The following is a 54747-nucleotide window of genomic DNA, read 5'->3' on the forward strand; positions in this document are numbered from 1 at the left end:
AGTCAATAGTAACCAGATAACCCCAGAAAGCTTCTAACTTCGGATACATTTCTAGGTGGCTTCCAATCAACAACTGTAGAAATCTTGCTCGGGTTAACTCGTATACCTTCAGCTGAAAAAATATGCCCAAAAAATCTGACTTCTCTAAGCCAAAACTCACATTTACTAAATTTAGCATATAGTTTCTTATCTCTCAAGGTTTGTAACGCAATCTTCAAATGCTCAGTGTGTTCAGACTCATCTCGTGAGTAGATCAGAATGTCATCAATGAACATAACAACAAATTTTTCTAAATACTGTATAAGGATCCGATTCATCAAATCTATAAAAATAGTAGAAGTATTAGTTAGTCCAAAAGGCATAACAAGGAATTCATAATGTCCATACCTCGTTCTAAATGCAATTTTCAGCACATCTGATTTTTTAACTCTGAACTGATAATAACTCGATCTCAAATCAATTTTCGAAAACACTGTAGCCCCTTTCAACTGATAAAATAAATCATCTATTCTCAAAAATGGATACTTGTTCTTTATTGTAACCTTGTTGAGCTGTTGATAGTCAATACACATTCTTATCGACCCGTTTTTCTTCTTTACGAACAAAACTGGCACACCCCAAGGTCAAAAATTAGGTCGTGTAAAACCTCATCTGTTAACTCTTACAACTGAACTTTCAGCTCTTTCAATTCAGTAGGAGCCATTCTGTATTGAGCTATAGATATCGGCGATGTTCCCTCTACTAATTTAATAGCAAACTCAACCTCTCTAACCGGTGGCAACCCAGGTAATTCTCCTGTAAATACATCTGATTATTCACAAACTACAGGCACCGATTCAATCTTCGTTTCAGACACTTTGGTATCTAAAACATATGCTAGGTATGCATCACAACTCTTTCTCACATATCTCTGAGCCGACATCAACAAAATCACTATAGGCAAACCATTCGATTCATCGGATTCAATTCAAATGATTTCATTATTCTAACATTTCAATTCAATAGTCTTTTGTTTACAGTTCACAAAGGCATCGTGCAGAGTCAACCAATCCATACCCAGAATCACATTGAACTCATCAAATGGTAAAAGCATCAAGTCAGCCGAAAAACAATAACCCCGAGTCATCAAAAGGCAATCCTTGCAAACTTTATCAACTAGAACATACTTGCCTAAGGGGTTCGATACTTTAATTATAAATTCTGTAGACTCAATAGGCAATTTCTTATTAGACATTAAATTCTCACAAACATATGAATGTGTCGATCCAAGATCAATTAAACCAATTACATCAGTGTCATAAAAAGAAAATATACCAGTAATAACATCAGGGGATGACGCCTTTTCACGAACACGAATAGCGTAAACTCTAATAGTTGCTCCGGCCTCAGATCTCACAGCAGAGTCTTTTGTCACTCTTTTTCCACTAGACACATTTCCCACATTCCTCAGTGGTATTCTCTTGCAGTCATGTTACTCAGTCTTGCATTCTGAAATTTATCTTTTTCAGACAACTCTGAACAATCTCGAATAAAGTGATCCGATGAACCACATTTGAAACAAGCTTTATTATTTTTATTCTAGCATTCTCCAAAATGTTGTCTCTCACAATGTTGACACTCAGGTTTATTGTTTCTCACACTGCTAACACTTGAGACGGAAGTTGCTAGAGCTTTAGGACTCACATGTTTATTTTCACGATCTCTATTCTGGTATCCCACTGATGCATTTGATTGATTATATGAATCTCGAGATTTCTTTGATAAAGAATGATAAGGTTTATTCATCGGTCTTTTTCTAGAATCTCTAGGCTCTGAATCAACTTTTCTTTTTTCCTGGCTAAAGTCTTGGGCTTTACAAGCCTGGTCAACTAATACAACAAATTCTTTCAAATCTAACATCCCGACCAGAAGTTTAATGTCTTCATTCAAACCGTTAGCAAACCGCTTGCACATGATCTCTTCGGTAGAAACATACTCTCGAGCATATTTACTCAACCATACAAATTCTCTCTCGTACTCGGTTACAGTCATATGGCCCTGTTTCAATTTTAAAAACTCTTTGTGCTTTTGATCCAAAAACCATTGACTTATGTATTTCTTTAGGAACTCGGCCTGAAAGAACTCCCAAGTAACTCTCTTTCATGACACCACTGATACTAATGTAATCCATCACTGGTATGCAATGTCCCTTAGAAGTGATAAATCACATTTTAAACACTCAACCGGTGTGCAAGAAAGCTCATCAAATACCCTGATAGTATTTCAAGCCAAAAACTGGCCCTCTCGAGATCATCATCAACATTAGCTTTGAACTCTCCAGCCCCGTGTTTACGGATCTTATCAACTAGAGTCTTATTCAATCGTAGAGGTTCTAAACCTTGAGGAGCTACGAGAACCAGTTGTGGATTAAGAGGGGGTGGAGGTTGTTGAGAAGCCGGATTTGTCCAAACATATTGAGTCAACCACTAGTTCATCATTTGGAAAAAAGCTTCTTTAGCCTCTCTTTCCTGGCTACCCGATAGGGTCTAGATTCAGAAGACGCTATCCTTTGAGCGGAAGCTGGCACATTACTTTCAACCTCATAAGCTATAGTTCGATTGGAATCCATTTACTATATGAAAACACATTTTAAAATGTCAGGAGTCATCACACTATTATAGTTTATATATGGCATGTATAGCTAGACTCTTACATACACTACGTTAGTCCTAGAATCGACTAAACTGTAGCTCTGATAGTAATAAATGTAACACCCCTCACCCGTATTCAATGCCAGATAGGGTTACGGAGCATTACCAGGCTTACAACATATTTGAACATACATTTCATAAACAATATATCAATTCAAATACAATTCAATCATAACTAATCATAATGTCCCTTAAACGAGCCTAAGAGGCTTTAAACATGCTTTGGGAGTGGTTCGGGACTAAACCGATAAATTTGAAAACTTTTTGAAAACTTAAGAAATTTTCTCAAACACAAGGGGGCACACGCCTGTGTGGCTCGGTCGTGTGTCTCACACGACCACAAACATTGTAACACCCCTTACCCATACCCGAGACAGGGATAGTATACGAGTAAGGGGTGCTATATTTAGTGGTATCAGAGTTATAGTTTAGTCGATTCTCAAACTAACCTAGCGTATTTGAGTCTAGCTATACATGCCATACGTATATATATGTAAATGATAGTGTGACGACTCTTGACAATATTAAAATGTGTTTTCATATAGCAAATAGATCCTGACAGAGTAGTGGTGGATGATATAGAAAGTAACGCGCTTGCTTCAGCGGAAGAAGCGGTGCCATCTGAAAGTAGGCCCGAAACTGTCAATAGAGGAGAAGGAGGCAGAGAGGCCTTTCTCTACATAATGAAAGCATGGTATACGAAATTCGTTCGAACGAACCCGAATGCTCAACCTCCTCCACCTCCCCTAAATCCCTAACCCGCACCTGTGATGCCTCAACATATGGATTTCATGAGATTTGCTAGGACACCTGTTGATAAAATTCAGAAAAAATGTGCCGAAGAATTTAGGGCAAATGCCAATGATGACCTTGAAAGAGCGGAGTTCTAGTTAGAGAACTCGATACGAGTATTTGATGAATTATCATGTACACCCGAGGAGTGCTTGAAATGTGTCATATCCCTATTGAGAGATTTAGCTTATCACTGGTGGAGAACACTGATATCTATAATACCACCAGAGAGGGTTACTTGGGAATTCTTTCAAGAGGAATTTCGAAAGAAATACATTAGCGAACTGTTCATCAAGCAAAAGCACAAAAAATTCCCTGGAATTGAAACAGGGTCATATGACAGTTAGTGAATATGAGAGAGAATTTGTCAGACTTAGCAAATATGCTCGAGAGTGCGTACCCTTCAAAGCTAATATGTGTAGAAGATTTGAAGATGGACTCAATGAGGATATTAAGACATTAGTGGGTATTCTTGAGTTGAAAGAATTTGTGGTACTTGTTGAGCAGACATGTAAAGCTGAAGAATTGGTTAAAGAAAAGAAGAAGGTCGAGTTTGAAGCAAGAGATACAAGAAAGAGTTACATGAGTAAGTCATTGTCGTCTCAGTTTAAGAAATCTAGAGAGATGTATTCTCGTTCACATGTGTTGGCTGGACATTTATACGGGAATTGTAGAAAGCAAAATTTGGGTTTTAAATCTTAGGCTATGTCCGTGGCAAGTGTGGGTAACGCTAAACCTTCCAAGGCTAAATGCCAACAATGTGGTAGACGTCATTCTGGCAACTGTAGGGTGAGTGAAGGATCTTGCTTCAGATGTGGTTCTCTAGACCACTTTATGAAGGATTGTTTTGAGATAATGGAAAAAGAAAGATTTTAGATTCCAAGACCAAGTGGCCCAGCTTCTAGGGGAAGGCCCTCGAGAAACGCTGGGAATAAGACCGGTAGTAAAAATGTGACACGAGATACAGTAGTGAGGTCTGAAGCTAGAGCTCCGGCTAGAGCCTAGGCCATACGTGTACGCGAAGACGCAACTTCTCTTGATGTGATCACTGGTAAATTTTCTCTCTATGAAACTAATGTTATTACTTTGATAGACCCTAGCTCCACTCATTTGTATGTGTGTATGAAATAGGCATCTAGTATGAATATACCTGTCGAGTCTACAGAATTTATAATTAAGGTGTCTAACCCGTTAGGAAAGCATGTGATAGTTGATAAAGTATGTAAGTAATGTCATTTGATGGTTAAAGATAATTGTTTTCTGGTCGACTTGATGTTGTTGCCATTTGAAAAATTCGATGTCATACTGGGTAAGGATTGGTTGACACTACATGAGGCTATAGTGAATTGTAAATAGAAATTTATGGAATTGAAATATGAAAATGGTGAAATTCTTCGGGTTGAATCAGATGATGCAAATAAGTCGCCAATGATAATTTCTTCAATGATTATATAGGATGGTCCCGACTTAGCTGAAAGAATTATAGACACAGTCCAAGCTTTTCACCGTGGGGTGCTTCTGTATTATTCGTGAAAAAGAAGAACGGTTCCATGAGATTATGCATTGACTACCAGCAACTCAATAAGGTGACAATAAAAAATAAGTATCCTCTTCCAAGGATTGATGACTTATTTGACCAGCTGAAAGGAGCAACATGGTTCTCTAAGATAGACTTGAGATCCGGATATTGCCAGTTACGCATTAAGGAGTTAGATATACCTAAGACTGCCTTTAGAACAAGCTATGGCCACTACGAGTTTCTGGCTATACCATTTGGATTAACGAATGCTTTTGTCATGTTTATGGATTTATTGAACCAAATTTTCCAGTCATATTTGGATAAGTTTGTTGTGGTGTTTATTGATGATATTCTAATTTATTCTAGAGATGAGACAGAGCATGTCGAGCACTTAAGAACTGTTTTGCAGACTTTGAGGGACAAATAGTTGTATGCCAAGATTAGTAAAAGTGAGTTTTGGCTTCGAGAGGTTGGGTTCCTAGGCCATATTGTTTGATGTGCGTGATAAGTTTTAAATTTATGATTGATTGTACTTGAAAACTAACTATTATCATGATGAAGGCAAGCGCACCTATCGAACAGTAGTATAGTTTATAGCAAAACCGAAATGTCGAACCCACAAGAATTAAAAGTACTAGTATTAACTCTCTTTTTATTAGCTAGCCTAAAAATAAAGGGGTTTGTTTTATCTAAATTAATTAACTAAACTAAGAATGCACAGGAGGAAAATTGGGGAAATACTTTTGGGAAAAACTGATTGATTTGGACAATACCTAAGGGAAATTCCACCTAGACTTCACTTGTTATTTGACTCTGAATTAGACGATTTATTCATTTGACTTGATCCGTATAAATCCCTAAGTTATATTATTATCTCTCTCGAGACTAAAAAAGTCTAACCCTAGGTTGATTAATTGAAATCTTTTTCTAATTAAAACCCCTAATGTTGCATTAACTCGATCTATGGATTCCCTTATTAGGTTTCACCCTAATCCAACAAAATTATGTCGCCCTATGTCTAGGGGTGCAATCAACTCCACTTAATCATGCTAGATCTACTCTTAGACAGGGACTTTTGCTCCTCTGAATAAGCACATCAATACTTGAATCAATATCCTGAAATGTTAAAGCAAGAATTAAGAACTCATAATTAAGAACAAGTCAAATATTTATCATATAATTCAAAAAATAATAACAAGATCCGTCTTAGGTTTCATCCCCCTTAGGTATTTAGGGGATTTAGTTCATAAGTGTAAAAGAAAACATCTTAGAAGAATATTGATATTAAAACATAAAGAATCCCAAGAACCCCTGAAGGAAATTGAAGGGAGATCTTCAGTCTTAAAGGAGAATCCGGCTTCTGAGATGGATCAATCAGCTTTCTTCAAGTAATTCCTTGCCTCCTACTCCGTGTCTCCCTTTTAGGTATCTCCTTGGGTGTTTATATAGGCTTTAAAATGCCTAAGAATCCTCTAAAGTGCCCTTTTCCGATTAGAACTAGACTTGGGCCTGACAAAGACACACCCGTGTGCAAATGCTTCAAATCATGTTAGAGTCTGTTGAATAGCCACAGGTGTGTGGTCTACCCGTGTACAGAAGTCCAGACCGTGTCGATTTCTCATGTTGGCCTATTTTCTTTGTTTTTGGCTCGATTCTCACTCTTTTTACTCTCCTATGCTCACCTAAGTATAAAACATGAAATTAAAGGATTAGGAGCATCAAATTTCACAAATCCAATGATAATTCATCAAAAAATGTGCTAAGCATGGGGTAAAATATGTATAAATTATGACTTATCATTGTTTCAGGAGATGGTATATGAGTTGATCCCAGTAAGATTTTTACGTCGAATGGAAGCCACTAAGGAATGTAACTGAAGTTAAGAGCTTTTTGGGTTTAGCCGGTTATTACAGACGGTTTGTGAAAGGGTTCTCTATGATAGCTACTCCTATGACGAGATTACTTCAAAAAGATGTTAAGTTTGAATGGTCAGAAAAAGGTCAGCAGAGCTTCGAGAAGTTGAAAATGTTATTAACCATGCACCAGTGTTAGTACAACCGAAATCAGGGAAAGAATTTGTGATTTATAGTGATGCGTCCTTAAATGGACTAGGTTTTGTTCTTATGCAAGAAGGTAAGGTAATAGCTTATGCTTCGAGGCAATTGAAGCCCCAAGAGAAAAACTATCCTACACATGACCTAAAATTAGCCACCATTGTATTTGCTTTGAAGATTTGGTGACATTACCTATTCAGGGAAAAATGCCATGTTTATACAGACCATAAAAATCTTAAGTATCTAATGACCCAAAAGGACCTAAATTTGAGGCAATGAAGATGGCTTGAATTGTTAAAAGACTATGAGCTTGTAATTGACTATCACCCCAGTAAGGCAAATATTGTTGTCGTCGCCTTGAGCAGAAAGTTTTTATTTGCTTTGACAGCTATGAATGCACGACTAATCGTATCTCATGATGGTGCTATTCTAGTAGAGCTAAGTGATACACTAACTTTTCTTCAACATATTTGTGATGCTCAGGAAGCTGATAAAGGGTTACAAGCTAAGAAAGCTCAATGTAAGTCGAGCAATGAATTAGATTTCCAGATTTCCAGAGAGATTCTGATGGTTGTCTGAGATTTCGTGGAAGGATTTGTGTCCCGAAGGATGCTGAGTTGATTCGAAAAATTTTGCATAAGGTCCATAACAGAGGTATGTCAGTTTAGCCGGGTAGCACGAAAATGTATAATGATTTAAAGAAAATGTATTGGTAGAATGGTATGAAAGGAGATATATCTGAATTTGTATCAAAATGTTTGATCTGTGAACAAGTAAAGGCCGAACACCAGGTACCTTCAGGTTTGCTCCAGCCTATTTTATTTTCCGAATGGAAATGGAACCGAATCACTGTGGACTTTGTGACAGGCTTACTATTGACACCAAGAAAGAAAGATGTCATATGGGTTGTCGTTGATAGATTGACTAAATCGGCTCATTCTATACCGGTACGCATTGATTATTCACGTGATAAGTTAGCCAAATTGTATATTTCTGAGATTTTGAGACTTCACGGAGTACCTTTATTGATTATTTCGAATAGAAATCCGAGGTTCACTTCGCGGTTTTAGAAGAAATTACAAGAAGCTTTGGGTACAAAGCTAGGTTTTAGTACCGCTTTCCATCCAGAGACTAATGGACAATCCAAGAGAGTAATTCAGATATTTGAAGATATGCTCAGGTGTTGTGTTCTTGAATTCCAAGGTTGTTGGGAAAAGTACTACCTTTGGTTGAATTTGCCTATAACAATAGTTATCAGACGAGTTTGAAAATGGTACCCTATGAGGCATTGTATGGATGTAAATGTCGTACACCATTGTATTGGATTAATCTTAAGGAGAATAAGATTCATGGAGTAGATTTGATTAAGGAAACAGAAGAAAAAGTAAAGGTAATTCATGATTGTTTAAAAGTAGCATCGAATAGACAAAAGTCGTACGTGAACTTGAAGAGAAAGAAAATTGAGTATCAGGTCAGTGATAAAGTATTTCTAAAAGTGTCTCCATGGAAAAAGGTTTTGAGATTCGGTAGAAAAGGTAAATTGAGTCCTTGTTTTATAGGACCATATGAGATTACTGAAAGAATAGGGCCTATTGCTTATCGATTGGCCTTGCCGACTGAGCTAGAAAATATTCACGATGTTTTTCATGTATCCATGTTGCGCCAATATAGATCCGATCCTTCTCATGTGATTGTACCGACAGAGGTTGAAATCAGATCGGACATGACTTATGGTGAGGAATCGGTTAAAATATTAGCTCGGGAAGTTAAACAACTGAAAAACAAAAGTGTTGCTCTTATGAAATTTTTATGGCAAACACATGGGGTTGAAGAGGCTACATGGGAGCCCGAGGAGACTATGAGGAAACAATACCCAAACCTTTTTATCGGTAAGATTTTCAGGGATGAAAATCCCTAAAGAGGGGAGAGTTGTAACATCCCGAATTAGGGCATAGTCAGAACAATAGTTTTGAAACCACAAATCTGAGATAGAAATAATTATTATATGATTCTTATGAGGTTTAAGTTATGAATGCATGCTTATGTGAAAGTTTCATGAATAAATTCTATGCATAAAATATCTGATTGAATTTTAGGGACCAAATTGAATAAGATGTAAAACTTGCATTCTAGAAACTTTAAGCATGAAATTGCTTTAGATTATGAATTAGAAGGTCCTAATTAGCAATTTGACCAATTTTTATAATTTCAGGCAGAAATTGACATGCATAGGAAAAATTTGAAAGAAAAACCCTAAGGGCATTTTAGTCATTTGGTAATTAAAAGAATAAAAAGGGAAAAATAAGTCAAAATTTGGTGTCCATCTTTTTCTCCCATTGCTGAAAATTGCAAGACACCATAGCTAGGGTTTGTTCAACATTTCCAAGCTTGATTGTAAGTGCTCTCTAGCCCCGTTTTTAATGTTCTTTGTATTTTTTAAGTCCTTGAAGCACAATCTACCCATTTCTAGCTACATTTTGAGCTAGGGTTCATGTATGAAATTTGACCCGTGTGTAACATGCATGTATTTTGATGATTAATGGAGGAATATGAATGTTTGATGTATGATAAACATCTTTTACTAAGTGATTTTTAGTGAAAACACCTAAAAAGGGGACTTGTTTGTAAAACTGTAAAAGTAAGTAGTGATAATGTGAAATAAGGGAAAATATGGGCTGATATGAGCATAGTAAAGGTTTGATTAGGCTTGGGTAACAAACAAAATGCATGCATTTCATTTTACGAGCCTAGGGACTAAACCATAAATAAGTGAAAAGTTAGGGGTAAAAAGGTAATTTTACCACAGCATGAATTATGCATTGATTTGATTAATGTGATTAATCAAAAAAGTTAAATTTGGTAATATAGATCAAGAAAAATGTGAACCGAGTCTTGATCGAGGGAAGAATAAAGTATACGATGATTAGGCTCAATTATCATCATTTTTGTACCGAGCTAAGTACATATGCAAATAATGTGATGTTGTAGTACGTTTTAATATATTGATATTGTATGATAAATATTTTGTTTTTATTATGAATGTTATGCATATTGATGATTATGAAAGCATGAGTAATGTTATGGTCGTTATCCACGATGTCACGAGCAAGTGCGATAAATGTACCATATGCAAGTGAGAAAAAATCCCATTTGAACCATAGGAGTAGTTTAGGATACAAGTGACATGTCACTAGGAATTAAGAAGTCTGAAGTCATTCAGTGGTTCGGGTTTGTGATATATGTGGCATCTGAGCTCATTGAGAGGTCCGAGTTCATTATGGATGCAAGCATTCGAGCTCATTGAGTGGTCTGAGTTCATAATGGATGCAATACATGTGATTAAGTTCTGGGAAATGATCTTGTGTGTCCTACCGGTGGCTAGGTAATCCTTGAGTGGTCAGATACCTGACAGCTTTTGTGAGCAGCCGTGTAGTTACACCTTGACCGATAGCTTTTATGAGCAAGCCCGTGAGTAGCTCCTCCATGAGCGTTACATGTTATGTGCTAGCTTTGGATACATATGTATATGTGGCACTTATGTGTGAATTTTCGCTTATCCAATAGTATTCTAAGTGTTGAACGGGTATTATAATGAATGATGCGATGAAAGTCCCGAGAAGGGCACGATAAAGAGGTATGGTTATATGATATACTACGATGAGTACATATATGTACACTAAGCCTATGAATAATGCCTTGGTAAAGAACGATTCGTGATGAGCAAGTATATATATATGTGTACATGTGATAAGTAAGCCCAAAAGGTTTGAATGATGAATAATCTTTATGTATATGTTGCTATGTCCTTGTATATTGATTACTTACTACTATTGCATATTATTTGCAGGTGGACTTACTAAGCTTTAATGCTTACCCCCTTTCTTTTCCATCCTTTGTAGTTTTGCCAAGCTAGCTCGAGGATCAGAAGTTGTCGGAGTATTCGATCACACTATCAAAAGATTATTGGGTATACTGAAATTGTTATTTTTAGTATGGCATGTATAGGGAACTTGGTTATTTTGTGATATGTGTCATGCTATTTGGCCAATTTGTAAGGGCTTTATGATTATGATGATTCATTTTGTAATGGCCATGTGATATGGCTTATATTTGATCATTGTGTTGTAATCTAATTGTCCATGGATGCGTGTGCTAGTGCCTTGATGATGTGATATGTTGTTGATTGGTGAATGCATGATAAGGTATGGACTAGATGTTAAAAGATAAGGGATTACCTAATGACTTAAAAATGACTATAAACATGAATGCATTATTTGAAGTTATGGTAACAAATGCATGAAATTGGTGTCGAATGCTTCTAAATGGAGTAACAAAATGAATGTGTAATAGGATGACATTAGGAGGATGTGAGAGTGCCATGGTGTGGAATCTTTGAGTGCCTAAACATGTCATGTTGCATGTTATGAAATATGTTTAAATGTATAAATGAGTGAGGATGACTATTGGCTTGGAAAATAGCCCTTAATTGGTCCACAGGGGTAGACACACGAGTATGTGTCTAGACCGTGTATGATACACAGTCTTCCCCATGGGCGTGATGAATGGTCGTGTGTCCCCTGCACCCTAATTTTGCAAGTCAGTATGCTCAGTAGTAAACACACGGGCTAAGTCACGGGCATATGACACGGCCGTGTGACCCTAATTGATGCTAACATCATAGTTAGAGAGCTACACAGTCGGAGAACACGGGCGTGTCAAGAGCACACGAGCGTGTCCCTTGTTCCACACGGGTGTGTGGCACCGCATTGGGGAAAATTTCTCAATTTTTTCTAAAGTCTTTAATTCAGTCTCGAATCCCTTCCGATGGTTGTTTTGGGCCTCGTAAGCCCATATTAAAGACAATTTGTATACGAATGAATGAAGTTGTTTTTAAAGAAAATTTTTATAGCCCAATTTTGCATGAAAAACTATGTATGTGTTCGGTAATGCCTCGTATCCTATCTCGGTCTCAGGTACGGGTAAGGGGTTTTATAGACACGCATGTGTCACAGGCCATGTGGACATTCAAAATGGAAGCACATGGTTGTGTCCCAGCCCGTATCCGAACCCGTGTAACTCTTTGACTTGGGTCACACGGCCAATACACAGGCCCATGTGGTTCACCTATGTGCCCTAAAAATGGCCATACACATCCATGTGTTAGGCTTTATGCTAGGCTGTGCCAATCCTGTAGGGTATACCGATTTATACGACACGGTCAGGTCACACGCCCGTGTGTGAGGTCGTGTGGAGCATACTGACTTGGTTTTAATTTCAATACTAGGGGACACACAGTCGTGTAACATAACCGTTTGCACACACTGCTAAGACACATGCCCGCGTCTCTGCCCGTGTGGCCAAAAATAGGCTATTTACCAAGCCATTTTGCCACCCCAAATTTGGCACACACCTACATCATAAAAAATGCACAAGTTATAGCATTTATAAACAACCAAAACAACCACAACCAAAGATACAATATATACCATTTCAATGCCAACATTTATCATTCTTATAATACCATTTTTTTTTTGCCTATTCAAATTATACCAAGTCACATTTCCAAAGTATTCATATTTATCATTTCAACCAAACATTTTTTAGCCTAAAACCACAAGCATACCAATCTCAATTTCAACCATTATCTACTCAACTAATAATCCACAATCAACCCTTTACCAAGCAATATTATTCACATCACAAAATGGCATTAGCACACATATATATACATCACCTGTAATAATCTGATTTTAGCTAAATTAGAACTGTGGTTTTAAAACCACAAATCCAAGGTTGGATAATTATTTTAATATTATTTTATGTGTTTATAGTATGATAGCATGTATGTTTGAAAGTTTTGTGAGCTAATTTTATCGTTTAATTGTTCAATTTGAGAAAAAAGGACTAAATCGCATAAAATGCAAAAGTGACATTCAATATGTTAAATGTGTTTAATTGTTATGGTTGATTAAATGTGAGGTCCTGATGATGTTATTAGACCATTGATAGTGGAATTTGACATTTATGGACATCCATTATGTGATTTTTAATGTTTTTAACTAAGGTTAATTATGGTATTTTGTAAAAAATGTTATAATAATAATAATAATAACAAAACACAAAATTCCATTTATTATCATCTTAGTGCACTGAAATTAGAAGAAAAAGAAGAGAAGTTAGGGTTCTTGATTCAGCACTTCTATTTTCAAACAATTAGGTATGTTTTGAGTTTGGTTTTTGATGATTTTTATGTTTTTGAGATCGTTGCTTTGTATTCTAGCTAGCCCATGCCCTAATTTTTGAGTTTTTTTGGTGATTTTGTAAAATTCCATTGATGAATCCATGAGCTTTTGAATGATTGATGATGAAATAAGAAAGTTTGATGATAGATATTAAAGTTTTGTTAAGAGATTTTAGCTAAAAATGCATTTTAAGGATTAAATTGTGAAAATTATAAATTGAGGGGTTAAATGTGTAATAAATATGAAATATCGGTTGGTAGGGGCACTATGGTAATTCGGTCAAGCATGAGTTCTGTCAAATTTGGTGTAATTTTTATTTTTGTGAAATAAGGACTAAATTAAATAAATGTGGAACTTTAGGGTTTAAAATGTAAAAATGCCCAAATATGTGTTTGTGGATTGAATTGAATGATTTGATGAATAAAGTAGTTAATTCTGAATGTATATAGATCAGAATGAAAGAAATAGAATTTAGATCGGGGAAAATCGAAAGTTATCAAGTAGTCGATCCGATCCATTCATTGCATATTCGAGGTAAGTTCATATGCAAATAAATACCTTTAAATTGATTTATAAATGTTTAATTGTCATTGAATTGCTATGAATGTTGACCGAGCAAATACGAGCAATTATTGATGAAGTTATGTTACCCGAAAGTCCTATACGAACCTTAGGAATAGTATAGGATATAAATGTCATGACATTAGGATTGCCGAGATGTGATTACATGTAAGATCATGTCTGGGACATTGGCATTGTATGGTGATTACGTATAAGACGATGTCTGGGACATTGGCATCGTTACCATGTCTGGGACATTGGCATCGATATGTGATAACATGTAAGACCATATTTGGGATATGGCATTGTATGAGCTATATGTGATTTCCAAATATCCTTAACAATTCCGAAAGGTTCAACGAGAAAAGTCAAGTCAAGAATGAATGTGTAAATGAGTGAAGCAACTCAACTATGTATGAGATTCATACAAGTATTGAAAAGGGAAGTATTTGATGAATTCACTTATGAAATTGAATATGTATACATTTGGGAAGGTTTTAAGCTTATATGTGCTTATTCATAAATTGCTTATTTGATGGAAATGATGTTGATTCATGAGATGGTTTTATTTGTATATGGCTTACTAAGCTTTTAAAGCTTACTTTGTGTGTTCTTCTCTGTTTTATAGATTATCGAAGCTAGCTCAGACATTGGGGATCATCAGGAACCGTCATCACACTATCGACTACTTGTTGGTACTTTTAATGCTATGTAAATATAGTATATGGAATGTATAGGCTAGTGATGTGGTGATATGTTTTGAGTTATGATATTAGCTATAAGATTTGGCTTGTAAATGTTGGTGTGTATTTGGCCATTTAAGTTGGCTTAAATCATAAGTTTGATAAGTTATATATAATGTATATATATTGCCTTGTGTTTTGGCATGTTTGGTATGATTGTTGTGATGGTTATATGGTTGCTTAAATAGAAAATTATCAATGATATATAATGGTTAAGAAATGGCATGTTGTGGCTTAGTTTTAATATGATGAATTGGTATATTTTGTGGCATGATTTAGTTGATAAGATGGTGAGAAAATGCGTATAGAAGTTAAGGTTATGGTATATTGTTTTGGCATGATTTTGGTTGGGGATTCGAGTAGTGAAATGGATGGTTTTTAAATGGCATGAAATGTGAAAATGATGCCAAATGAATGCTTTTAGGTACATGAATGATTGGTGGGAATAATGGCTTAAATCAAGCCTATTTTTGTGGTTGAGCACACGGGCTTTTGAATCAACCGTGTGACCTCTGTATCCTAGTAAAAACAAGTCAGTGAGTTACACGGCTTAAACACAAGGGCGTGTCTATTAGCTGTGTGTGGCACACAGGTTGACACATGGAAGTGTTGTCGGCCGTGTGACCCAAGACACGGGCATGTGACACAGTCGTGTGACCCTAATTGATGCTAACATCATAGTTAGAGAGCTACATGGCCGGAGAACACGGGCGTGTCAAGAGCACACGAGCGTTCCCTTGTTCTACACGGGTGTGTGGCACCGCATTAGGGAAAATTTCCCAATTTTCTCTAAAGTCTTTAATTCAGTCTCGAATCCCTTCCGATGGTTGTTTTGGGCCTCGTAAGCCCATATTAAAGACAATTTGTATACGAATGAATGAAGTTGTTTTTAAAGAAAATTTTTATAGCCCAATTTTGCATGAAAAACTGTGTATGTGTTCGGTAATGCCTCGTATCCTATCTCGATCTCAGGTATGGGTAAGGGGTCTTACAGATACGTATGTGTCACAGGCCATGTGGACATTCAAAATGGAAGCACATGGTCGTGTCCCAGCCCGTATTCAAACCCGTGTAACTCTCTGACTTGGGTCACACGGCCAACACACACACCCATGTGGTTCACCTATGTGCCCTAAAAATGGCCATACACATCCATGTGTTAGGCCATATGCTAGGCTGTGCCAATACTGTAGGGTATACCGACTTATACCACACGATCAGGTCACACGCCCTTGTGTGAGGTCGGGTGGAGCATACTGACTTGGTTTTAATTTCAATACCAGGGGACACACGGCCGTGTAACATAACTGTTTGTCACACACGGCTAAGACACATGCAAGTGTCTCTGCCCGTGTAGACAAAAATAGGCTATTTACCAAGCCATTTTGCCACCCCAAATTTGGCACGCACCTACATCATAGAAAATGCACAAGTTATAACATTTATAAACAACCAAAACAACCACAACCAAAGATAAAATATATACCATTTCAATGCCAACATTTATCATGCTTATAATACCATTTTTTTTTTTTTTTGCCTATTCAAATTATACCAAGTCACATTTCCAAAACATTCATATGTATCATTTCAACTAAACATTTTTTAGCCTAAAACCACAAGCATACCAATCTCAATTTCAACCATTATCTACTCAACTAATAATCCACAATCAACCCTTTACCAAGCAATATTATTCACATCACAAAATGGCATTAGCACACATACATATACATCACCTGTAATAGTCCGATTTTAGCTAAATTAGAACTGTGGTTTTAAAACCACAAATCCAAGGTTGGATAATTATTTTAATATTATTTTATGCGTTTACAGCATGATAGCATGTATGTGTGAAAGTTTTGTGAGCTAATTTTATCGTTTAATTGTTCAATTTGAGAAAAAGGACTAAATCGCGTAAAATGCAAAAGTGGCATTCTATATGTTAAACGTGTTTAATTACTATGGTTGATTAAATGTGAGGTCCTGATGATGTTATTAGACCATTGATAGTGGAATTTGACATTTATGGACATCCATTATGTGATTTTTAATGTTTTTAACTAAGGTTAATTATGGTATTTTGTAAAAAATGTTATAATAATAATAATAATAACAAAACACAAAATTCCATTTATTATCATCTTAGTGCACTGAAATTAGAAGAAAAAGAAGAGAAGTTAGGGTTCTTGATTCAGCACTTCTATTTTCAAGCAATTAGGTATGTTTTGAGTTTGGTTTTTGATGATTTTTATGTTTTTGAGATCGTTGCTTTGTATTCTAGCTAGCCCATGCCCTAATTTTTGAGTTTTTTTGGTGATTTTATAAAATTATATTGATGAATCCATGAGCTTTTGAATGATTGATGATGAAATAAGAAAGTTTGATGATAGATATTAAAGTTTTGTTAAGAGATTTTAGCTAAAAATGCATTTTAAGGATTAAATTGTGAAAATTGTAAATTGAGGGGTTAAATGTGTAGTAAATGTGAAATATCGGTTGGTAGGGGCACTATGGTAATTCGGCCAAGCATGAGTTTTGTCAAATTTGGTGTAATTTGTATTTTTGTGAAATAAGGACTAAATTAAATAAATGTGGAACTTTAGGGGTTAAAATGTAAAAATGCCCAAATATGTGTTTGTGGATTGAATTGAATGATTTGATGAATAAAGGAGTTAATTTTGAATGTATATAGATCAGAACGAAAGAAATCGAATTTAGATCAGGGAAAATCGAAAGTTGTCAAGTAGTCGATCCAATCCATTCATTGTATATACGAGGTAAGTTCATATGCAAATAAATACCTTTAAATTGATTTATAAATGTTTAATTATCATTGAATTGCTATGAATGTTGACCGAGCAAATACGAGCAAGTATCGACGAAGTTATGTTACCCGAAAGTCCTGTACGAACCTTAGGAATAGTATAGGATATAAATGTCATGACATTAGGATTACCGAGATGTGATTACATGTAAGATCATGTCTGGGACATTGGCATTGTATGGTGATTACATATAAGACGATATCTGGGACATTGGCATCGTTATATGATTTCATGTAAGATCATGTCTGGGACATTGGCATCGATATGTGATAACATGTAAGACCATATCTGGGATATGGCATTGTATGAGCTATATGTGATTTCCAAATATCCTTAACAATTCCGAAAGGTTCAACGAGAAAAGTCAAGTCGAGAATGAATGTGTAAATGAGTGAAGCAACTCAGCTATGTATGAGATTCATACAAGTATTGAAAAGGGAAGTATTTGATGAATTCACTTATGAAATTGAATATGTATACATTTGGGAAGGTTTGTAAGCTTATATGTGCTTATTCATAAATTGCTTATTTGATGGAAATGATGTTGATTCATGAGATGGTTTTATTTGTATATGGCTTACTAAGCTTTTAAAGCTTACTTTGTGTGTTCTTCCCTGTTTTATAGATTATAGAAGCTAGCTCAGACATGGGGATCATCAGGAACCGTCATCACACTATCGACTACTTGTTGGTACTTTTGATGCTATGTAAATATAGTATATGGCATGTATAGGCTAGTGATGTGGTGATATGTTTTGAGTTATGATATTACTCATGAGATTTGGCTTGTAAATGTTGGTGTGTATTTGGTCATTTAAGTTGGCTTAAATCATAAGTTTGATAAGTGATATATAATGTATATATATTGCCTTGTGTTTTGGCATGTTTGGTATGATTGTTGTGATGGTTATATGGTTGCTTAAATAGAAAATTATCAATGATATATAATGGTTAAGAAATGGCATGTTGTGGCTTAGTTTTAATATGATGAATTGGTATATTTTGTGGCATGATTTAGTTGATAAGATGGTGAGAAAATGCGTATAGAAGTTAAGGTTATTGTAACATCCCGTACCCGAGACCGTCGCCGGAGTCGAACACGAGGTGTTAACAGACTTAATTCATTACTTAAACAGCTCAAACAATTTATTTTTAAAATTTTCAGTCAAGCTAACAATCTGCGTCATAGTCGCTTAAAAATTCATATCTCGAGTTACAAAACTCGAAATCCAATTCCATAAATTTTTCCTGAAACTAGACTCATATATATATTTACTAATTTTTTTCTAGAATTTTTGGTCAAGCCAATTAGTACAGTTTATTAGTTAAAGTCTCCTCTGTTTCAGGGTTCGACTGCTCTGACCTCTGTGTATTACGAATCAAATATCTCCCTGTACAGAGTTTCAATGACTATGCCGTTTATTTCTAATAAAACTAGAATAAATAAGGAATCTGTACATATAAATCATGACTTCTAATTATCTTTTAACAATTTATGGTGAATTTCCAAAGTCAGAATAGGGGATCCAGAAATCGCTCTGGCCCTGTTTCACAAAAATTTAAACATCTCATAAAATATAGCTCATGTACCTGTTTCGCTTCTTCCATATGAAAGTAGACTCATCAAGCTTCGATTCCATAACTTATTCATCATTTAATTCCATTTCTACTATTTTTAGTGATTTTTCAAATTCACATCACTACTGCTGTCTGAATCTATTTTATGGTAAATTTTACCTATTTCATGGTTTCCATGGCTTAGCTAGTAATTTGACATACATAACACCAAATATGATCATGATTAGCCATTCCAATGGCTAATCATTACCAAGCATTTCCATACCACTCAATAACCATATCATAAGACCATATATACAAAATGATTATAATGCTATACATGCCATACTCAAAATATGCAAGCCATTATGCCAAGATGGTATACGGATATAGTGTGAGCATGCCTCCGACCGTTCCCAATTTTCGAGCTGGCTTGTCAACACTACAAGGAATGAAAAGGAGGAAGTAAGCATAAATTATTAGTAAGCTCACATGCAAATCGCAAGTAACACAACTATATAAGCAAACATAAAACATCATTTGCATAATCATCACCGAGACATTCATATCACATTTTCATTTATCATCTTACCATATTGTTGTTATATCGAGTTTTCACCCCGAAGGTTAAGTACATACCTATTCAAAGTATTCATTTCACAACACTTACCAATACGTCCCTTTCATCTCGAGTATTCCTCCGCTTGAGTAAAATTTTACCCGTTGAACACATCGGAATATAATTCGGATACATGGAAAGTTTGCACATAAGTGCCACATATGTAGCCAAGCTACTATGTAACCCGCCCATAAGCGAACTCGGACTCAACTCAACGAGCTCGGGTGTTCGCATCCATGAGTGAACTCGGACTCAACTTAACGAGTTCGGATGCCTAGTTACATCTTACAAACTCGGACTCAACTCAACGAGTTCGGACATTCGCATCCATAAGTGAACTCGGACTCAACTCAACGAGTTCGGATGCCCAAATATCCTAGTGACATGTCACTTGTATCCTAATCCATTCCTAAGGTTCAACGGGACCTTTTTCCCAATCATGTGTCTCAACCATCTTCTACGGAATGCCGTTACCGAGTATCGGTAGTATTTCACATTTTCCAAGTATATCACATAATTTGACATATTAACAAACAATTATCACAGTATAATATTTCATAATAATTATCATATCATTTAAATAACATTAAAACATTTAAAATAATAACTATGTTACCAACATTTACATATGAACTTACCTCGTGTGCTGAAAATGGCTACTTTTACCATTTCGTCCACAACTTGGTATTTTCCCCATTTTAGCCCGAATTTTAGTTTTCCTTGCTCTATCATTTAAAATATAGTCTAATTAGGACTCACATTATTCAAATTGACCCAAAATCATATTTTGGGCATATTCACACCTTTGCCCCTAAACTTTTGCATATTTACACTTTTGCCCCAAAGCTCGTAAATTAAACTTCATCCTATTTTCTTATGTTTTATGACATGCTGATCATTTTTCCCTTCTATGGCAACATCATATTCTCACTCTAACATGTACTTATGACTATTAGGTATTTTTACCGATTAAGCCCTTTTGCTCGTTTTCACTTAAAACCGAGTAGCACAAGTTGTCTAACATAATTTAAAACATCATATTCTATCATAAAACACCAAAATACACAAATTTCACCTATGGGTATTTTTCCAAATATAAACCCTAGGTTAAATTATTGCTAGCATAAGCTAAATCGAGCTACCGGGACTCTAAAAACGTAAAAATCATTAAAAACGAGGCTAGAACGGACTTACAATCGAGCTTGGAAGCTTGAAAAATCCTAGCCATGGTTTCTCCTTGCTATATTCGGCCATGGGGTTGAAGATGAGCAAAATTGGCTTTTAATTTTGTATTTTAATTTATTTTACCCCTAAATGACCAAAATGCCCTTACTACTAAACTTTTCAAAAATTCCATCCATGTCCAATTTTTGTCCATAGACTTAGAAATTGGTAAAATTCTATTTAAGACCTCCTAATTAATATTTCAAAATAATTTCATACTAGAAACTTCTAGAATGCAAGTTTTACAAATTATTCGATTTAGTCCCTAATTTCAATTTAAGCACTTTATGCATAAATTTTCTTCACGAAATTTTCACACAATCATGCAATCATATCATAGACCTAAAAATAATCATAAAATAATTATTTCTATCTCGGATTTTGTGGTCACGAAACCACTATTCTGACTAGGCCCAAAATCAGGATATTACAGTTATGGTATATTGTTTTGGCATGATTTTGGTTGGGGATTCGAGTAGTGAAATGGATGGTTTTTAAATGGCATGAAATGTGAAAACGATGCCAAATGAATGCTTTTAGGTACATGAATGATAGGTGGGAATAATGGCTTAAATCAAGCCTATTTTTATGCCACATGGTTGAGCACACGGGCGTTTGAATCGACCGTGTGACCCCTGTATCCTAGTTAAAACAAATCAGTGAGTTACACTGCTTAAACACACGGGCGTGTCTATTAGCTGTGTGTGGCACACGGGCTGACACATGGGAGTGTGGTCGGCCGTGTGACCCAAGTCAGTATGCCCTCTAGTTTTCCCACGGCTATGGAACATGGGCGTGTCTCTGGCCATGTGGTACAAGTCAGTATGTATGCCCTATTTTCATACGGCCTGTGACACGAGCGTGTCTGGTGGCTGTGTGAGGCACACGGCCTATTCACATGGGCATGTGAACCCTGTATGTATGAAAATTTTCTAAGTTTCCCAAAGTTTTTAAATGTTGTCAGTTTAGTCCTGAACCTTTTCCAAGCATGTTTTAAGGTCTCGTAGAACCTTATAAGGGGCATTATGATTATGTTTGATTAATGTTTATATGAAAATGGATTCATGTCTGAGAAATGTATGTTGTATGATGTAATTGATCGACAATGCCTCGTGGCCCTATTCCAGCGACGGATACGGGTTAAGGGTGTTACATCACCAACTAAGCCAAATAGGTCAACTTACATGGCCATGAACAACATTATATACACAATCAAATTAACTCAAAATAAGCCAACTCTCTTGGCTATGGTATACAAACCAAAACATTTACATTTACAAGCCAATTCAAATGGTCAAAATCATTACCAAAACATAACCAACATGACCAAAGTCCCTATGCATGCCATATACTCAAAACATAAGATTAAAGGTACCAAATTGTTTGTAAGATAGTGTGACAAAATCTACAACAGTCCCCGAATCCAACGAGAAAAATAAACAAAGTAAGCTATAAAGCTTAGTAAGCTCGTATGAAATAAATTTGATATAATCATAAACACATAATTCAACAATTGATTATAAGTACACGAATTTACGTCAATTAACAAAACTTTCAATTACTCATTCACAAAACTATGTACTTTCTTCACCATTTCTTTGATTCAAAGTTAATATGGTTTATGTACATACCTGTACCATCTCGTACCAATCTCATTCTCTACCACATCATTCATTAACCCGATGAACCATTCAGAATAGAAGTCGGATACTCAGGAGTCTCGCATACTAAGTACCTATATCATGGCCTAAAGCCAAATCAGCCAATATTCATGGCCCGAAGCCAAATCGGTATAACTCACACCCGAAGTGCTAATATCATGCCCCAAAGCCAACTCAATGTATTCCCTAATGACATGTCACTAGTATCCTAAACTATTCCTAAGGTTCAACCAGAATTTCGAATGCCGAATTACCATCAAGTCATTGTCGAAGTTATTCAAAGTCTCGTATTCACAACTTGTTCAATATCAAAGCATTTAAAATACACTTATAATGAAATTTTTCACATACGAACTTACCTCAGATTTGAAAACGACAAAATAAGTCGATTAGTCGATAACTTTCGTTTTCCCCCGATCTAGATCCAAATTCTGCTTTTCTTGATCTAAATATATCCAAAATTAACTGATTTAATAATCTCTTTATTCAATTTAATCCAAAACACACATTTAAGCACATTTACACATTTACCCTAGAATTTCACAATTTTTACAATTTAGTCCTTATTACACAAAATCACAAATTCATGAAATTTCTTTAATACCCATGATTGTTGAATTACTATAATGCCCCTAACAGCCTACATTTATCAACTTTTCACACATTTAACCACATATTTTCACATTTTCACAAATAAATTCCTATTTTCCATTTTTACTCAATTATCACTTTACAAAACTTGTATATCTATCAACAAGCATTCATAATTTATCAAGAAACTTAAAAACAAAACCTTATTCATCAATGGAAACATTCAAAATCTTTAACAATTTTGCAAAATAGTCCCTCGGCTAGCTAGACCTGGTTGCAACGATCTCAAAAACATAGAAATCATTAAAAACGGTGTCAAAATTACTTAGCAATTGAGCAATGAAATGGCTGAATGTTTAAAGCCCTAGAATGGCTTTCTTCTTTGCTATGTATGGTTAAGAAATATGAATGAAAACACATTTTTATGTTTTGTTTTATTAATTTAACTTATATTTACAAATTACTATATTAACCTTATTATAAAACCATTTAAATCATCCATTTAATGACCAATATTGTCCACTTACCATTATAATAGTCTAATTACTACTTAAGGACCCTTACTTTAAGGTTCAATAGCTATTTAACACCTTTAGCTATTAGAACAACACTTTTTCACTTTATACGATTTAGTCCTTTTATCAAATTAAGCATTCAAACAATAAATTTAATTACGAACTTTCACATATACATGTTATCATGCTGTAAACATTTAAAATATTATTAAAATAAATTTTTGATCTCAAATTTGTGGTTTCAAAACCATTATTTCGATTTAGCTAAAAATGGGTTGTTACATGTTATTGTAGGTTGAAGTTAAATTTGGGTGAGAAATAAGGCTAAGAAATTACCTTGTTTTATCCACATGGGTAGACACATGGGCGTGTGTCTTGACCGTGTGTGAGACACGGCCTGGCATATGGGCATGTGGCCTGGTCGTGTGTCTCCTGCCTCTTAAATTTGAGAAGCAGAATGCTCAAAATTGGACACACAGATAGAGACACGGGCGTGTGCCTCAGCCATGTATGATACGCGGCCTAGAACACGGGCATGTGTTTGGCCGTGTGGCACAAGTCAGAGAGTTACACGGGGTTGGACACGGCTTGCAGCACGGGCGTGTCCCTGGACCACAGGGGCATGTGTGCCCTGTATCTAGGAAAAATTTTGAAAAATTTTTGAAAAATTCTCTGATATCCTGATCTAATCCCAATTAGTTCATAATGTTTAAATTGGGCCTCGAGGGTCCATTCAAGGGACAATATGATTAGTTTCAGATATGAATCGTAAATGACACGAATTATCTGTAATTATTCTCTGAACTCTAATATTGCTCCATAACCCTGTTCCGACGATAGATACAAGTTAGGGGTATTACACTTATAATGCAAGTTATAACCCAAACTCTCACATATATCATAAGTATGCAATTGACCATTCCTTAAACCTATTCAAAATGCACAAAAAAGGTACCAAAACATATCATTTTCCTAATTTTAACCAATATGCCTCAAGGCACCATCACAAACAATAATCAATACCAAATTTCATCCCATTTCATACCAACAAAGTAAATGACCAACATATACCTTAATCACAAACAAAATGCCAACTTTCACTCACCTATTATTGATCAAAATACCAAATACACAACCTATGAGATTGATACCTATAACCATACACTTATTATACCTAAAACATCAAATTTTATTATCAAGTCTTCATACCATATTTTCTAACTCAATCCCACCTATTCAAACATTATACAGCATAACTAACCATACCAACTCTCATATGAATCTATCACTTTTTCCATGCTTAACAACCACAATCAAGATTTACTAATTCAAGCCATGATCAAACATATCAAAAGGTAATCAAGCACACATACTTTATATAATACCATTCTCACTTTACTTTAACAAAACACTTATATATAATTCAAATCCTATTACATGCCACATAATCGAATTGAATGTTTAAAAGTCTACCAAAATGGTGGCTAGATAGTGTGATCTTCAAGATGACCAGATCACTGAGTTTCGCAAATCAATAAGTACCAGAAACAAAAAACGAAACAGAGTAAGCTTTAAATAAGCTTAGTAAGTTCATAGGTTTAGAACAATAAAACTTACCTTAAATCCCACAATTTCAATATAACATATTTAATTAAAAAAATTTCATGTTACCACAATTCACATTATTAGGTGAGTTCACCAGGTATATATCACATAAACATTTCATTCAAAATAATTTGATCTCGGTCGAAGCTATAACATCAACCCATTGAACATATGCACTTTTACTTTATATAACTTACTTCATCTTATTATAACACTTTTACCATTCATCTAGTTCAATAACAATACCAATTTATCCCGATGAACTATAATAAACGAATACGCAGCTATCCACCCAAAGCACGTCTGATTGCTCAACCTAGCTTTACCATCCAAGAACATGCCTAGGCATTGAGTGCCAAGCCTGTAGGCTAAACATCCTTTCAAAAACAAGCCTAGGCACTAAGTTCCAAGTCGTTAGGCTATACATCCTCCCCCAAAAATACGTCTGAATCATTTTGGATATAACTTGGTAATTTAAAAAAAATGCTAGATTCTGGTGCATTCAGTGAATATATATATCATACGCCAACATGTCATCTCATATAAAACCCGTATAGCACGCAAATAACCCTATTAGCATGCCAATTGCATCCTATCTCATGTTCATCCAAGCTCAATACAAATAACAATATAGTACTATTCAATTCAATCCTTTTCCTCACCTATACCGTATGAACTTACCAGGGAATAACAACAATAGAAGAAGTGTTAGGGACTACTCTACTATTTTTCCTTTTCCTCGATTATCAACTAGTTGATTCGTTTCTTAATCTATACGATAATTTATTTTAAGTTATCAGTTCTAAATACCTTATAACATCTTATTTAATGCATATGACATCCCATTATCATTTTTCAAAATTTCTCTAAAGTTTTGCAATTTATTCAATTTAGTCCCTAAAATCATAACAAGCATATTTTTCATACTTAAGCCCCAAAATTTAAAACTGAATTCATACACATCCCTATGCAATACTCAATATCCATTTTTATAGAAATTTCATGCCTATTTCAACATATTTTCATTTTAGTCCCTAAACTCAAAACTAACAAAAAAATCACTTTACAAAATAGTCCTGTTTCATGATAAAGCTTCAAACTTAACCATTTAACATCAAAAACCTTAAAAATCAACAATGGTAACTTTTTAAAATTTTGAAAGTATTACGAAATAGTCCTTGAGATATCTCGATTAAGCTACAACATCCCCAAAACATAAAATTTACAAAAAAAAAAAGCTTCAAAAATGCTTACTGCAAAAGAGAAGTTAAACCAAATTCTTCAAGCTCCCTTCAATAGTGTTTTCGATTTGTGAAAGAAAAAGAAAGTGAAGGTGATGATGTTTTCTAATGTTTTAACATATATTATTTAATATAATAAGAAACATATTTTTTACTTAATCTTCACACAAACCATCTACTATAATCCATTATGATATTATTGCCATTAAAACCTTTATAATATGTTTTGTTACTCATTTAGCACATATAAATTAATAGTGATTAACTTTTTCAATTTTTACGATTTAGTCTTTATTCCACAATAACTAACCAATTAATAAAATTACTAAACTAAAAATCATTATAACACTATAAATGACTTGTAAATATTAAATAATAATATTTACTGACTCGATCGTCGAAGAATGGGGTTCCAAACCCATCATTTTTGGTACTATTGAAAATGAGCTATTACAATTTCATTTTCCAATTTCAAGATTCAATTTCAATGTTTTACCCAACAGAACCCTAGTAAAACGGACTCGAACACATGGATGAACTACACTACACCAAGATAGCTCGTATGAGCATAAACTACACCACACCAAGACACCAAAGTGTAAAGCCCGTAGGCATTAAATGTTTAAACATATTCAAATACATCCCTCCACCACACGAAGGTCTTTGTAGAGATAATGAATACTCAATGATCCACAATAGATGTTGGATCTCAAAATAACCTGTCATTATCTTCATATTATCAACTATCTCATACACAAGCGTGTATATGACCTTATTGGTATACCAATTGTATCCTAACTTTTTTAATAAGTTCACATGGGCATCAATCATTCATATCTACATATTCATACGTTATAATCATTCACATTTGCATATTCACCCCCTGTAATCATTCACATTTGCATTTTCATACCCTGTAATCATTCATATAAATTTTTGGGTTTTGTCGAATAAATTTGTACATAAATTATACATACATTTAATGATCTTTGTCATTCTTCTAGTTATAATCAATAGATATAGCATCAATTGCCTAGATCAATTCAAATCACATTTACTAGCTATGTATGTCAAATTCCATCAAGTCTTAACTTATGTTCAAGCATTGATATAACAAAATAAACACAAGCAAACATATAACACAAGGAACTTATCTCCTCAAAACACAAAATAGGTAGGTTTCTCAAGGCCTATTCTGCAATTTTAGCTATTAGCTCCACTTCTATCGAGTTTCGATTTTATACAATTATATATATAAATACTAATTAATAGCACATAACAACACACAATAGCCATTTAATGGTTTACAACAATAATATCGTAAGATTCATGATACTAAATAATATTTTTTATTTCAAATATATTTTGTATTTTATTCAATTTAATCCTTGAACTTGAGATAAACATAACTTTGAATTCCTAGCTTCAGATTAAAATATGATTTCAAATTCTTTTGTTACAGACCCTATACTATCTATTTCTACCAAAATTTCAGGACATATTATTCATTTATTTAATTTGGCCCCTAATGTTACAAAGTTAACAAACAAGCTTAATTAACTTTACAATTTCGTACTTTTCATAATCTAAGTTCAACAGCTATCAATTCCAAGCCTAATTCATCAATTTATCAACAATGGCAACTTGCTAAAATTTCAACAATTGATCAAACTGGTACATGGGCTAGCTAAATTAAGCCTCATGATCACAAATATAAAAAAATTACATGGAAAAAGGCTTGGTTACCTTGAATTTTTGCTTGATGAATGTTAGGTGAGCTTGAAACTTCCTTTTGGTTTTTAACAATGGTGGATGATTAAGGATGGAAAAGATAATATTCTTTTTCTTTCCACCAATTTTTTTATTTATAGGCCAATTAATGCTTAATTAGTCTAATAGATCATGTTTAGTTACCTTAATAAAGCATATTTATATATATATATTTCATCTCATAATTAAACATAAATGGATGCTAATATTAACATCAACATCTACTATCTCATGCTATTTATTGGTTTAATAACCATTTTAGCCTCGTAGGATAATTGTTATTTGAATCCTCAAGCGTTTTCTTAATTAAAATTCTATAACGATTTGTAACACCCCTATACTTTACCAAAATTACCAAATTGTCCCTAGGCTCGTAAAATGATTTTTATCACATTTTCTTACTCATTAAGCCTAGACAAACCATTTTCATAACTATAGCAACTCACAAATTCAATTATTTCACATATTTACATTTATTTAACAACTTTGCAAAATACCCCATTTTAGGTGTTTTCATGCAAACTTCTTTCATAAAAGTTGTTTATAACACTACCAAACTCATATTCTTCCATAAAAAGTCAGAAAACAACACATATGCTTTCATGGAAAAACCCTAGACTCTTAATCATTTTGCAAAATAGTCCCCTATTTTGAAAGCTCATGCTTTAGGGGTTCCAAAAATGCAAAAATTATCAAGAAAGACATTAAAAATCACTTACTAGCATGGGAGTTTCTTTGCTGAAATTTTCCAGCTTCTAAATCCTTTTCTTGGTTGGAAAAATCGATGGACAGAAGATGAAGAAAATATGATATTTTCTTTTCTTTATTTTATTACTTATTTGTCAAATAAGTCACCGAACTCTTACCTAACATATTTGACCATTTAATTCCTTGTCTCATGGTCGGTCATCACTCTTTCAATGGCCTAATTTCACATTAAAACCCCCCAATTTAAGATACAAGGCAATTTAACACCTTTAGGTATTAAAACATAACTTTTACTTTTTGCGCGATTTAGTCCTTTTTCGAAATTGGACTAGAAATCGCTAAAATTAATATACCAAAATTAACATGCACTTATAAAAACACATTATAACACATAAAATAACATCAAAATAATTTTCTCCGGCCTCAAAATAGTGGTTCCGAAATTACTGTTCCGACTAGGCCCAAAATCGGGTTGTTACACGATTGGACTTTTATAATTCAGTCACTGAGCCTTAATTAACTATTTTATCGGCTAATTTACTCAAACATTTTTCAACATATTTTTATATTAACTCCGTAAATATTTTTAGTTTTTATTTACAGACTCTATTTACAAAAATGAGATCCTAAAATCGAATGTTTCGATATCACTGAAAATCATACTGTTACAGAAACAATTATTAGAGAGATCTTAGGGGTTGATGTTGGAGAAGAAGATGACAATGGGATGATGACGGTGGTTATGGTGATGATGATGAAACAAAGAAACCGAAGTTATTAAGAGTAATTTTAAAAATATTATTATTTAATAGAAAATTTTATTTGACATTAAATTTTTATTTATTATTTTAACATAAATGATTAAAATGATGAAATTATATATTATGAATGCCTAAATTACTTATTTATTTTTTATACCTAAAATCAAAATTTTTGAAATTGTAAATAATATATGGAAAAAAGCGAGCTAAGTGCTAATAATATTTTTCATAAAAATAATATAATTTATTTTCCTGATCCTAGTCCGAAAGTGAAAATGACAGTTATGTCCGCTACTCGAATCTGTTTTGTCTAGGTTTGTAACAGACATTTCTTTAATATGATTTTGTCGATATTTTTAGTGTCCTTTTTCTCGATGCTCTGCTCTGAACACTCTTTCTGACAACAGATTTGGATGGATCAATCATTTTGTCACTGTCTTCTCTGATCCCTTTCCCCATCTCTCCCTCTTATTTCATGGCGATCGTCGCTGCTTCTTCCTTCTCCGTCGGTAATTACATTCAAAACCATCTTTTTATTTTACTTGCACCCAAATTCTTTTTATGTTTGTGGATTAATTGGGAATAGACGAATGAAGTACAAAGATTTCTTTTTTTCTTATTGTTTTGGTTAAGTTCCCATTCTGATTTCCATGTTTTAAAGCAAACCCTTTTTGTATTTCTAATCTTCGATGCCTGATTGGCTGTTTAAAGCTTAAATTAGATGAGATTTTATTATCTTAAATGTGCCTACATGCATGTAATGTTTTTTTCTCTTTATTCAAGTTGATTTCTGTTGATGTGATGAAAATATGAAGCAAAAGAGTGTAATTGTTCAAGGTCTGGTTTTATCATTGTTTTTCTTCACTATCTTTTCTTGTTCATGCTCAAATTAGGGATGGGAATGCAATGAGACGGAAATAATTTATAAATATTTCAGGAATTTTAAAAGATGATTTGTTAATATTTAAGTAGCTAAAAAAGAAAACTTTCGCTTGGAACGGTTTATTAGATTCAGTAACCCTTTCTGTGGAAATCATCAGAATACCTACATGCAAATGGGCACACTTCATGTTCTTTAATTTAGTTGTCTTTCTGGGTTTTTCCCCCTTTTAATATTATTTTAAATTTATGAAAAGGGATTGGGAAAGCAATTTGCTTTTCCTAATAGTGAACCAATAATAAATTTCATTTTCACAAGAAGTGACCTCTTGCTTGGTAATTGGTAAATAGTGGTGAGCAGAATTCGGTCTAAACCGACAAGATTGACCTGAACTGGCATGATTCGGTCAGTTCAGTTCAATTAAAACGATTTCATACTTGGTTGGTTATGAGCTTTGGTTTAAATAAGTTAATTTGGGCTTTTTTCAAATTGTGAAATGAGTAACCAAACTGATTGACTCAACCAACTTATAATAAATATGTTTATGTATTTTTAAACATAATTATATAATATATAATATACAAATATTTTATCTAAATCCAACCCAATTACCGTTCTCACTAAGTTGGTTAATCGAGATAACTACCCAAACTAACTCAGTTTGGTTATTTCAATTATGATATCATGGTCATGGTTACCGGTTATTTTAAATTGGGGTCAATTTCAGTTTTTCTAACCGAGCAGGTTGATTGCATGCTCTGGATTCTATACTTGATTTCCTCTGTCAATGATGGGCGATTAAAATGTATAGAGTATATGATTCAGTGTATTATACTAGGTCTTATACTCAAGTTCTTTCTTACACCGACATAAAATTCTAAAGTTATGCACATTTCGTGAATATTTGTTCATACATCTTTGTTTATTAGTGTGGCTAATTCTAATGTTTGCATTTGCATTTTCATGGCATCTTTTGATAACTCTTTCCTGTTGAACTATGCTATTAGGTTCTTCCCAGTGTCATTTATGTCAAGTAGAAGGGGCTTATTACTCACCGTTACTTGGTGTCAACAATGGTTGGATCAGACATACTTTTGATGGTTGCAAAGTGACAGACTCGCCCAGCATAAGGTGTGCAATAGTTAAATAGGTCTGAGTTTATCTGGAAAAGAGAAAACCGTTTCTGTATTGAGTAAAACTTTTGTTATTCAATTACCTATGTTCAACGCTCATGTCTGATGAGTATTCAGGACATTGAAATGGGGATATAACCCTCCTAATATGTGGAAAAACTTCAAAAAAAGAATCGAACCTGCCTGTGTCGGACTACTACCTGTATGACACTCATACTTGAGTATAGTAACTTAGAGTTAAATAATGATCATTGCATATGTTTTGTTATGGTCTTTTCCGGGGAGAGTTTCATGTATTATTGTAATGTCATCTGATGAGAAGGTCATCACCGGATGACATTTTATTATCTGGTCTTCTCAGCTGATTTGTCTTTAAATCCAATTGGTTGAGATGCAGTTTTCCATTTCAGTGTCAGATGCAGGAACCCGTTTTTTGGATCAACACAATTTCATTGGGTGTCTGTGGGACGCGATCTTTCCCTTTCAAAAGTTTTAGTTGCTGCGGATTATTCTGATTCTGTTCCTAATTCATCGAGTTATGAAAGCAACCAAGGTTATCACCCTCTTGAAGAACTTAAAGTTTGCAAAAGGATCCAGGAGATACAACTGTCATCAGCTGAAATAGCAAGGACAACTGTCGAGGTGAATTTTATAATTACTGAATTGGAAAAAAAAAAAAAAAACTTAGTTTAGACAATTTGAAATGAGTTGAATTTATTTGATAGTGTCATCAGTGTGTTAGACTGACGACATAAACATCCTTGTTACTTGGACTCAGTTGTGAGTGTCAGATGCAAGGATGTGTCCAACACTGGTATGTTAAACATTTTTTCAAGATTTTTTAGGTATTTGGAGATTTCTTCAAGGTTCATATCCAAATACCTATGTACAGGCTTGTGTTCAATATAAGTCTCAGACATGTGCACTTGAAAAAAAAATTAAGAGTCGGAGCAACATAGATAAACATAACTTCCTCTGCAACAAGAATTCATGTTTATGCTTTTCTAGTTTTTGCTTGCCTTAGGCAAACAGCAGCGCTTTGCTAGTCTTTCCTGGGACAGTACATTCTGAACCTCATGAACAGATTTCATGGGCTGAGTTTCGATATGTTGTTGATGATTATGGAGGTAAGTTTATGGGAGACCACCATTGAGCTCTATTAGGCTTTTATTCCCGTCAAGGCTTTAGGATTTGTCTCCAGTTTCCTTGTATATGTATACAAATGAGCACACACCTACATATGCATATATATATATATTAAACCATTAGTTCTCTTTCTGTGTTAACCTAATTTATGTGTTATCTTTTGTTTCAAATTTAGATATCTTTTTTGAAATTTTGGATGATGAGAACATCTTAAAAGATCGCGGAGCGAGTAACCTTGTGGTGAGGATATCATTTCTACTCAAATGTTTTTTTGATTTTCTAGCTCAAGTTTGGTGCCACTCGTTACTTCAAAATTACGTGTCATTTGGCTAATCATTTAGAAGCCACTAGTGTAACAGTTTCATGCGTTGCAACGTTGTTTTGACTCTTCATCTTTTTTTAAGTTTACGTGTGTGACACATATTTGGACATGGGTATTGGAATATGATTCTCAAAAGATCCTTCAAATACATGGAAAAAGCTTCTAAAAATTGAATATACTCGTGTTAAATACATACTTGTATCCTATGCTCTCATATGAGTATGAGAATCCAACGGAATGGTAAATTAGTTAAGCTTGTTGAGATATCATAGCAAAATCTATGTTACTTAGGCTCAAGTGTGAGTGTTTAATAAGGGTGTGTCCAACATAGGTATATTTAAGTTTGTTCCGTGTATCTGGAGGGTTCTTAGAGGGTTATACTCTTGCCGAAATATATGTTGGACATGGTTATTTCAAGAAAAGTGAAGAGAGCCAGAACACCATAGACTACAACAAATGTTAAAAATGGAAATGCTAACAGTTGATTGACGGAATTATGTTTTCTAAGTAGCTCTACATTTTCACTTGGCTTTAATTCCTATTCAATGAGTGCCATATTCTAAAATTTGTAATGATTTCTTTTCTTTCAGAATGTTCTGATTGGGATGGACATTCCTGTACGAGAGAATAACCAGGCAGTCGGTGACTTCAACTATTCAGACATCGGGATTGATGACGAAGTTCCTTTTGATGATGAATATTTTGAGGTTAGAAACCACTGATTATTGACTTCTGAAGTGAAATCTGTGATATTCTCTTTTGTTAATTTTGGCTACTCAAGTCCCATTCACGTAAATAGGTTATGGATTCTGAAATATACGAGGCTCCGGTTCGTTGGGGGATGCCAGATTCGGCTGATAGCAGCTGGGTTCATCCTATTTATTTTGCCAAGTGCTTGATGAAGGTGATTGTGCCTGGGTTTCCCTTAAGTACAAGTCATATTATAAGTTTTAATTGTACTCAATGACTATGTTACTCGGACTCTAGACTGATGGGTTATGCATCTGACACGGGTATGCTCAAGTTTTCTTAGTTTGTCTATATATATGGTGGATTATACCTTATACCCATGCTGAGTATGTGTCAAACACAAGTCTTGGACACTGATACTTAAAGAAAAATAGAGTTCCAAGTAACATGGTTCAATGATATCAAGGATGAAGCAAGGCCGGTATGCCCCCCGGCTAAACAGGATAATTACAGTTATAGCCCCTCGTAATAATCAATTAGTTAATTTAAGCATTTTTGAACCTTTGATTCATGGAAAAATTGCATTTTTCCCTCTGAAAAAGTAGTAATTCTATTTTTTTTTTTGGCCTAACCAAAAAAAAAAAAAAAAAGTAATTCAATTTAAACCCTTTTAACAAAATTTGTTAGCTTTGGCCCTCCTAAGATTTTATAATTTTATATCGGTTGCTGAATGATATTATGAGTTTTTATCCTTTTCTCTCTCCAATATGCTGCTAAGACAGTTTTTATCATGAGTTTGATAAGGCAGAAGTCTTAATTGGATCAAAGAGAATTCATGAGATGATGAGTAGATGCGTATTTGCATTTTGAATTTATAGGTAACTCTGTTTACACTTAGTTTCTGCATTCATGCAGGCTGTTCATGTAGAACATGACAGGAAAATGGACCATCCCTCTAATGGTGTTTCGATTGTCGGTTGCCTTCGACCAGCCTTTGCTGATGAAGAATCATATCTAAGAAGGCTATTCCATTTTGACTATGATGAAGGATACACCTCAGATTGGAAAGGTTTCTTATATTTCCACCCTAATACCATAATCAAGAATCTATGTTGCTTTACTCAAAAAAAAAAAAAATCTATGTTGCTCAGACTCTTCATTTTGTTTGAAGTAATCATATTCGAAATATGTATCAGACATATACAGACATGGATATGGAGAGAAACTGAATATGCTCATGTCGGACACCTATCCGCATCCAATGCTTGGATCCTAATTCGAGTAACATATGTTAGCACAGTAGACCTCTTTATCACTCAATTCTTCATTTTTCTTGTAGTATTTGTGTCTTAACACCTGTGTTTGATGCATATTAAGACATGGGTGTGGGAATATGACTCTTCAAGAAAACTAAAAAAAGTAAAAAGAAAACATACTCATGTTAGACGCATACCCTTATCAAATTTGTTGACACAGCTCAGTTTGGAATGTGTATCCCAAGAATTAGTCTCTTAACGAGACTTTTGTAACTTCATTTGAACTTCTGTTACTAAAACTCGGGTTTGTCATGGTATACTTTTGCATAGGTATGGTATGTTTAATTTTTTATAAGTTTTTAATGTATTTGGAGGATTCTTAAAGGGTTATATCTCGTATCCGTGTTCTAACATGCACTAAATACAGTACTTCAAGAAAATTGAAGAATTGGAGCAACATAGATGGAATTCCTTAATTTGGAATTTCTTCAAGCTGTTTTGAGATCTCCCTAGTAGCGGTTTGCTTGTGGAAGCTTGCAAACACTACTACCTTTTGGCCTTTTTCTTTCAGAAGGGGAAATATAACTTTTTTGTTTAGCAAATTAAGAGTTGATGAAATCTTTAATTTGTCTTTGATCTTCTTGGTTTTGCTCTTGTGTAGATGGCGAAGCTCCAAAACCAAGTTCCAAATATGGTGGAAGTAAAAGCGGCTCAATACTTTATCGGTTGGAGATAATGCGAATTCAATTGTTCTCTGTATATGGTGCCCAGGCATGTAATTTACTCTCTCTATCACGAAATTGTAAGATTTGATTCATAATGGTGGTGAATTGGACATACATAGTTCAAATGAACAGAAGCAGGGATGAAAATCTTGTTTTCTTCTATAAAGTGATTGCCTTGAAAAATGTTGCAATCCCAAAATAGATGATTTCTCAGTTGTGTTGTTTCAACATTTCACTTTTCTTGAAGTATTCGTGTTTGACAATAATAATACATGAATATGGGATACAACCTTCAAAGGTTCTCCAAATATAGAAAGAAACTTTGAAAAAGTCTAACAATACTTGTGGTGGACATGTACTCGTACCAACATTTACACTTGAGTCCGAGTAACATTGTTTCTCAAAACAACCAAAATTTTCATTTCATGAGTTGTGGTTATTTGATTTGTAATTCTGTTTTATTTTGGTATATTTGCAGTCCCTAATTAGCTTGAAAGACTTTCAAGATGCTGAGCCTGATGTCCTTGTACACTCTACTTCAGCAATTTTGGAGCGTTTCAGTGAGAAGGGAATCCGGTGCAATGTTGCTCTAAAATCTCTATGCAAGAAAAAGGGTCTCCAAATAGAGGTAATAGATAAAATGTTAACTTACTTGGCAAGTCTTTGTACTAGGCTGAAGCGTAAATTAGTCCCTTTATAATAAAGCTGAGCAATTTAGGGTGTGTTAATGTTTTTTGCATTTTCCCGTATTTATTTCGTGGAAATAGTTTGGAAAATGATTTCCCCAAGTTATTTTTCAGAAAACAATTCTTTATGAGTAACTTGATTTTTACAAAATAATTAACTTGAATAAAGTAAAATATTATTATATTAATAATAAAATTTTAATTTTAAAATATTTAAAATATTAATTTAATCCCAAATATTATAATTTTCAATATTATTAAACACATATTTATATTTAATTATATGATAAATTATTAATATAATTTCTATCATTTATTATTTTAACAAAATTATTGAATATTACGATCCTATTTTAATAATAAATTTTAACATTTAATATACTTAACTTTAAACTAAGTTTAATTAGATATTATTTATTATAAAATATTATATTATAAAATAAATTTCGATTGTTGAAGGAAAATGCTTTTATAATATTTTGTAACAAATATAATTTATGTTGTGTATGTTTAACTAAAACATGTTTCAAAAATGATTTCAGAAAAATTATCTAACAAAATAATTTATGCACAATCATCTAAACACTAAAAAATATAAACTTTTTCAGAAAATCAATCCATTTTTCAAGAAATATTTTACAGAAGCTGTTTTTTAGTGAAACAAACTAATTACCGTGCATTCAATTTTGAAGTAAGAAGGTAAAACTTTAAATGCTGTAAACCTGAACGTTAAAAATTGCTGATTTTTGTGTTTAAAAAGTGACATGAAGACTAAAATTCAACATTTGCAAAACACAACAAAGACTAAATGTTCAAATTTTTGGACATTACTTTAAAACATGACAAGTCACCATTTGTCAGTATTCAACCTTACCGCCGTGTATACATTTAACTATTGCTTCGAAATTAAATGTACAAGGATTAATTACTCACGTTTATAGTAGGACTAATTTGCTCATAAACTTATTGTACATAGACCTGCCAATTAGTTTAGCCTAAACAAAATCTTAGATCTTTTTGACCTATATTACTCCGGCTTTTTATTTTTCTTTAAGCACCCGTGTCCGGTACTCACATCCAACACATGCATTTGATATATACTATACATGAATAGGGAGATGAATATATGACCCTAAACTATGTTTATCAGATTTGGGTATTAGTGTTGGACTTAGATGTGTTTGGCATGAGTATGTCCAATTCTTTTAAAGTCTTGTCCCATGTCTTGATATGCATCAGACACGAGTACTTAAGAGATAAAAAAAAAAAAAAAAAAAACATGATTCCATTTCCAACACAAGCAAACTGACTAAGTTTCAAGGAACTAGTATGTCATCCGTGAGTTTGAAATGTGTTTACTTGTTTAGAAGAGTGATAACAGATTTGCATGCTTGTCATGACTTGAGAATTCTACATTGATATCATCATCTACTAATTTAGTTGCAATCTGAAGTATTCATCTTTGCTGTAATAGGAAGCTAATTTGATTGGAGTCGATAGTCTCGGCATTGATGTAAGAATATTCTCTGGTGTGGAAGTACGGACTTGTCGTTTTCCATTCAAAATTCGGGTAAGTGACTTATAAGATATTGACAAGAAGAAAAATGCTCTTTTTCGTTCCAAAACATTTGCTTCATTTCTGAGATCGTATGATATAAGTCTACTCATGCATTAAAAAACTGGAATGGACCAGCTGGTTCGATTTGAAACAATGTTTGGTCTGGTGGATTGAAAATTTAGAGAAATAGGCCGAAACCGGTAAAAAACCTGAACAGATGGATCAGCTGCTCTATCCTGGCCTGAATTATCCCATGTGAACACATCACAAGATAAAATAATAAAAACATGATAGGATGTGAAAAAATAGCTAAGTAATACAAAATATTAAATGTGAAATTTTTTATAAATTATATAGTACTTTAAACATGATTATGACATAGCGTTAATGCATTGATTGTTAGGTCTATTATTCCCATTTCAATTAATATTAACTTCAAGCTTGCATCCAAAGATGTAGCATTTTCATCATGGTTTAGGTTATGCCTAAGATAACTGTTTGTACAAATTTGCAATTATAATTTAGGTACCTAAGATAACTTATACTTCACTTTGATTCAAATTTGCTGCTTTACTTTTGTTTCATTGAATTTTGCTGCTAAAGTTTGATTATTGATTGAATTTGCTATTCAATTTTAATTTAAAATAAATTGATGATAAAATATAATAAATATATATTTTTATATTTTATTTTAATATTTAACAAAATAATTGAATTAATATAAAATGGTTATTTTATTAAAAAAACTTAATTCCTTTTTTTGAATATATGTATTTTTATTTTGAAGTCTTTATCTCATTAAACAAAAACTCAAATTTAACTTTTAATCTTTTCTAAATAAGTTTATTGTTAATTATTAAAATAAAATATTTGAATGAAATTTTCTTACTAAATTATGCTTTCTAATCATCAAAATTAGTATTGAGATGTAAAATTAATTAAAAAATTAAAGTTCGTGGCCAATTTTAATAAAAATCTAAGTTTAGTAGTAAAGTCCAATTACATAAAAGCATATTTTCAAAATATACAATGGCAAATGTCAATTAAAATGAAGTATAGTGGTAAGTTTCAATATTCATGAGACAAATTTACACTAAAACCTACAATTTTAATGCCTAAATTAAGCTCATCAACTTAAGCCAATGCTACATCTAATAGTGGTCCTAATTTCTCCACTTATACCAAGATTTAAAAGGTATGTTATTCGGATTCAGGTGAGTGTTGGATATATGTATGTGTCAGTATCTTTAAATTTTTTTTTTTTAAAGATTTCTTGCATTTGGAGCTTAGTGATGCATAAGCCATTCAAAATAATTTTTTTCATGGGTTTAAAACAACGGTTCATGTCAATTTGCAGGCTATGTCTGAAGCCGCAGCTGAAAAGAAAATCCGACAACTACTCTTCCCCCGGTCTCGCCGGAAGAAATTCCAGTCTCATGGAGATGAACTTAGAGACCCAGGTCCTTAGTTTTTACCCTTTGTAGCCAATCAACCATTTTTGCGGCTTTATTCAAAGAGGGTATCAATGTCATCCGGACTCAAAATGAGCGTCGGATACAAATGCACGTTCAACAAAAGTAATCATATTCATATCTCGATATCCATGTTCAAACGTATTATCCATTGGTGTTATGAGTATTTTAAGAAAAATGAAGGGTCCTTGTATCGTAGACAGGCATTGCCTTTTAAGGCAGGAAGTTTAACCATTTAGATTGAAGTTGTAATAAATGGGTGGCTAGATAGGCATTATCTTTTAAGCTTGGTAGCTCAACAATTTAGGGTGAAGTTGTAATAAATGGGTGGCTAGATGTGGCATCGCATCTTCAGATTTTTAGATTGATATATGGTAATGGATAGCGCGGATTTAGATATTTGTGACTTATTTTTTAAATTTGGATAATATGTAAAATGTGAAGGGATTGTATAAAATTGGGATGTCCCGTCGTTTGTATCTATTTCCAATGAGAAATAATCTTATGGATCTTTCTCACCACATAATTTATGGTTTCTTTCTAATTATTTAATGACATTTCAGTAAATTTTTTTATATCATTGACATATAATTTTGGTAATTTTGTATCTAGAATTTTGAACCTTGAACTCTGAACCTTAAATTTTGAATTCGAGCCTCAAACCTTGAAACTCAATTTTAGGGTTTAAGATTCTAGGAGGGTTTTGGGTAAAATATTTAACAAAAATTATGTGTGAATGACATGAAAAAAATTATTGAAATGTCATTAAATAATTAAAAAAAGTCCATAAATGATGTGGTGAGATAATTCCATAAAATAATTTCTTCTTTTCGGTAGTTTAAAGCTAAAATTTAGGGAAAAAAGTTGATGTGGCATTAACTTATTGGAAAGAGATACAAATGATGTAGTATTTTAATTTTATACAATCCCTTCTCTATATGGATGTGATTATTAATTTTCGGATATTAATTATCTAAATTTGCATTGTTTTTGCGAATGATAGTTTTGGATATAAAAATTCATTAATCCACTTTACGTTTTAAAATTTTGTTTTAATTTTTTATTTATTAAATTTAAATATTTAGTGAATTTGAATAGATTAAATTATTAAAAGTTGGGTGAATTTGAATTTAAATATTATAAAATGGTAGATATGGTGTGTTTTTTCACCCAAATATCATTGGAGAAGACATGATACATAGCTTTGTTTCTCAAATGCCTTTTGGATCCAAATTTGCTTATCAACCCATCAATGGTTCCTGGCAAAGAATCTCATCAGTGGTGACTAAGCTAGAAACAACTACATTTTGGAATGGTTTAGTTCTAGAGAAAATTGGTAGTTTATGTGCAATATTTTTATTTTCAAAATCAAACTTAAATAAAATTCAACGTGACATGAATTAAATTTCATCTTATGATGGCTGGTTTTTCTAAAGTTTTTAAAATTTTAAAAGTTACCTTTTGTCTTAATATTTTTAACTTTTTTCCATTAATTTAGAAATTGATATTTTTATATAAAATTTATTAAAAGAAAATTACCTTTGATTTGGTTCAAAAATTTTAGTTATTAAATTTATGAATAAAATTGAATATATTATATTTAAGTATTACATGAATCAAAATTTAATCTATTCTTAATAGTTATGGATCAACCCTACTTTTGGCTTGTCTCAAATTGATAAAAAAGCCTTAAAATGATTCAACTTGCGTTATACCACCTCCGCAAATGATTATACGTGTCACCCTTGAGCGAAGTTCACATCAAACAAACCTTTTGCAAATCCCAAATTTGACAGATCTGAGAGAAATACATATAATTTTGTGTCTCATTTTTTTTAATGATTTTTATGTTTTTGAGCTCGTTTTAACTTAATCTAGCTAGTCTAGGGTTTATTTTACAAAAAAAAAAAAAAATTAAAGGTTGAGGAACTTCCCATGGATTTTTTTGAATGTGTTTTGATGTTAGTTGATAGATTGTTAATCTTTGTTGTAAAATAAACATGTTTTGTTAAATGATTTTTGTTGAATTTTAGAAATAGGGATTAAATTGTTAAAAGTATAAATCCATGGGGTTTTTTGTGAATTGTTAGTAATTATGGATTGTTTCAAGGTCCCTTGTAACATCGGTTAGGTTGGATTTATGCTAAAATGAGTTATATTTAAGTTATAAGGTTAAGGACTGAATTGTGAAAAGTTAAAAATGTAGAGGGTAAATTCATAATTTTGCATAAATATGAATTATGGATTAAATTGAATTCTAGAAGAACTTAATTGAATGAAATTATTTATTTAGATCAAGATAAACCACAATCGGACTTAAATCGAGAAAAAGTTAAAGCTTTGGATTAGTGTTCGACTATACTTCTACAACCCTAGTTATCGAGGTAAGTTCGTATGAACTATGATTGTTATAATGTTAGTTAAATTGACTGATTGCTATATTGTTTTAATTTAAATGAATTTGAATATATTTGTATCAATGCTATGATAAATTGATGTATAACGAATCCCGTTTGAACCTTAATAATTATTAGGATACAAATAACATGTCATTAGGGATTTCATATTTCGGGTGCTAGTCTTGAATGTCCTATCGATGGCTAAGGTCCTATGTTTTTTGTAGATTCTCCATAGCTCGTGTGAGTAGACCCATTTCACAGCTCGTTCGGGGTTCGAATCTAGTGTTATAAGTCCACCAAGAGTGAGTCCTCATGCTAATAACACATTCTACATTCGAACCAAATGTATGAGTAAACTATGAGGAAGTCATATTATATATGACATTCCACTAGGTTTTATTTGGGGAGGATACAAGGGTATTCTCCTAGACTTTCGAAATGGATAAACTACTTATGTAGTTAAGTACTTTGTCTAAGATTACTGTACGAAACATTGTTACTTGACTATATGGCCGAAAGTAAGGATCCATCAAATGGAGTCCATTAGAGCAAGCATAAATAATGGCTCATGGTGGAAGGTATTTATCATGATCTATCCTTCATTGTAAATTATGTTGCAAGAAAGATACATGAGTATCTTTATTAGGTACGTAAGTGAAAATCAGTAGAAACTATCTTGTAAAGAAGTCACTGTGAAAAGGTCCACAAGGAAAACCATTGAAGAAATGATTGGCGGAAATTACCTGTAACATCCAGAATTAGGGCTTAGTCGAAATAGTGGTTTCGAGACCACAAATCTGAAGATAGAAATAATCATTTTATGATTCTTATAAGGTTTATGTTATGAATCCATGCTTGTGTGAAAGTTTCATGAAGAAATTCTATGCATAAAATGTCTAATTGCATTTTAGGGACCAAATTGAATAAAGTGAAAAACTTGCATTCTAGAAACTTTAAGCATGAAATTTCCTTAGATATTGAATTAGAGGGTCTTAATTAGTAATTTTACCAAATTCTATAATTTTGCACAAAAATGAACTTGCATAAGAAAAATGTGAAAGAGAAACCCTAAGGGCATTTTGGTCATTTGGTAATTAAAAGAATAAAAAAGGGAAAAATAAGTCAAAATCGGTGTCCATCTTTTTCCTTCATTGCCGAAAATTGCAAGACACCATAGCTAGGGTTTGTTCAACATTTTCAAGCTTGATTGTAAGCGCATCCTAGCCCCGTTTTTAATGTTCTTTGCATTTTTGAAGTCCTTGAAGCATGATCTACCCATTTCTAGCTATATTTTAAGCTAGGGTGTAATAGCCTGATTTTGACCCTAATCGGAACGGTGGTTTCGGGACCACGAATTCGAGTCAGAAAAATATTTAAATATTATTTTCTGTGCTTAAAATGTATGAATGCTTGTGTGAAAGTTTTGTTTAAAAAATTTATCGTTTAGATGTCGATTTGATAAAAAGGGGTTTAATCGTGAAAAAAATGAAAAGTGATTGGTTAATTATTAAAGTGTCAAAATTGCTTTGTTCATTAAACATGGAGTCTTTATGTTGCAATTTGTCCATGAATAATAATGATGGACAGTTTTAATGATTATATTATAAGGTTTTATATTTTGTTAATAAGGTTAATTTAGTAAATGTTTAATAACATTATATTAAATAAAAACATAAAATAAAATGTTATCATGCATTATTTTGTTCATCAAAGCCGAAACTAGGAAAAAGAAAAGGGAAAGAAAGACCAAGCATATTCGGCCATTGTTGAGTCAAAATTCAAGGTATGTTTGAGCTCGGTTTTTGATAATTTTTACGTTTTTAAGATCGTTGTTTCAAATACTCTAAGACCCATGTAAGAATTTTTGAAATTGATGAGATATTCATGAGTTGCCATTGTTGATAGTTTGATAGATTTTGTGTTTAAAGATAGAAAATAAAAGATATGTGTTAGATTAACAAAATTTTTATTAGAAGTTTTGATGGAATTGAGTAATTAAGGCTAAATTGCAAAAATATTAAATTTAAGGGTTAGTTTGTATAATAGGTGAAATGTGAAGACTTATATAATCTAGACGAGTATTCGGCTAGAGCTTGTTATTTTTTAAATTTTGTGTATTTGATGTGTTATGAATTTTTAGACTATAATGTAAAAGTGTGAAAAATAAGGGACAAAATGTAAATTTGCTCCTTTATGTGTTTTGGGGTTTAATTGAATTGAATTTTATTTGAATGAGCTTAATTTGAATTTGAATAGATCAAGAACAAAAAGGATCGGGTTTGGATCGGGGAAAATAAAAAATCGTTGACTAGTCGATAATCTCTGTCCGTCGATATCCGAGGTAAGTTATTAAGCATATATTTTTTATCGATTTAAATAACCATAATATCTATGTAATTATGCCGAATTGAATGATATATATATATATATATGTATGTATGTAGTGATGAAATTATCGAATGTAAAAAGAAGTGAGATGTATTGAGTTGTTGATTTTTGGCACTAAGTGTGCGGGTATAAATATTTACGATTATGAGATTGGCACTAAGTGTGCGAGTTTAATTGTATAGCACTAAGTGTGCGAGTTTGATTATTAAGCACTAAGTGTGCGAACTTTCTATATATTTTCGAATAACTATTAACACTAAGTGTGCGACTTTATCGAGTAATCATGGACAGTGGAATGAGTAAATACTTTGAGTTCGTGAGGAATAGCCGTTATGTTTATGTTTGAAATTGAGCTTGGTAAGTCTTGAACCTATGTGGTGATTATATTTGAAATCAAATATATAAGATTAATTGGGGAATAGATGAAATGCTATTTAGTTGTATAATTTAAATGAAAATAAAATGATATGTGGAAATGCATCAAATATCATATTGAATGTTATATGAAATATCAATGGAGACTTGGCTATTCGAGAGCATGTAATGATAAATGTGTGAATAGCTTTGTGCTAAAATCATTTGAAGTTCGAATAAGATGGTGTTTGTGTTTGGAAGATATATGTTATATTGCAGAATAAGATGAAGTGTATTATGCATATATATATTTTTTATATATTACATAATGATGGAATGCCATAATGTATTCGGCCTTGTATTTGGAATTGAAGAAATGCTTTATGGTGGAGTAATTATATATTGCTTTTAGTTGAATCATAGTATTCGATTAATAAGTGCCTTATAATATGGTAAGCTAGTGATTAGACTAAGTCCTTTTGTCGAATCCTGTCTATCAAAAATCCTATAACACAAGTCTTATGACAAAAGGTGGCAAGGCCCTAATTTTCAGGATTTTTTAGGCTCCTATCTTGTAATCCTATCTTGATTACGCCCAATTCCCCTGTTTGACAAAGGGTCCCTTTATATACAATAAATATACAATAAATACAATAATCGCATTGTAGCGGGTATAGTTTAGTGGTAAAAGTGTGATTTGTTCTATTAATCCCCCTAAGAGTTAAGGGGTCCCTCAGTTTGATTCATATTCCGAGCAAAAACTTTATTTCTTAAAAGGATTTAATCCTTTACCTCTCAACGAAAGATTTGTGGAAGAATATACATTCTCGTGATTTGGATCCAAAGGCCAATTAAATTATATATAAATATAATTTTTAAATTATATTCTAACTAAAAATTGAAAAATTGGATTATGAAATTACGAAACATAATTTTTTTTTCAATTGGATCAATACTTCCAATTGAATAAGTATGAGGAAAAGATCCATGGATAAAGATAGAAAAGTGTATTTCTAATCGTAACTAAATCTTCAATTTTTTTTGATGGGATAGATTGAATCAAAATAGCTATTAAACGATAACTTTGGTTTATTAGAGACATTTACATCTTGTTTTAGCTCGGCGGAAACAAAACGATTTTCCTAACGATTTTCTCAAATAGAAATAGAGAACGAAGTAACTAGAAAAATTGTTCTATTCTAATCCCACTCTTCTAGAAGGATCATCTAGAAAGCGAATTGTTTTGAATGCATTCAGACAGAAAAGCTAACATAGATGTTATGGGCCAAATTCTTATTTCATTTCGTTCCTGCCTTATCTTTATCTTAGTTATATTCTATTTTATTTATTTCTTTTTTATTTATTTATCCATCTTCCATAAAGGAGCCGAATGAAACCAAAATTTCATGTTCGGTTTTGAATTAGAGACGCTAAAAATAATGAATCAACGTCAATAAGATAAAGAGGCACATAAAGTAACATATAAAAAATGAACCTCATTATTATAAATCAAGTTATTAAAATTTCGAACAAATCTTGAAATTCAAAACTTCCCATTATCCAATAAAAACCTAAAATTCCTAATAATAAACCAAAATCGCCTATCCGATTAGTTACAAACACTTTTTGACAAGCGTTTGCCGCAACGGGTCGTGTGAACCAAAAACCTATTAATAGATAAGAACACATTCCAACTAATTCCCAAAAAATATAAATTTGTATCAAATTACAACTAGTAACTAATCCCAACATTGAAGTATTGAACAAACTCATATAAGCAAAAAATCTCAAATATCCTTCATCATGAGACATATAATTGTCACTATAAATGAGAACAAAAATTCCAACAGTAGTGATTAATATTGACATAATAGAGGTAAGTGAATCAATAAAGTAGCCAAACTTGAAAGAAAAATCATTATTGATGGTCCAAGACCATACATGTTGATAGTTAGAACTTCCATTTATTTGTTGAATAGACAGATCGAGCGAAAAAATCATAACTATACTTAACAATAAAATATTGGGAAAAACCCACATACGACGAAGATTTTTTGTTGCTGTCAGAAAAAGTAGGAGTCCCATTCCTATTAAAATAGGAATGGGAAGTGGAACAAAAGGTATGATCCAGGAATATTGATATGCATGCTCCATAAAAACTTTTTTGTTATTCTTTCTTAATTAATCATTTCTGATTCACCGGCTCTTATCTCTTTTGATTGAAAAGGAGCAATAAAAAAATCGAGAGATTACAAAGTTAACTGGAATTTTCTATTCTTAATTTTTTAATCTTTCGCAACTATTTCAAAAATATTCAAATTTCGAAGTTAGAAGTAATAAAATGATCTCGCCGAGTTACTATAATGAAAAACAAAAGAATTCTTTTTTTCATTATAGTAATATTTTTCTGAAAATATCAATTATTATTTATTATTACATATTACAATAATTTCTATTTACAATAAGTTAGATACATCGATCAAAAATACAAAGAATTCCCCAAAAGTATGATATAAATAATAGGATGTCCTAGAACTTAAAAGAAAAACGAATTATTTGAGTTTGTTTATCCGAACTTATTAACTAGTTCATTTTCATCGTGGAACTGATTGATTGTCTTCCACTACAATAAATGAACCTTTTCTTGTAGAAAGACTATCCGATATTTTCTTTATATTTACATATAATTAAAAGAAAAATGACATTAATATAATAAAATATTCTTTTTTTTCAAAATTATGTATCCTTTAACAGATTAACTACGAGTCTCATTCGAATTTGGTTGCAAATGAAAATTAGGCATACCCTATCTTCGAGCTTGGCCAATTACCAATTTATGGAAAAAAAATCAAATTCAAGTTTGCATAGGTAGATAAAATGGGTTTTACACTTTTTATTTTGATGTAGTTTTCATGTATAAATAGAGATGTATAAATTATAAATGTAAGACAACAAAAACTGGTGGAGATAGAAAAGAAAGAGTTTTTTTGCGTTTTTGATTTCATCAATTGATTTATATATCATAATAGATATATATCCTATTCTATCCTATAGATTTGAATGGAGATATAAAAAGAAAGGTACCAATAAATTAAATACAAATTCTTCTTCTTTTTTTTTTCGAATACTGTATGGAATATAAATAAAAAGGGTTATATCATATTGTTTTTTGTTCTAGAATAGAAGCATTTTATGCGATTTTCCCATCTCTATTCATTTTTATGCAATTTGTATTGTAGTATATATATAATTATAATTTATAAAATCTATAGGAATAGATAAATAATAACATCAAAAGACCGATCGTTTTGTTTTAAAAATAGATGTCTTTGACATCCAACTATAGCACTGAATAACTTTTTTTCGAATAGCAGTTCCAAAAAAAAGTACTTCTACATCAAAAAAGCGTATGCGAAAAAATGTTTGGAAAAAGAAAGGATATTGGGCGGCCTTGAAAGCTTTTTCATTAGCCAAATCTCTTTCTACGAGGAATTCAAAAAGTTTTTTTGTACACCAAATAAATTTAGAGTAATCTGAATTGGTTTAACTCGAATAGGATACAAAGATTTTACTTTTCTGAATTTTTGAATATCTTTTTTTTTTTCATTTCCGGGGGGAGGGGGATTCTTATTTTCCCCATCGCCCATTTGTATTTGTTATGTTAGTGTTATAATAATTTATTATTTTTATAATATTCAATTTATAATAATAAATAATTAAATAATAGAATATAATAGAATAATAATTTTTTTCTATTTATACTATAGCGGATCATGAGCACATATATATAAGAGCTTTAATGGATTGTCGAAACTAACCCATTAAGTTTCAATTTTGTAACTTTATGAATCATTATTTCTCTGAATTACTATATCTCCTTCCCCTGTTTTCAACCCAATGGAGAAAACCCCTTTTCTAATTTAGTGGATATACAAATAATGTATCAATTTGAAGTGATCTAAAGAAATCTTATGTTTGTATAAGAAAATATAAGAAAATAAATCAAGACATATTTTTAGAATTCAAATAATTATTATAGGAATCGAAACGCTTTTTATATAACGTAACGGGTACAACCCAATATCTAGTTGGTTTGATAAATTCTTAAAACAAACGCAAAATGCTAACGATTAATACAAAAATTACATAAATCTTTTGAAATCGTTGAGTGTGGTGCTGAAATTGTAATCTCTAAAAATCATATTTTTTCATTCATTTATTCTATCAATTAATAAGCATTTTTTATAGGTTCATAAAAATCATTAAAAATGAAAATGATAAAGAACCCTTTTTTGTTTTGTTGAATTTTATCTATGAATTGAAGTTACAACTAGTTAGTTTAGTTACAATAAAGGAGTTTTCTTTTAGGAAAACACAAACTAAAAAATCTCTATTGACGACCTAATTAAATAGAAAGGATAATTAAATAAATAAAATGATATAATAAATACTAAAGATTCCTTTTTAACCTTCAAATTGCTATTTCAACGAGTTGTTATTTATCAATAAAAAATTAAATGCTTCCTAACAAATTTGACATTTTATATTGAATTGACCCATTCACCTTCAATCTCGACGATTGACTAAAAAATGGGTTATTATGATTTTGAGCAAGCCGCTATGTTGAAATCGGTAGACACGCTTCTCTTAGGAAGCAGTGCTAGAGCATCTCGGTTCGAGTCCGAGTGGTGGCATAGTATCTTCTAAAAGAGATAGAATAAGTCCTATAATGAAAATGAATTTCATTCCGATTTCCATTCCATAAAATCTAGAAACCCGGGCTTTTTCATAATTTTTATGATTTTTCAACTTTAGAGCATATATTAACTCATATATCTTTTTCAATCGTTTCAATTGTAATTACAATTCTTTTTAAACCTTATTCTTATTAGTAGATGAAGTCGTAGGACTATATGATTCATCGAAAAGGGCATGATAGTCACCTTTTTCGTATAACAGGATTATTAGTCACTCGTTGGATTTATTCAGACATTTCCTATTAAGTGATTTATATGAATCATTAATCTTTCTTTCACGGGTTTCTCCCTTATTCATATGGTTTTCTATTTAAAATTTAAAAGCGCAAAAATAATTTAAGTGTAATAACCGCACCAAGTGCTATTTTTACTCAAGGCTTTGCCACTTGGTCTTTTAACCAAAATGCATCAATCGCAATATTAGTACCGCTCTCCAATCCCAAAGGTTAATGATGCACGTAAGTATGATGGTATTAGGCTATGCAGCTCTTTTATGTGGATCATTATTATCAGTAGCTCTTTTAGTCATTACATTTCGAAAGGCCATAAAGATTATTGGTGAAAACAATAATTTTTCATTTTCGTTTGAGAAAATCCAATACATGAATGAAAGAAGCAATGTTTTACTAAACACGTATTTTCTTTCTCCTAAAAATTATTACAGATATCAATTGACTCAACAATTGGATCATTGGAGTTATTGTATTATTAGTCTCGGGTTTATCTTTTTAACCATAGGAATTCTTTCGGGAGCCGTATGGGCTAATGAGGTGTGGGGATCATATTAGAATTGGGACCCAAAGGAAACTTGGGCGTTTATTACTTGGACCGTATTCGCGATTTATTTCCATACCCGAACAAATACAAATTTGGAAGGTGTAAATTCCACACTTGTGGCTTCTATGGGATTTCTTATAATTTGGATATGCTATTTTGGGTCAATCTATTAGGAATAGGTTTACATAGTTATGGTTCATTTACAGTAAATTAACATTTAATTGAATTGAATAAAGAGGCTAGGCCTAACAAATACTAACACAGGACGGCGTATATATTATATATAAGTACAAGAAAACTTATTGTAAGCTGTCAAGAACCTTTTGAATCGCTCCACTGCTTGATTGAAAAGGTTCTAACAAAAGCCAAAGATGTCTGATTAAAATCTAATTTAATGCTTTTACCTTTTTTACTTAACTTAAACTTAAGAGAAGAAAAAAACTTCTTTTTTTTTCTTTTTCATTGTACAACGACCAATTTTAAAAACCATAGGATTCCTTTTTGATTTTTTTTTATTCATGAAAATATCTATAAAAATAATTATATAGAATAGTTTCGACTTTCTCACCTGATAATGAGAGAACGAAATCCGGATAAATACCAATACCTATTACTGGTAGAAAGATAGAGATCAAAACAAATAACTCTCGTGGTCCAGAATAAAAAAATAAGAACTTGGAGCATTAACTAGCTTGTATCCATAGAACATTTGACGTGACATAGATAATGAATAAATAGGAGTTAATATCATTCCAATTGCCATTACGACATGAATTAGTATTTTGGCATTAAAAATATTTTGGTGGTAATTATTCCAAAAAGACTATCAATTCGCAACAAAACCACTCATGCTCGGTAATGCAAGAGAAGCCATGGATAAGATACTGAACATCGTAAATATTTTTGGAATCAAACGGCCATTCCGCCCATTTCATTGAGATAAACAAGACGCATTCTATCATAACTCGTTCTGCCAAGAAAAAAGTGCAGCACCGATAAAGCCATGAGATATTAGTTTTAAAATAGCTCCGTTGAGTCCTCAGATCGCTTATCGAACCAATTCCTATAATTATGAAACCCATATGAGATACGGAGGAATAGGCTATTCTTTTTTAAATTCGTTGACCAAGAGATGTTGAAGTCGCATAAATTATTTGCATTGTACCCACTATTATCAACCAGGGAGAAAATATGGAATGCGCATGGGATAATAATTCCATATTGATCCAAACTAATCCATATGCTCCCATTTTTAATAAAATTCCGGCTAGAAGCATACAAATACTGTAATGGGCCTCCCCGTGGGTATCTAATAACCATGTATGTAAGGGTATAATCGGCAATTTGACAGCAAAAGCAATAAGAAATCCAATATAGAATATTATTTCTAGTGCGACAGGATATGATTGATTAGCTAAAGTTTCAAAATTTAATGTTGGTTCATTAGAACCGTAGAAACCGAGACCTAAAACTCCTATTAATAGAAAAACGGAACCCCCTGTGGTGTACAAAATAAATTTTGTAGCTGAGTACAGACGTTTCTTCCCCCCCCACATGGATAGAAGTAGATAAACGGGAATTAATTTGAACTCCCACATGATGAAAAAAGTAAAAGGTCTCGATAAGAAAATGATCCTATTTGACCATTTGTACATTGCTAGCATTAGGAAATGAAATAATCGCGAATCTCGAGTAATCGCCAAGTCGCCAAAGTCGTTAAAGTGGTGATAAATCACACAAGAAATGGGCCCTATAGAAAGTCCATCTATTCCCAATCTCCAAGAAAATCAAAAAATTTATCCATTTATAATCTTCCGCCATTGGATTAATGGATCGTCAATCGAAATGATAACAAAATGCATAGGTTGTTAGAAGGAGTTCGAAAATGCATATACGTATTGTATACCACTTAATTAGCTTATTTCCTTTATGAGGAAGAAAGAAAAGTAAAGAACCTGCAGATATTGGTAAAAATACAATTATTGTTAACCAAGGAAAATAATTCGTGGTAAAGACAAGATACACTTGGACCAGAAAAACCCGTGCTAAAAAAGAAACCTTTTTGAGCACGGGTTTTTTCAGTAAAAAATATCAAATGGATTCAAAATGTATTCAACTAGGGTTTTCTGGACCGTATCAATAAGCTAGACCCATACTTCGAGTTGTTTCATGCCATAAATAAACTCGAACGCTCAAGAAATCCGTTGGACAAGCGGATTCACATCTCTTACAACCAACACAATCTTCTGTTCTTGGAGCAGAAGCAATTTGCTTAGCTTTACATCCATCCCAAGGTATCATTTCTAACATATCGGTGGGGCAGGCTTGGACACATTGAGTACACCCAACACATGTATCATAAATTTTTACTAAATGTAACATAGGATCTATAAATTTTTGAACATTATAAAATTTCAATCTAGTAAACTTGTAAATAAATATAGTTAAACACCAGATGAATCAACGATTTACCAGAAATTTTCTAATCAATTTCCTTCGGGATCAACTCATAAGAAAGGACCAAGATACTTTGATTTCTTACGTTTTCGAAAATATGATGTAGATTCCAACATATTGTACATGCTAATTCAAATTGGTGAATCTTATAATTTAATATTATTTATATTACTTATTCAACAAAGTTGATTGACTGATAGCGTTGATTTTCTATTACGATAAATCGAGGAAACAATAGCTGATCCAATAGTTGCTTCAGCGGCTGCAATAGCTATAACAAAAATTGAGAAAATATTTCCCTTTAATTGCAGACTATCAAAAAAATCAGAAAATGTTACAAAATTTATATTAATTGCATTCAGTATAAGTTCAAGACACATAAGGGCCCTAACCATATTTTGACTCGTGATCAATCCATAAATACCGATAGAAAATAAATAGGCACTCAAAATAAGTATATGTTATCAATTTCGATTCATTATTAATATGAACAATAATTCAACAGATTTGATTGACTAGAGTATAACAAAAAAAAAAAAGAATCTATTGGAAATATATCGAATCAACGAATTTCTATTTTATACACGAGCAATATTTAAATAGAATTCAAAGAAAATGGATGCGATAAGACAAAAAAAACAGAAAAAAGTTTCATTTTGATTGCTTATTATTCCTAGTTAGAAAGATTTATTACTAACGAGCCACAGCAATTGTACCTATCAAAGCAACTAAAAGAATTATTGAAATGAATTCAAATGGAAGAAAAAATCGGTTGCTAAATGAATTCCAATTTGTTGACTATTACTTATCAAATCTTGTTCTATAATTTGATTTGATCTTGTAGTCCAAATAATCCCGTACCATGATGTATCTAATATAGTAGTAATTAGCGAAACAAGAATACTTGTACAAACCAATGAAGTAAGGCCATTCGCAATGGTCCACAGATTAAAATCTTTATAATATTCTGAACCATTCATGAACATCACAGCAAATAGGATTAAAACATTTATGGCTCCCACATAAATAACGAGTTGGGCAGCAGCTACAAAATGAGAATTTGAGAGAATATAAAATAAGGATATACAAACAAGAATCAATCCCAATGAAAAGGCAGAATAAATTGGATTGGTAAGTAATACCACTCCCAAGCCTCCTAATATAAGACCCGATCCCAGAAAAACTAAAAGAAAATCATGTATTGGTCCAAGCAAATCCATTCTGTGTAAAATAAGAGATAAATAAATTGAAATGCTTTTCATGATCTTATTGACTCGACCAGGAAATTTTTTTTTATGATACGTTCCTAATTGAATAAAATCCTAATCTATTAGGCGTGAATTGCTCTAAGCACAAATATTGGATAGTTTCGTTTTTGATTCTTTTTTGTTCAAAAGAAAAGAAAAGGGTATTTTGTTTTTTGAAACTATATATTTCGAAATAATTACAAATATATTAATATATTTTAATTTTCAATAAAAAGGAATCCGAAATTCTTATCAACCTGTTAATTCATAATTGAATTTTTATTTATTGACCAAAGGTCTCATTCTTTTTTTTAATTCAAACCAAACAATCTTTTAACTTAAACCAAAACGAAACCTTAAAAGAATGAATGGGAAATTTCTTTTTACTTTAATAGAACAGGATGTTTACTTACTGAGTTTTTTTTTGAATTGAATTCAAAATTGTTCGAATTGTATAATCGTCAATTACTGACATTGGCAAATGGCCCAAAGCAATTTGATTATAATTGAATTCGTGACGGTCGTAAGTAGAAAGTTCATATTCTTCAGTCATTGATGCACAATTTGTTGGACAATACTCAATGCAGTTACTACAAAATATACAAATTCCGAAATCAATACTGTAATTAAGCAATCGTTTTTTTCGAATATCCATTTCAAATTTCCAATCCACAACGGGTAGATCTATAGGGCATACACGAACACATACTTCACAAGCAATGCATTTATCAAATTCAAAATGGATTCGTCTGCAGAAATCCTCTGATGTGATTAATTTTTCATAAGGATATTGAATAGTTATGGGTAAACGATTTGCGT

The 54747-nt window shown here is 32.6% G+C and overlaps 1 protein-coding gene and 1 long non-coding RNA gene across 3 annotated transcripts; both read left to right on the forward strand.

Moving 5' to 3' along the window:
* The first annotated feature begins 29966 nt into the window (after window positions 1–29966).
* Window positions 29967–40075, forward strand: LOC128293135 (uncharacterized protein At3g49140). Of its 2 annotated transcripts, XM_053028649.1 has the most exons (12): window positions 29967–30190; window positions 31569–31692; window positions 32105–32336; window positions 32719–32821; window positions 33016–33080; window positions 33753–33869; window positions 33962–34066; window positions 34768–34921; window positions 35770–35879; window positions 36312–36461; window positions 37994–38089; window positions 39435–40075. In XM_053028649.1, the coding sequence occupies exons 1-12, from the start codon at window positions 30157–30159 to the stop codon at window positions 39543–39545; spliced, it is 1401 nt and encodes a 466-aa protein (XP_052884609.1). In that variant the 5' UTR covers window positions 29967–30156; the 3' UTR covers window positions 39546–40075. The 2 variants fall into 2 exon arrangements, with proteins under 2 accessions (XP_052884609.1, XP_052884610.1); XM_053028650.1 differs by lacking the exons at window positions 32719–32821; window positions 33016–33080 and having other exon boundaries at window positions 29968–30190.
* Window positions 40076–43638: 3563 nt separating this feature from the next.
* Window positions 43639–44496, forward strand: LOC128292900 (uncharacterized). The gene is made up of 2 exons (XR_008282882.1): window positions 43639–43731; window positions 44205–44496. It is a non-coding gene; the product is annotated as an uncharacterized LOC128292900 (long non-coding RNA).
* Window positions 44497–54747: the final 10251 nt, after the last annotated feature.

Source organism: Gossypium arboreum, chromosome 5, assembly GCF_025698485.1.
Source record: "Gossypium arboreum isolate Shixiya-1 chromosome 5, ASM2569848v2, whole genome shotgun sequence".
Taxonomy (NCBI): domain Eukaryota; kingdom Viridiplantae; phylum Streptophyta; class Magnoliopsida; order Malvales; family Malvaceae; genus Gossypium; species Gossypium arboreum.

Bases quoted from the DNA above. Each gene is read 5' to 3' on its own strand.
- LOC128293135 (XM_053028649.1), top strand. From the start codon at position 30,157: ATGGCGATCGTCGCTGCTTCTTCCTTCTCCGTCG. The intron at 33,870-33,961 runs GTTAGAAACCAC...TCACGTAAATAG, and splicing joins TTGATGATGAATATTTTGAG to GTTATGGATTCTGAAATATA. The intron at 38,090-39,434 runs GTAAGTGACTTA...GTCAATTTGCAG, and splicing joins GTTTTCCATTCAAAATTCGG to GCTATGTCTGAAGCCGCAGC.